This window comes from Aulonocara sp. 'chitande type north' Nkhata Bay, linkage group LG23 (assembly GCF_057382095.1).
Source record: "Aulonocara sp. 'chitande type north' Nkhata Bay isolate Kocher_YH1m ecotype deep benthic linkage group LG23, A_spYH_male_GT1.1, whole genome shotgun sequence".
NCBI lineage: Eukaryota > Metazoa > Chordata > Actinopteri > Cichliformes > Cichlidae > Aulonocara > Aulonocara sp. 'chitande type north' Nkhata Bay.
Genome location: NC_141365.1, coordinates 23,151,744 through 23,203,602, shown reverse-complemented (window position 1 = coordinate 23,203,602; position 51,859 = coordinate 23,151,744). Strand labels below are relative to the sequence as shown.

The window sequence follows — 51,859 nt, the reverse complement described above, 5'->3', positions numbered from 1 at the left end:
GTAATGCAGAAGTAATAGACCGAGATAGATGAAATTACCACGACAATACCCCAACCAAATTTTTGTTGGTAGGGAATAAACTAAAGAAAAGGAAGGAAATGCAGGAAGAAAGGCAGTGGGAGGCAGATCCGTTTAAAAGGTAGGAGGAAATGAACAGGAAGTAAAGAAACAAAGGTGGAAAAGAAGAGGAGAGAAAAGGACTGAGAAAAGAAACCAAAGGAATCAAGGAAGAAAGAAGAAGTATGTGAAAAAAGACAAGGGAGGAAAGGTAATAGGAGGGAAGGAGACATAATCATGTTGTGGATGTAAATCTCAGTGAAATTAGAGAAAGCTGAATCCTCCTGCAATGCATGTTATTCAATAAACATTTCCTTAATTTGCATTTAATTTGCATTTTTATCAGTGTGTGTCTCTCCATCTCGGTTTGGTTGTGTCTTTTAATGAGGCCTGTTTAAGTAAAGGTTAACTGAACTGTACTCGAGTAAGAGTACTCAGTTACTCCACAGCTCTGGTGTCAGGTGTCAAGGCCTCCACTGGCCAGGCGGTCCAGGGTGGGGGGAGGTGAGAGGGTCTAACTTTAGGAGTCTGTGTCAGAGCGCTCGGAGTCGGCTTCAGAGGAGCACCTTTCAGACAGAGGTAGGAAAACACACTCACTCTCAGACACACACACTGACACAGGTAGGAGATGTTTTCTATGCAGCTGAAGTCCTGTTTATTATTTCTGAATTTTCACACATCTGATCTGATCTGAGAGCAGCTCTTCCTCTGCTGCTGTTTAAGGCTCAGAGCTGTTAGGTCTCAGCACTGCTGTGAGGCCTGCAGGCTGAGGCAGCTGTCACCGCCTTAAAAATAGACTTGCTGGAAGGCCTCAGCTCACACACACACACACACACACACACACACACACACACACACACACACACACACACACACACACACACACACACACTTATAGCAACATGAGGCTCTGTCTGATTGCTTAGTATCTTAGTCATGGCTGCCTGTTGTTGACCCTTACTGACTGTCGATCAATATAACTGAAAGAATATTTGGTGTTTTGACTTATTTCAGCTGTAATCACAGCTGAGAGAAAAACAAGAAGAAAGAATCAGACTTCTTAAATCTTAATCTGACCTCCCCTCAGGCTGATTATTAATCACTGTCACTGACATAAACTCAAGCTACATATGTTGAGCTTAATGAGAGCAGGGCAATTAGAAATCTGAGTTTTCCTTTTCTGTTTAACACCATCAATTCCACTTAGAGCCAGTCAGTGTTTATGCAAGTATTAAAACCAAGTATCATGTAGACTAGTACTGTGCAATGCTGTATATTTTGATGTTGATCCAATATTGTCAATACTGCCAATAACTGCACAGATACCGATTTGTAGATATAACTTCATGTAGCTAATGTAGGGGAGAGGAGTGTGTCTGAACACATAATGACCACTGTGATTTTTTACTTTTCTCTATAATTAGTTAACACATCAAAACTGTCATGGTTAGCACTGGCAAACTGTGGGAACGGGGAAAAATGGGACCACAAATGCAGGACTCTTCAATGAAATCAATACATTTATTTACAGTGAAGTAAATAATCACACAAAAATAAATCCCTGTGCACCCCAGACTCCCGTGCCGTGTCTTCCTCCCAGTGTTTGTGCTCTGTGTCCTCACTTCCAAGTGTCCACGCACCCCGTGCTTGCTGCCCTCTCGTTTCCACGTTCCCCGTGAGAAATAACAGAGGCAGACTTTAGACACGTTCAAACTGTGGCTGGCTTACACTCACTAATATGTTGAAAACACTGATGGGTAGTCACACAACAATCCAGCGTCGGAGAGAGCTCCGCCACACTCCTAAGTAGCTCCTCCGACGAGCCTTGATCAGCTGCAGGTGTGTGTGTGGTCATTTCCTCAGGTGTGGCCAGCCACCTTGCAGGGCACACCTGCCAGGCCTGAAGACTCCTGTAAACTGGTGCTCCCAAATTCAACCGCATCCAGACACGCAAGCAGTGAGAATGAGGGACAGCAGCACCAAATATGCATATGTCCATCAACTATTCGAGAACTGGAACTAACACGGCTTTCTGCATTTCATGTTCTGGGTTTTTTTGTGTGTGTTTGTTTTTTGTAGACCTGGAATTAAAATGTGTCTGTTCCTAAAGGACTGTGGGTCTACTTCTGTAGTTTAAATCTGCGATACGGTTTAATTAAAATAGACATGACAGGTCATATTTTTTATAGTGCATGATTGAGGAAATATTTATTTTCAGTGTCCTTTTCTTTGTGCTGTTGTTTTGTCCATCAATAAACTTAAGTTAAAGATTATTAAACAGTGAAATACTGCTCACAAATTCATGCAACTTCATTAGTACAGTCACTTTAGTACAGTGCAAAAAATTTTTTTGTCCTTTTTGTGATATTTTACGTGCAATCAAATTATTGTGATAGAACAATATCTTTATAATAATTTAGCTTAATTTTGACCAAATATAGTCTAATTTAATGTTAATTAAAGTTGAAATTTATTAAGAAAATAAGTTACAAATTTTGATCTTTTAAAAAAATCATGTTTCTGTTTTGTTTGTTTTTTTTCCATTAAACTTTGGCATTAACTCAGATGACAATGCTGAACTGTTGACAAAAATATAGACTTAGCATCATATTAAATGTCTGGTGTCACACTTTTGTCAAGACGTTTTAGAGAGTACTCATGTACGTGTTATTCATTTATTTAAATTGATCTATAAAATAGTGAAAACATCGCACAAGTTACAGGAAAAAAGTTGAGAGTCAGTGAGGATGAAGTATGCTTTTATTTTGTTGATGTCTCTAAAGAGAAAAACAGCACAATTATTTATTTTCTTCTGTCAGTAGGGATCCAGGTTCATCAGAGGCAAGGGAAGGAGGCATATTGGTTGCCATGGCGTCGGCCAATGAACATGGAGAGCGAGGTGCTCAGATGGTGCCTGATGGAAAGGAAGAAGAGGAGGAGAACAGCGTCCGTGGAATCCAATCTCATTACCTTCGCTGTCCCTCCCCAAAGTAAGAGCCAAGTTTTAAACACAGAACACCAGACTCAGGTTTACTGACTGGGAAATTAACAGATTCTGTCAAACATGAAAACACTGCACAATTCCTGCTTCAGTGTTCAAAATTTAAATCAAATCTTCCATTTTCACAGGTTTTGTATCACTGCAAAACTATTACTGTGTAGTTTCCCAGTAAAATGTTCGCTTTACCCCATTTAAATGCATTTACACTTCTTTGACACGTTATTAGGTACACCTGTTTAATTCAATTCCATTCCATTATATTTATACAGCACCAAATCACAACAACAGTTGCTTCAAGTCGCTGTAAGGTGAACTACAATAATACATAGAGAGAAAACCCCAACAATCATATGAACCCCTAGCAATCATTGGACTGTGGGAAGGAAAAATTCCCTTTTCTCCTCAGAGAGGAGCGGCTGTCTAATGTGACCTGCAGATTTGCTTATTAACACAAATATCTGATCAGCCAACCCCACAAATGTAACTCCGTGCAGCCACGCTCAAGACGACATGCTGAACTTCAAACTGAGCATCAGAATGAGCATGAGGGAGGAGAGGAATTAAGTGATTTTGAAAATAGCACTGCTGATTTACTGGGATTTTTCTACATAACTATCTCAGGGGTTTTTCAGACAGAGCAAAAATGCCTTGTTGATGTCAGAAGTCCGAAGAGAATGATCAAACTGCTTTGAGCTGATAGGAAAGCAACCATAACTTAGATAACCACTTGTTACCACCAAGATATGTGGAGGAGAATTTCTGAATGCACAACATGTCGAACCTTGAAGCAGATCGACTACAGCAGCAGGAGACCACACTGTGAACCACAGAGGACTGGAAAAATGTTGCCTGGTCTGATGACACTGATTTCTGCCATGACATTCAGATCTCGATCCAACAGAGCACTTTTGAGATGTGGTGGAACGGGAGATTCTCACCATGGTCCAAAGATGTCTTAAGTAATTCATTACACATGAAAAAATAAGAGCTATAAATATGTATGCCATATTTAGCTTGTTTCCTGTTTTACAAATCTCTTTTTAATGCGTGTTTCCTTCTCGTACAAACAGCTTGGAGCCATGGTTAATGGCTTAAATTGAAGAAGTTACATATACAATAAAATATGTGTGCCTTAAATTATTTAATGTAATTTGTGCATGAAAATTAAGGACGTTAAGCCCACTTTGATGTGAAAAACCTTCTGTTTCACATTGAATCCCGCTAAAAAAAATACTATAAAACTGAGACCACAAAGTGAAATGAAGATTTGGCAGTACTGTATTTTAATTCCACCTTTTTGTGCTGTGATATGTGGAGCCCCGATTAAACTGAAAAGCAAATTAGAAATAAATCAGAATAGTAGAGTTTATTTTTGTTCATAAGTGATGAAACTTGTGTTTTTTCATCCTCTGTAAAGAAAAAACAAAGTATGAACGCAGCTGTGGTTTCAGTGAATAACTGTGGTTTGGATAGCTGTTATACCCCCAGTGTGAGGGTGTAAAATCAGTTGTAAACTACAGTTTTTACACGGAAGGTGGTGCTACATAGAACATCTCTCATGAATGCTGCAGTAGATTTAAAACTTGTGAAAGTCAAACCAAATTTTCATGTCTGATTTCAGTTTTTTCTTTTGATTGTATTTTAAAGTAAATGTACTTCTGACATTTGCAGCAGGAAGGTCCTCTGTATACGTCGCCTCCAACTCCTTGTTCATCACTTTAGCTCAATCCACCTGCAGTTAAAATAAAGCACCTCTTTGAAGTGTCTCACATTCCTCTAGAGGTCTGGTTTCCAAGCTCCTGCTTAGCTCTTATGGGACTGTAATGGAATTACACAACGCTTATATCCTTTTTTAGTTTTTCTACATTTTGGTGTAAATGAAATGTGCAAGAATTCAAAAACAAAAACTGGGTGGACTAGTTTCAGTTTATTTTGGATTTTCTCTTATCCACACAGGGTAAAAAGCCTCTGCCATAATTCTCACTGTATGTTCGACCAGTCTTCAGCCCTAACTACATTTATAAGCTTTGTCAAAATGGAAAGTTTTAAGCCCAATCTTAAAAATTTCATGCTGGCAAAGATAAACCCAGCAGCAGTGTCACGGTCTGGCTGGCAGACCGTGGGGATGTGGGGGAAGGAGGACCCAGGCGCGGTGCTCTATGTATAAACAGTGTGTTTATTTACAGAGTGGAACAAAAACAACAATAAATCCCCGTGTTCTCCCAGACTCCCGTGTCGTGTCTCTGCGTGAATAGTTCGTGTCTCTGTGCTCTCCGCTCCCGTGTCAGCACCCCCCGGTGCTCGCTGCTCTTCGTGCCTTCCACGCTCCTCCTGCGGGAAACAATAGACGCAGCCGTCAGGACACAAATAACCGCGGGCATACACTTACACACATTAACTCAATTCAATGGGACGACTAACGTGGAGTCTCAAGGAAATGATCCCGCGTCGGTGGGAGCTCCAAGACTCTCCTAAGTAGCTCCCCCGACGAGCCCTGATCAGCGGCAGGTGTGTGGCTTCGGGTGTGGCCAGTCCCTCCGCAGGGCCACACCCCTCAGGCCTGCAGGTGGCCGAGCTCCATCCTCCAGGCACACCCGCAGACATACACACCCATACCTCGCCTAAACATATGAGTGGGACACAGACTAACACAGCACAGAGAAACACACATATGTACACGCACAGAGAAGGAGAAACGACACCAAAAATACATAATAATAATACACAGGTCCATGACTGCCCAGGGATCCTGGGTCGCAAAAGTAAAAAGACAATGCAGAATCTTTAGCTCTACATTAAAAGATGTAAATGTCTGTTTATATTTCAGTCTGTTTATATACTTTTGACTATGTGGATTACAGAAATAAATAAATAATAAATAAATTCAAACTTCTGCACCCGAGTTTTAAAGTCATAAATATGTATGCTGTACAATTGTTAAAATAAACAATTAAAATATCAAAATCACCACCACATTCATAAGTCCATGTGAGCTTCTGATCATGGCTGTGAATAATAGATGTTGAAGATGGTGTCACTGTTCTGCAACCTTGATGGGTGAACTGGAGCTCTTTTCTTGTCTCAGCTAACATATTTCTATCACATTCTTTAGATTCCAGAAAATACATTTAGTTATTTAGTTCAGCATAACCTTAAAATACAAAAGTTGCATTCTTCAAGAAGTACTTCTACAATGTCTAAATCAACCTCACTGTAGTTGATGGAGGAGCTCTTGATCAGACTGAGAACACTTTATAAAGCCATTTAGATTAATTAAATCAAGTGAACCTTTTCTCATTCAGAAATGACATCAAAGAATTCAAAAGTCAGAAGGGTGCCTCAGCCTCATTTTATAAACTCATGCATTAACTACATTTAACACAATCAACATTTCAGTGCAAGCTGACGCATTAGGCTCTTGTTTTCAGTCACGCAGCGCTCATGAATAATAACCTCTCTGTCTGTGCCTCCCAGTTTCTCCATGACCTCAGAGTCCAGGTTTTCCATGATCTCTGGGTCTGACGCTGAGAGCATCTTCATGGAGCCCATCCACCTCTCATCAGCCATCGCTGCCAAGAAGATCATCAACGAGGGTGAGACGACACAGGAAAGAGGCTCAAGCTGCCCTTTACATATTTTATTGAGATTCTAAACAAGCTGCTGTTAATCACATTTTCTTAGAAAACTTCTGCTGCCTTGCTTCAGCATGATGTGTAAGTCTGATCTCCAGATCAGACTTACTTATAAAGTAAACAGGCCTAACAAAGCCCTCAAGTAGAGAAATATCAGAGCTTCTGGGTGGATTTTATATGCACTTGGATCGAGTAAAACACCTGGCCAATGAATCCAGATGTGCAGATATTTATTTTTAAAAAGAGAAGACCAACAGGATAATCAGACTTAATCCAAAATGTAATCCGCAGCAGAATAATGATCATCTGCAGAGGAATGGTTTATTTGAAGAGTTTCAGTCAGGTTTCAGAGCTCAGCACAGCACAGAAACAGCTTTAGTTACAAATGATCTTCTTATGGCCTCTGACAGTGGACTCATCTCTGTGCTTGTCCTGCTAGACCTTAGTGCAACATTCGATACTGTCGACCATAATATCCTATTAGAGCGATTAGAACATGCTGTAGGTATTACAGGTACTGCACTGCAGTGGTTTGTATCAGGGTTTTAATAGTTTTGCAATTTTCATTAGTTTTTATTTTTATTTCGTTTTGACTTCAGATTTTCAATTTTATATCAGTTTTAATTAGTTTTTACCAATTGTTTGCTAGTTTAGTTTAGTTTTTATTTTTTGAAAATCCTTAGTTTCAGTTTAGTTTTGATTAGTTTCAGTTATAGTTTTAGTTGTGTTTGCAATAATTAAGTGTAACAAAATCCCAGTTTCATCATATCAGTCATTCTCTTCTGCTTATCCTTGGGTATGTTGCTATTCCAGCTACCATACCCTGCACTCTGGACAGGTCGCCTGTCTGTCGCAGGGCTAACACGCAGAGACAGACAACTCACAGTCCCACCAATGGGTTCTTTAAATAAATAAATAAATAAATTAGGGCAGATGAACAACCATTGATACCAGGCAAATATAAAATTTATATCTTGGCCCCAATGAGACTATTAACTCTTGCAGCACCGGGTGTTCGTAATTTTGGTTCAAGTGAATTGATAAACCTTTTGAAGGCAATTGACTCACACAGTTATGTAGATATCCCCGTCCTGTTGTCTCGGGATGCATCACGCTGCCTTGCCTGGGGTTAGCTTCTGTTTTCTGGGGATGAGGGTTGAGTGTGCTCCCTTCTCAAGGTAAGCTAGGTTAGCCTTCTTGTGTGAGCTTTTCAAGTGCACTTTAAGGTTTGTGGGATTTTTTTCCCCTTTAGAAATGTCCCTCATAATTTGTCTCTTTCCACTACAAGACACTTGCTTTATCCAAAACACAGTCATATTCAAAGTAATCCCAAATTGGACTCTGGTGCTTTCTCCCGACTTTTCCTGACATGATTACGCGTGGACGGAGCAGCAACACAGACGACTCGACTAACGTACTGCCACCTGCTGGCATATTGAGACACAGCAAGAAAAAAATCTGGAAACTAAACTTCATTTTCACCCTTGACTATTGTATGACACACACACATCTACGAAAACTAAACACATTTTTGCTATAAATTCAGTTAATTTTAGTTAGTTTTGTGAACACTCATTACAGTTTTAGTTAGTTTTCTTTTTTTTTGTTTTTATTTTTATTTCCGTTAACGAAAATGTTTTTTCACTTCTAGTTTTCGTTATTTCGTTAGTTTTCGTTAACGATAATAACCTTGGTTTGTATCATATCTATCTAATAGACTCCAATTTGTTCATGTAAATGGAGAGTCCTCTTCACACACTGAGGTTAATTATGGCGTTCCACAGGGTTCAGTGCTAGGACCAATTCTGTTTACATTATACATGCTTCCCCTAGGCAGCATCATTAGAAGACATAGCATAAAATTTCACTGCAATGCAGTTGACACCCAGCTCTATCTGTCCATGAAGCCAGATGACACACACCAATTAGTTAAACTGCAGGAATGTCTTAAAGACATAAAGACCTGGATGGCCGCTAACTTTCTGCTTCTTAATTCAGATAAAACTGAGGTTATTGTACTCGGCCATGAAAAGCCTAGAAATATGGTATCTAACCAGATTCTTACTCTGGATGGCATTACCTTGGCCTCCAGTAACGCTGTGAGGAACCTTGGAGTCATTTTTGACCAGGACATGTCCTTCAATGCACATATTAAACAAATATGTAAGACTGCGTTCTTCCATTTGCGCAACATCTCTAAAATTAGAAATATCCTGTCTCAGAGTGACGCTGAAAAACTAGTTCATGCATTTATTACTTCCAGGCTGGACTACTGTAATTCATTATTATCAGGATGTCCAAAATACTCACTGAAAAGCCTTCAGCTAATCCAAAATGCTGCAGCAAGAGTCCTGACAGGGACTAGAAAGAGAGAGCATATTTCTCCTGTTTTGGCTTCCCTTCATTGGCTTCCTGTTAAATCCAGAATTGAATTCAAAATCCTGCTCCTCACATACAAGGTTTTAAATAATCAGGCCCCATCTTATCTTAATGACCTTGTAGTACCATATCACCCTATTAGAGCACTTCGCTCTCGCTCTGCAGGCCTACTTGTTGTTCCTAGAGTATTTAAAAGTAGAATGGGAGGCAGAGCCTTCAGTTTTCAGGCCCCTCTTCTGTGGAACCAGCTTCCAGTTTGGATTCAGGAGACAGACACTATCTCTACTTTTAAGATTAGGCTTGAAACTTTCCTTTTTGCTAAAGCATATAGTTAGGGCTGGACCAGGTGACCCTGAATCCTCCCTTAGTTATGCTGCAATAGACGTAGGCTTCCGGGGGATTCCCATGATGCATTGAGTTTTTCCTTTCCAGTCACCTTTCTCACTCACTATGTATTAACAGACCTCTCTGCATTGAATCATATCTGTTATTAACCTCTGTCTCTCTTCCACAGCATGTCTTTTATCCTGTCTTCCTTCTCTCACCCCAACCGCAACAGATGGCCGCCCCTCCCTGAGCCTGGTTCTGCCGGAAGTTTCTTCCTGTTAAAAGGGAGTTTTTCCTTCCCAAAGTGCCAAAGTGCTTGCTCATAGGGGGTCATATGATTGTTGGGTTTTTCTCTCTATCTAGCGCCTTGAGGCGACTTTTGTTGTGCTTTGGCGCTATATAAATAAAATTGAATTGAATTGAAGTGAATTCACACAGAAGCTTCCTTCACTTAATAACAAATAAACAAAAATGGAAAAAAATATAAATATATCATAAACTATTGATGAAAAGTACAGAGCAGACATCAGATGCCTGTTTACAGGCTAAATAAAGAAATAAAATAAAATCAGCTTTTATATCATGATTCCTCACCAGCCTTAATCTGAAATTTGATTTGTATTTGCAAAGCTCTGGGGGGATTCTAACTGATTAATAATAAACCACAATCAGATGAATTTCTCTGTTCTTTGTCCAGCCGTACTGAACTTTTAAAAGTCATCCAAGGGCAGATGAGCACTGCGCAGGGGTCAGACTCTGTCTCTCTTCACTCCTCATTCATATGCAGTGTGTCAAGCAATGAAGACTAATGTGGCTCAACAGTCTTCAATCACAGCCAATCCACGTTTTGCTCCTTCATCTTGTTACATGGAGATGCAATCCACTGGAATGAGGAAATTAGCTTAATGTGATGCATGACAGATTCGTGGCTTCATCAAATTTCTCCTCTTAAGTTGGACTGCATTAAAGGCAGCCTAATGATCAAAACGGGTTTCATCTGCAGGGAGGAAGATGACCGCTGATGAGGACAGCTGCAGTGACCTGTTTCTGCATTAATGGCATGCTTCTTTTGAAGCTGCGCACACATTAAACCCCTGTATGTCCTTTAGGAGTGGCATAGCTGTTATGATTTCACAGGGGAGTGGGGCTAAACGCAGGAGCTCTGAACAAAAGCTTCTTAATCCTAAGCTGATTCATCTTCACAATAAACCATAAAAGGATAAATTCCAGGAAGGTTCAAATACTCCAAACTAAACATGAATCTAAGAAATAAGAGCAGCCAACAGGGGCATGGGGGAAAAACGTAGTACAAGAAATCATCAGAGAAATCACATGCAGCAGAGCAGAAATATAAAAGAAAGTAAAGAGAACTAAACTGCAGGAAATAAAACAACCAAAGGCAAATTACCAAAATAAGGTCGGAAGTAGCAACAGAGACAATCAAGGAAGACGCAAAACAAATTACCAAACATAACAGTTGGAGTAATTTTACACTCAAAATCTTTGATCCTAAATACTTGGATTTGTTCTGTAGCATACCTGAAGATGTTCATCTCGCAACCTCCTCATCCTGTCTTCTGTGTCACACAGACTTCTTACATTAATTTCTTAATATAATACAACGAAATCAATCAAGAATCCATCATATTTATTACTATCTTACCTCCTCAGAGTTGCCACATCGAGGCGTGCGGTCTGAGTCCATCCCAGAGTCCATGTTGGAAACCGCTGAGCAGCTGATGGTGGAAGATCTCTACAACCGTGTCAGGGACATGATCGATGACCGCAGCCCCTACAACACACCCTGTGTGCTGGACATCCAGAGAGCCATGGTGCAGGACCGCCTAGAGGCTCCCATCAATCCCGTGGATGAGGTGTGGCCCAACATCTTCATTGCCGAAAAGTGAGTCGGTGCATTCTCGTTTTGTTTAAATTATTTTTCCACAAGTCATCATAGAGGATTATTCTTAGTTCCAGACCATAGGCACAGATATTTTAGAAGACAAATCTGTGCTAGAAGATGAACTTCAGTTCAACTTCAGATTTCAGTAAGGGTTCACAGAAAGTTCTGTTACATTTTTATGGATTTTGAATGGTTTTGCAAATTTTCTTGCTTTCATGGCAAGTACCCATCAGACGAAATGGCACAAGATTCAAAAATGTATAAAAATTCTCATAATTTCCTTTCTTTAATCTTATAGTGGATAGCTGGAAATGAATAGCTAGAGAAATCCTTCCAAATATGAGACAAATTCCACCTCATCATTCACTTGAAACAGACTTTCCTCTTCTAATTGATTTTATAAATCCCATTTTCTGATCTGTCTGCGATAAACAAGTAATCTGCACAAACAATCCTAACTCGTCTACTTGACAGCTTGTTCCAGAGGTTTTGTGTAAATCAAGCTGTCTTTATTGGTGAATTTATCCAACCATTTTTTTGGTCTATTAAAAATCCAGAAAGTGCTCAGATAAATGTTCCGTGTTAACTGAAACAACCTTGGTAGCTGATGAATATTGTGTGATGTGGTTGAAAGCTCCAGAACAGGGTGATAGATGGCTGATTCCAAAGTTTATTTCCCTGCTCTTCTCCAGAGTGTGATGTTCCTCAGGTTTCATTTTCTGCAGAGGCTTTTTAGTAAAGCTGTTTGCTTGAACGTTTGGATGGGTCATTTTACACACAGTAAGACAGATTCCCCCCCCCCCAGGTCTGTTGCAGTGAATAAGGCCCGTCTGAAGCGAATAGGCATCACACACATCCTGAACACAGCTCACGGTACAGGAGTCTACACCAACGAGTCGTTTTACGCCGGCATGAACATTAAGTACATGGGCATTGAAGTAGACGACTTCCCTGATGCTGACATCTCGGTGCACTTTAGACCCACCGCCGAATTCTTGGACGATGCTCTGCTGACGCACAAAGGTAGGATTTGGTTCATCTCCTCTGAAATCTGTGTTTGCTGTTGTGGTGAAGAGTTCAGAGTACATCACTGAACACTAATCAACTCCGCTGGTAAGATTTATTGACAAATTAGAAGTAAATAATACACAGAGGAGAATTTGGTATGCATCTCTCCCTTCTATTATTTTTGTTTATTCACGCCTCTTGCCAAAAAACCACACTGAGTAAATCATGTTAAAAGGCTGACTGGTGATGTTAGCACAACTGGAAACCCACAGGGGTGATGCCTTTTCATAGTTGGAAAGTCTGTTTCTATTTTTTCATGAATGAGAAGAATAACAACAAAGAAAACAAGCAATCCATAGCAACATCCATACATAAAATTGTCTCCAGAGGAAAATAAGAGACCAAGCAGAACAAACAGAACTGAGAATAAAACAAAAACTGCATGGTTCACAAAACTGACCAGATTTGAATCATGACAAAATTCATTGACTAGAGAAATTAGAAATTAGATAAGAAATTAAATCCCCTTTATTTCTGGTGGTATTTGGTTGTGTGTGGATTCAAGTCAAAGGACATATTGTATTTCTGGGATTTACAAAGCCCTTGGAGAGGGGCAGTAACACACTGAAGTGACAGATGTCTGTTCCCAAATGTGGTAGTGGTTGTGAGGACCTTGGTAGCTACAACTCCTTCTGAAACAATGTGTGGTTGGGAGCAGAATTATGGTTGCTCAGCCTTAGAATCTGGCATGGCAACTTGGGGGAAAACCTTTTATGAGATATTTGTTTCTTGTTCAATAGGGAACAATCTGTCTTATAAACAGCCCAATCTAACCCCCTTTCTGAGATGCATAGGTTAAAGATAAATCCAAACAGTGTTGGGGTACATAGCATAGGGTTTGAGGTCTTATGAATGAATAGTGGAAAAAATACAAAGTTTTGGAGTCCATCTATTATTTGTTAAACAAAAAGAACCAGAGTATGTTTAAAGAGTCTCATTTTTTTTCCACCAAGTTTAAGATGATCACTTATTGGTGATTTAAGACCACAAATAAGTGTTCATAAGATTTTTTTATCTCATAAATAAATCATTATCATTATAATGATTATATATTCATACTTATGAAAGTATTTTAGCAAGAATGTCATGTAGTACAATTACATTTATGATATAAACACCAATAAATCATCATAAGAGGTTTTATTTCTTTGCAAACAGACCTTTGCAGTTGGGTTAGCTTCAGCTCGAAAATTTACTTTAAAGGAACAAATCAACCATTTGGCAGAGTATATTTTTGGAAAATTATTTGACCCTTAAAAAAGTTGTTTGTTTTTTTTAAGTTATCATGTTTCTTAAATCTGTTCACTAAAGCATCTGACACTTATATAAAAGCCATATCAAAACAAATATATCTGACGTTGATATTTTCCTCACAGAGAGTCTACATTTCTTGCATTCTTTAGTCATTGCTAACTTCCTGTGAGGAAGCTACCTGAAAAACTCAGCGAATAACCTAGATTGACATCCACAGATCAGAACCAAGCTGTAGAGGTGGCTTAAATAGGTTAACTTCCTGTAAATGTTTCAGAAATACATAGGGGCTCAAAATATCCTCTACCAAGTGGTTTAGCAGAAATTTAAAAGGTTTACCAGAATGGCTCTCTTTACTGCTTGTCTTTGTCCTTCCTTCTCCTAACTGGTGCCCCTCCCTGAGTCTGGTTCTGCTGGAGGTTTCTTCCTTTTAAAAGGGAGTTTTTCCTCCTGACTGTCGCCAAAATGTTTTCTCATTGGGGAGCATATGATTCTTGTGGTTTTCTCTGAATTATTGTAGTTTTTTACAATATAAAGCACCTAGAGGTCGCTGTCGCTGTTATATAAATAAAATAGAATTTAATTGAAAAGAATATATATATAATCTATCAATCTTCTACCAATCTATTGAGTGTCTACTTAAAATTGAGCCTCTTTCCCAATAGGCTTTTCTGTTTTTGTCCACATGATATATATCTGTTGAACTGAAGGCATCACCCTCAACATTATTTTTCTCTCCGAACTTCAGTTTATGACGTAGGAAACAGAAACTTTGGCAGTGGCTTTGTGTCTGTCTTCATCAATAGAGTGTTTATTTTGTGATCTCTCGTTCCCACGGACCTTTAATCATTCATTTATTTTATCATTTAGCTCACAGACATGATACACAATGCACTTATTTTACCAAGGTTTGCTAAAAGCACTTTTTCAATACTTGTCCTGGAGTGGAGGTCAACAGTGACGCATTAACAGATCCCAAACATCTGATCAGTGATCTTTTCAACATCCCAGTTTCTGAGAAGAATTTCTTGTGCCGACAGAGAACACAGAGTATTCCTGGAAGGAAATGGCATAGTCACAGTGTTGTTGACTGTGCTTCTTACTTAACACAGCCTAAAATGTTGCTGGAAGACTATGGCAAGAGCATCTTAATAATATCTTGTCTTCACCCTGGAGACTGTGGAGCAAATTTGGACATTTTTATTAACTGATTAATGATTTTGTCTTTCTTATTGTCCTACCTACAGAGCAAAGAAATTAAATAATATTAGATATTAGATATATCAGATATTTTACCCCTTATTAACTTCTGCCAGGTTTCATGTTATGAAGACCATTGTAGTGATGAAGAAAGACCCCGAACAAATAATCTTCCATGTCAAGATATTTAAGAGTCATTTAATGTCAAAACAAGCAAAACATTTAAGAAAACATGATGCTGTTAATTAACAAACTGTTTTTTGTATTTATTTATAGCAGTTTACAAGCATAATGCTCAGATCAATTAAAACTAATAATAATTTTTAAAAAGCTTAAATATTTACATTTCTTTCTTAATTTTGTTAAACTGATTAAATTAATTATTTTTAATAGTTTTTCAATGGATTGACTGAGCACCACATAAGAGTACATCAGTATTTAGTCATGATATGAATGCTGTGCTATAGTTGCAGTTGTCAATATTGTAAACTGTTGGGGAGCACAAATGGTGTAGAGAGGGATGTTTTGCTTATTGTGAAAAAAGAAAATTAGCAGAATTGCAAACTTGCATAGCTGCCATATATTTAAAAAAAAAAAATTCCCATCACAGCCCTGTGGGCTGTCTATCCTTCAGGCTTGGGTCCTCTACCAGAGGCATGGGGAGCTTGGGGGCCTTTCGCAGTATCTTAGCTATTCCTAGGACTGCGCTCTTCTGGACAGAGATCTCCAATGTTGTTCCTGGGATCTCCTGGAGCCACTCGCCTAGCTTGGGAGTCACTGCACCTAGTGCTCCGATTACCACTGGGACCACTGTTACCTTCACCCACCACATCTTCTTGAGCTCTTGAGCATCTTCCGAGTAAGATGGCCCTCCTCAGAGGGCAACATCGCAGAGTAAAGTTACTTTTTACTTTCTTATTCCTTATTAGTCTCTTGCGAAAACTGTGAGAGCACAGTAATTTTGGACTTGTTGACCCAAACCTGCTGGAATCCTACCCAGAGCTAACACGCCATGCTGACCTGATGCTAGGCTGGCCTGAGGCAGGGGACTCTCCTGAGAACAACAAGCCGAAGTGGAGGCATGGCAGATGGGGAATGGCTGACTGAAGGTTCTGGCGCATGATTAGCAAAGGAAGGCTAATACTGCTTGCAAACTTTCAGTCTCTGGAAAATAAAAAGGACGAACTCCAAGCTTGGATTTCCATTCAAAAAGAAATTCAGGAGTGCTCCATACTGTGTTTCTTTGAAACCTGGCTGGCGGAGAGGACACCCGATAAAGCAAACCAGAGGGCTACACGATTTTCAGAGCAGGCACTACGGACAGCGGCAAGATACATGGTGGAGGAACGGCCGCCCTCGTCGAGCAATCATTGTGTACTGACTGTAAGATCACTTCAAAATCCTACTCTGAAAATGTGGAATTTCTCACTCTAACGTTAAGGCCATTTTACTTGCCCAGAAAACGGCAGTGCATTATTGTGAGTGTCGTGTACATCCCCCCGTCTGCTAAGGAGGAGGCTGCACTGAAGGAGCTGCACGACATGATCAACAAGCATGAAAATAAACACCCAAACGCTGCTGTAATTGTTCTGGGAGACTTTAATCACTGTAATCTCCGGGAAAACATGCCTAAACTGCATCAGTTTGTAACCAAACTGGGGAAATAAAATACTGAATCACTGTTACAGCAACATTAGAAATACCTTCTCAGCTGAACCAAAACCTAATTTTGGAAAGTCTGATCACCTAGCAATCTGGCTAAAACCCATCTACAACAAAACCCAGTCACAGTTAGTACTATTAACACCTGGACTGATGGTACAAAAGCCAGCCTGCAGGGCTGCTTAGAGGCTACAGACTTGAGCATCTTCAAAGGAACAGCTAACGACATCCATGAATACACAGAGACTGTTAGCGACTACATAAACTAGTGTTTAACAGGACTGTGCGTAGATTCCCCAACCAAAAACCCCGGTTTAATGGAGACATTAAACAGAAAATCAGGCAGAGGAGGGAGACCTTCAAGGCAGGAGATCAGGTGGAGTATAAGAGAGCCGCCCGCTATGAACTGCAGAAGTCCATCAGCGCAGCAAAGAGGGGTCACTCAGAAAAACTTGAAGGCTACTACCTGAACAACAACACACGCAGTATGTGGCAGGGAATTCAAGACGTCAGAAACTACAGGGGAACTACAACAACCACAGACCCCCGAGACACCACCCTACCAGACAGCCTCAACACCTTCTATGCCAGGTTTGACAGGCTGAACACACAGACTCCCTCAAAGGCCCCCAGTGACCCCACGAAGACCATCCTCCAGGTGACACACACACAGGTCCTGAAAGCTCTGAAAAAAGTGAACCCCCACAAGGCTGTGGGACCCGATGAATTTCCTCCCAGAGTACTGAAGGCCTGTGGGGAACGGAGAGCAATCCGATTACTTTTTTCAAGTAACGAAGTTTTACTATTGCAAAAATGGTAATTAGATTACCGTTACTTTCCCATAGGAACGCTGCGTTACTGCGTTACTAAAACCGTGATTTCTTTGTGAGAATGTCTCATGACAATGACGTAAGCGAGTGTGACGTTCGTGACAACAGCTGTGTGCAGATCAACAATGGATAATATATCGAGTCCGGGAGAGAATATGAGCGTGCAGCGTTTAAAGCGTGGAAGTACTGACCTTACTTTGAGTTTGATTCCATAAAACGTGACAAAAACATTAGTGTCTGTTGTGCGTGGGAAGAAAACTTCTTTTTACAGCGGAAAAAAACCCCTAAACTTCCAAGCAAGCACCGAGTGCGCTACGACGTAATGGGAAACTCACAGAGAACTGAGCGCTGCAGCACACCTGCACCAGGGCAAACTTCCGCCTACCCCAGTCCTGCTTTACAGGTGAAAATAGAGCAACAGGACCGCTGAGTCTTTGATTTTATTTATTTTCTGCTGTGTTTCACTTGCATTTATTTAGAAGACTGAGTGTAAAACACCAAAAAACAATTTCGTTTATGTGCTGGAAAATAGGTTTAAATGTTAAACAAATTTATTCCAGTCAGAGAATGTTGCATGTAATTAAATTTTTGCTTCATGCATAAAGTTAAAAGATTAAAACTAATAAAACAAGTTTTAAAAGGAGACTTTTTCATTTGATTACATTTTGTATGATGGATTATGCAGAAAAAGTTGAATTGGGCTGAAAGATCTATTGCTTTATCACCTATTCAGGTTGTAAATCATGTTTTTAAAAAGTAACTAAGTAATTAATTACTTTTGAAAATAAGTAATCAGTAAAGTAACGGGATTACTTTTTGGGGGAAGTAATCAGTAATTAGTTACTGATTACTTTTTTCAAGTAACTTGACCAACACTGGTGGGGAACAACTAGCTTGTGTGCACATGGATATCTTCAACCTGTCACTATCTCAGGCAGTAGTCACACATATTTTTAAATCCTCCATCATTATACCAGTTCCCAAAAGACTGGACACATTCGCCCTCAATGAAATCAGGCCAGTGGCACTCACACCAGTCATTATGAAGTGTCTAGAAAAATTGGTTCTCACACACATCAACCACATGTTCCCTAACACTATAGACCCCCTCCAGTTTGCATCACCAATCAACAGTGTTGGGTAAGTTACTTTAAAATAGTAACTTAGTTACATTACTAGTTACTTCTCTCAAAAGTAACTCAGTTACTTCAAGTTACTCGTTACTTTCAAAGTAACTAGTTACTAGGGAAAGTAACTTTGGATTTACTCAGAATTCTCTTGTTAATGTGTTTCTTCCATAACTTTGCCAGTCTTCTAGCTTGCTTACTTGCCACAAGTGCACTGTGCCACCTACCAATAGAAAGGAAAAGATAATGTGCATATTTCCACGAGAGAAATCCCACGCCTGGACCGTCATTGACTGCTGCCATGATTCTAGCCTACGTCACAGAGTCATGTGCGCCTTTTACATCCAACACAAAAACTGCAGTCGTGGTGCTTTCGATTGTACTCAGAACTCGGAAATTCTGCCTTCTGAATAGGAAGATGTAGGCAACACCAGACTGCAGATGAGCTGCATACAGAGCTGGACTGGGACAGAAAATTGGCCCGGGCATTTTGACTAGAGACCGGCCCACCATTATAGGAAAAATCATAAAGCCTTTGAATGAAAACAAACACTGTTGTGACAGTGATGTACACTGTTCTGATGGTATATATGCATCAATCTATCAATTGTTTGTTGTAAGATTCAGATAATTATTTTTTAAAAGCTAGACATTTTAAATGAGAATAAGAAAGAAAAGTATTTCTTTGTGCCCCCCTTTCCTCGTTAATGCCCTACATGGACCCCTGGCAACACTTTGCTAGATCCACACCTGCACAGTTACCAGCTGTCAGCTACCTAAAAAAGGATCCTGGTGTTATTTGTCTCTCAGAAACAGTTCATAACTTCCCTTCAACTCATTCATGTCACCTAAAAGGTAAACCTGTTTCTCCATCACAGCTCTGATGATCCAGTAAGGACATCTCCTGGTTTCATCTTCATGTTTCCCTCTCACCAGATAACCAAACCATATCATGACCAGCAGCTTTTTTTTTACAGCTGTGGCTCCAGCAAACATCAGCTGATACTAGAAATTAATATTAAATAAATTCTAACAGCAGCTGATCAAGCTTAAACCTGCTGCTGTTGTTTAGCGCGACATCCGCTGGTTTCCTCTTTCGGCGCAAAGTGAGCGATAAACAAACAAGAGAGCCGATCAGCTGATCATTGATCAGTTTTCATGACTGAAGTAGAAACGGGAGAGGAAGGGGGGAGAATGAGAGAAGAAGAGGCAGCTGTGCAGCGTAAACACAGAATAACTCCAGCTTTGTGCCTTTTTCATTGTAGCTGAATTACGGGACAAACTGTTCCTTTTCACCTCAATAAGAAATAGGGCTGAACGATATATCGCATTTGCGATAATATCGCGACATGATCAAGTGCAATTTTCTAACCGCAAAGGCTGCGATTATACTCTGGACATGTCCAAATTCATGGGCTGCATCCTCCTGAGGCCGCATTTGTAGACCGATTACGTCACAGCGACGCGCCGAAGGCTGTTCAAATTCGTAGACTCCTCCGAATGTAGCCGACAAATGTGTCCTCTTTTTCCCCGAATTTGAAGGATGGGTCGGGTGTGTCCTTCGTGGCCTACCATATCCCAGAATTCATAGACTGAGATTAAAGTTATTAAATTAGATAAAATAAAACTTTAGTAATCCCCCGGGTGGGTTCCTCCTTGGTTTTCACACAGCTGACTAAACGTCAAACAGAAAACTTATTAAACAGAAGTATGAAACAGTCGAGAATTTACACCAGTGTCTGGTTATATTTTAGATAGCAAGAAGTAGACGGCCGAGTTTATTAAACTCCACCGAGACAGCGGTGACGCTAATCAGAACTAGACCGTCCAATTTCACGCCTTTAAACTTTAAAGGCGTGTTTGTGTGTGTGTTTATACAATTGCTATTATGTTTGCACTTTATGTGTAATGTTACTGACTGCAGAGGTCAGTAAGATGTGTGTATTTTTTATTTATTAGTTTTATTTATTTAATATTATTTTTTAATTTAATGACTGTCTAGTAGTTCACAGATGTCGAAAAACTGAGTGTGGTAAAGCCACTGATTTTTTTTATGTATATTTCTGCAATCTGCACATTGTACTGACTTTCATTTTAATGTTTAGACCAGGGTTCCTTGTCAGCACTTTATGCTCAGATGTTTGTAAGCTAAAAATAAACTATTGTGTATGTTCAAATATACTGTTGTGATTGAAGAAGTTAAATAAAAATGTCAGTCATCAATTCATGCATCACCTCATGTCATCATAACAGAGGTCTGTCTTCCAGGAAAGAACAGTTTAAAATTAATGTAATATAGTATTGGCCATACTATATGATGTATTGCTTGTCTTTGTTTAATAATACAGAAGACAAAGACCTTAAAAAATAATCGCATATCGCATCGCAATATTGGGGGAAAAAAATCGCAATTAGATTATTTTCCATAATCGTTCAGCCCTAATAAGAAACGCGTAATATTTTCTCTGAATACCAGACGGGACGGTTGGCAACTCTAATAACTTATGAACAAAATAAAGTTCAACATCATTAACTTCATAGCACCACCCAGCTGTATAGAAACTCCGTCATGCTAGCTAGCACGCAGTATGGAAAAAGTCAGAATAACGAAAATAAACTGCACCTAAACTTGGTTTATATCTGACCCAGAGAGACTGCAGGTCATAACTTCTTACCTGAAGTTCAGTTCACACTTGGACCGGCGGCCGCCTCGGGTCTCTTTTCCTTCTGCGTCCCCTTTCCTTCATCCACCTGCTGGCCTCCACCACTTGCTAATGTTACTGAATCTGTGGAAGCTCCGCGATAGCCACCACACGAAGTAACGAGTAACGACCCTATCTAGATCCCAGTAACGACTAACGCGTTCCTGATTTTGGCATAATAACTAGTTACCGTGCTCGTTACCACAATAATAACGTAGTTACTGTAACGCGTTACTTAATAACGCGTTAGTCCCAACACTGCCAATCAATCAGTGGATGATGCAACAGCAATAGCCCTGCAACACACACTGCAACACCTGGAAAGCAACAGAACGCATGTCAGGATGCTCTTCCTGGACTACAGCTCTGCATTCAACACCATCCGCCCAGGCAAGTTGACAGAAGCAGACAGACCTTGGCATCCCGACTCCGACCCGTAACCGGATTCTGGACGTTTTGACAGACAGACCACAAGTGGTGAGCATAGGAGGAGGATTATATATAATATACTATTAATATACTTCTTCTGTTTATCTACCACCACTATGTCCAGTTGGTTAGCCACCACCATTTTGTCCATCTGTATCTCAAAGTCCCACAGGATCTTAGCTTGGTCATTCTCCACCGTCCTTGGGGGCATCTCCCATTTTGAACAGGACTTCCAGGCCGTATTTGGCCTGGAAGTCCTGTTCCGTATTTGATGTTTCTGTATACTATGCCAGACACTTGCTTATGGAGTTCCATATGTGCCCTGCTTGCTAGCATCTTGCACCCTGCTGTTATGTGCTGGGTTGTGCTGGATTTATATCTTGATGTCAGTGGCTTCTATCTCCTCCTTTGGCCAAATTATTATCCCATCCAGGTACCTGATCAGGTACCTGGATGGGATGGCATAGATATTGATCTTGTTCTTACAGTTCACCTGACTCCTCAGGACTTGCCAACACTCTGCAGGTACTTGGTGGTTCCAGCTTTCCCAGTGGCCTCTTCATGATTCCCATTTGCCTGTAGGATCCCCAGGTACTTGTAGCTCTCCTCTATGCCTGCAATGTTGCCTTCTGGTAGTTGGATCCCCACAGTTCTGACTACCTTCCCTCTCTTTGTTATCATCAGACTACATTTCTGCAGTCCAAACAACATTCTGATGTCATTGCTGTATATCCTGGTGGTGTGGATCAGTGAATCGATGTCTCATTCACTCTTGGCATAAAGCTTGATGTCATCCATGTACAGGAGGTGGCTGCTCCATTCAGAAGTCGGTATCCATAGCCAGTCTTGTTGATGATCTTACTGTGGGGGTTCAGGCCTATGCAGAAGAGCAATGGGGACAGAGCACCTCCTTGGTAGATCTCACACTTGATGGTGACCTGTGCTATGGGCTTGAAGATTGCCTCTAGTGTTATCCGCCACATCCTCATTGAATTCCTGATGAAGGCTCTTAGGGTCCTGTTGATCTTGTATAGGTCAGGCCTTGGCCAGTTCTAGACAGGCATATATGAGGGGCCAGACAGAAATATAAAGGGGGCACATGGTGGCAATGGAGGCGGGAAAGGTGTGGGGGTTGGGTGGGGTGCTCTGGATTAGGGCTGCCACAAACTATTATTTTCATAGTCGACTAGTCACCGATTATTTTTGCAATTAGTCGACTAATCAGATCATGCATCCATTTGACGTAAAACGTACATCTTATTGCACCTGCATGCATCGACTCTTATATACTGTACCTATCATTAGCTTACAGCTTGAAGTGTTTAAGGTATGTGGTAACTAAAAATAAAGACAAAATGATAGTTTATTAAACTTTTAATGAAATTTGCAGATTGAATTTCCTTGCTATCGAAAATATAACAGGACACTGGAGTAAACAATAACATTTTTAAGTTATCTAAGTGATTTATATATCATGTTTAACCTGAGTAGTGAAAGACCGCAGGGGGTTAGAAAACGATGTGCCCGGAGTTCGCTGTTCTCGCCAGCTCTAATGAGCCTTGAACCTCCAGCTAGCTATTGAGCTGGTGGGTAACAGACGTCTCCGAAAACGTCAGAGCACTTTTGCAAATATGTGATGTCTTGATAAATCGAGGAGATATTTGAAGTTTACACAGCTACATTCTCGCCTGAAAATATCTTAAAAGTTTATTTTGTGACCCAGAAAGAGTAATATTAAAACCAAGTAGCTACCACCATTGCTGAAAACTGGAAGCCAAACAGGCAAAAGTACATTCTTCGCAGCTACGCTTCATCTCAGAGGCAGGTTAATAAGTTGGACTGAACTTAACCACAATACTTTGACATGGGTTCTTTATAAACTTGAGTCCAACTTGAAGGCGGTGGCAAGATGCATCAAATTGATGTATAGCTGGGTGTAGGGTGGGGTGTGAGTTCTCTGCCGAGTCCTGTGTGAGCCTGCACAAACAGCGCACGGAGGTAAAGAGCAAACGAGATGTGAAACCTATCATCTCATTTGTGCCTTTTCCAGCGGATTTTTCAGCTACTGTAGTAAATCTTGTCCATATTCAGTTTGTGGGTAATCTATTATTTTCTTTCTCAACTTCTAAAAATTTGACTTAAGGGGGCAGGACGTTTGTTTAAGGGGGCATTGCCCCCTCTTGCCCCAGCATATAGCCGGCCCCGGGTCAGGCATTCCAGGATCCAGGTGTGGGGCATTGAGTCATAGGCCTTCTTGTAATCAATCCAGGCAGTGCACAGGTTGGTCAGCTTAGTCTTGCAGTCTCAGCTGACTGCTCGGCCTACCAGTAGCTGTTGTTTTGCACCTTTGGTATTCTTGCCAATCCCTTTCTGTGCCCCGCTCATGTATTGACCCATGTGCTTGTTCATCTTAGCTGCTATGATGCCTAACAGGAGCTTCCATGTGGTACTGAGGCAGGTTATAGGCCAGTCGTGGGATGGGGCCGGTCCCATCTGGGGGTCCTTGAGGATCAGGACCATCTGGCCTTCAGTTAGCCATCCAGGTGTCTCTTGTCAATGATCAGCTGGTTCATTTGTGCTGCCAGAAGCTCATGGAGTGCAGTCAGCTTCTTTAGCCAGTAGGTGTGAACCATGTCGGGGCCTGGTGCTGTCCAACTCTTCATACTGGAGACCCTTTCTTGTATGTCTGCCACTGTGATGGTTACTGGTCCCTTTTCAGGGAGGTTGCTGTGGTCTGCTCTCAGATCCACTAACCACTGAGCATTGCTGTTATGGGTTGCATCCATCTCCCATATGCTCTTCCAGTAGTGTTTCATTTCCGATGTGAAAGACTGTTAAAGACATATAGAAAATGATTGCTTTTTAAGTTGTTACTGCTAAAAAACAAAACTGTGAACATTGAAATAGTTTAATATGTAAAGTGTTGTTGTTTAAATTAGGTTGTATTTACCTCATTTTAAGATTTTGTAAGGACAAGACATTTTTTAATTATGTCTCAATCAGTAAAACCTTACTTTACAGAGAGGGTACTCCAGAACGTGATATCACCATGGGTAAAACCACTCAAAATCAAATAAAAGTTCATATTTAAAGTATTTATAATCAATAAATTTATAATAGGAAGGGTTGAAGAAAATTAGCTTTTTACATTCTTATATCCATCTACTTACTGGTGAGCCTATAGCCCTGATTGTCATTGCTCTGTATGTCCACTTTATAATGAATGTCTTATTCATTTCTTGACCTGAAGGCATCCTCTTCATCTGACATTAGAAATGGAAGTTGGGAAACCTTGAGACTTTTTTTTTGTCTGTTTTCATCCATGCTGCATTTTCTGGTCTCTGGTTCCCACAGACTTTTAACTATTCATTTATTCTCTTATTTAGCTCACAGTCATGATCCACAATGCACTTATTTTTCCAGATTTATAATACATATCTCCAGGTGAAAGTCAACAGTGATACAATGAAATATTCCAAACAACTGATCTGTAATTTCTCATCGTCACAGCTTCTGAGAACATGCGTGTTCCTGGAAGAGGCTGACACAGTCACTGTGCTGTTGATTGTGTTTCTTAATTAACATGCCCTAAAATATTGCCTGAAAACTTCATAAACAACAGCTTAATAATACAGTTACACCAAAAATTTGATGGACAAAGAAACAGTTTTTGTAGTTTGGCCTCCGTATGCAACATTTTAAACCACTCGGTAAGATATGATTAAAGTGCCTCTACCAATTTTACTTCAAGATGTATTGTGTTAACTGTTATGGATATATATTTTTCAGAGGGTTAACAGTTCTTGTAAAAACTAAAAGTCAGTGATTTCCTGAAGTCTCAAATCCATTGAAATCACCAAATGTTGCATTTCCTTCATTGAGATGCTCTACCAGGCCTTTACTGCAGCAACCTTCAGCTTCTGCTTGTTTGTGGGTCTCTCTGCATCACGTTTTAGCTATAATAACTGAAAAGCTGCCCTACTGGGTTGCAATCAGGTGACTGATGTGGTCATCTGAGAAACTCTTGGGTTTTATTTTTATTATGCCTCGGGGGTGGACAGCAGTCACATCGTCAGTAGACACTAGACGCCTGTTTCCACTGGCAGCCATACGTGCCCATTCCATAACACTGCCTCTACCAAATCATGTGGTATCCCTTAGATCATGAGTTGTCTTCTTCTCTATCCCACTCTCTTCCCATCATTCTGGTACATTATCCTTGGTTTCAACTGTTTCTCCTCTTCTCTGGTCTAATCTGTCTCTCCTTTTCTTGAGTGTAACCAGTAGTTGTACATTGTTGTTAAGTCTCTGTATTTACATTCATGAAGCTGTCACCTGATCATAGACTTTAAAAGTGATATATCCACCTCCCCAAGAGTGTTCTTAAAATGATTAAATTGTGTGAACTTGTTTTTCTTAACCATGGAAATAATACTATCGGTATGATTTTTACTCATCTTCCTTCAGGCCTTTTGATGTTGCTGAACTAGTCATTATAGTCACTGCTTTTAAAAATGTATCTGACTGTTAATTTGGCTGCTCCTAACATTTTTTGTTATTTCTCTAAGATTTCATCAGGTTTATTCAACCTGATGATGACCTGTTTGATATGCAATGACCTTCATCTGGGCCTTATATTTAAAATTATGGAGAAAAGCAATAAAATAAAAAATTCAACTCTGAATTAACTTCAGATATCATGTCTACTCTATTTGTCATTAAGTAAAGGGACAGTCCTAACCTGGCCATGAAAGTGGATGTCAGCCTGTTATGAGCCTGAAAATGGGTGTATAAACATGTGTGTAATTCCTAATGGATCTGTGGAACATTTTACCACTGGAACATAACATCCTGTATATTTTCTATGCATTAAATCATAAACACTTACATGAACATTAAGAATAGAATATTCACTTAAATGTTTTAAATGTTAAATGTTTTTCACGCTGATAAATATGAATCTATATATATTGCAACACCTTAAACTATTTACCAGACTAAGTAAGCCGCTCATAAATGTATAATATCAATGTATTTGTTTTATTTATAGTATCTGCTATATTTGCACTTGTCAGTTAATATTGTAGAAATCGTCACTGTGGTAGCACAGATACCACAGAGTGGGGTTTGCATATTGCTTATTGTGTTTAAAAAGGCCTTTAAAGCAAGTTTTAACATGTCTTAGGATATAGAATAAGATATGAAGCAATTAATACAGCCAGAAGCTGCATTATCAACAATAGAATCCCTCCCACTCAAACTTCTGTTTACAGCATTTATAATCAATGGTTTTAAAATAATAGGTGTTGAAGAAAGGAAACTCTTTACAGTGATTTTCAGTTAAGCTGCGTGGCTGTGACACACTTATAACCTTGAATTTGTCCACAGCATGCTGCTGGTTCTAAAAGAAAAAGCTCTTAAAAGCCTTTCCTTCCTGACCTGTTTATCTAAAACCAGCAGGCAGTCACACACAAATATATACTGGTGAATACAGTGGAGCATTTAGGTAAATAAATAGATAGACATTTCCTCTAAAGAGTGTGAAGACAAAGACTAAAGATTGGTCATAAATAAAAGAAAATATTGGTCATATATATTGGTCATAAAAAAATCTTTTTTCTTCATAAACATTATAGAAAGGGATTCAGCACACTTAAGCTGAAACATATAAAACCTAAAATGTAATAAGTTATTGCTTTGTCAATGGTTTTGCTGCCCTCATCTGATCATAGGCCATTATTGCAAGTTTAACTAGATTAACTACATTAATCTATTGCAGACATCAAAACTGATGTATACTGTGGACTATTTCATGTAGAATTTGTACATACATAACATACTTCATTTACTTTGGGTGTAGCTGAGTAATGGTATTTGCCTCAACTCTTCATTATTGGTAATCATTGTTCCCTTTACTTGCAGGAAAGGTTCTTGTTGTTTCTATGATGGGCATCAGTCGTTCTGCTATCCTGGTGGCTTGCTACCTGATGATCTTCCAGAACATGACCATCATGGAGGCTCTGACCTCAATCAGGAAAAAACGTGCCATCAACCCCAACGAAGGCTTCCTGAAGCAGCTGAGAGAGTTCAATGAGACCCTCATGGAGGAGCGAGATGATGACGACGAAACACTAAGCCAGTGCTCTGTGATTGATGCTCGAGCGCGTGCTCGCATCTTTGGGGAAGAGGATGATGAGGATACGGACACAGAGGAAGAGCAGAGTATGATTGAGGTGAAAGCGAACTCCATTATGATGGAGGAGGAGGAGGATGGAGAAAGTGTGATGAGCAGCGTTGCCTCCTCTGCAGCTGCTGCAGCACTTAAAAGTGGTTTGACTGGAGCACAGAATGGGTTCAACAACCAGGTATCCAATGGTGTCCCAAATAAGTTTGTTCTATCTGAACAAGGGGGCAAGGAAGATGGGGATGATGATGATGATGGTCTGGACAGCATGATTCAGGAGTGGCAGAGGAGGAATGAAAAATACCAGAATGATGAGTGGTGGGAGGCACAGCTGAACACTGATGGGGAAGATGAGCAGTCTCTTCCGGGGGTTTTTACAAAGAAGACAAAAGAAGTTGGAGACACTGATGTGGAGAGCGTAACCAGTGAGGACATACGAGCTGTGAAAGAGCGGCTGAAGCGTCGCAACAGACGCCCACCCTCTGACACAATGTCCACCTCCAGCTGCATGAGTTACTCTGATCTTTGGAAGCAGCGGCTTAAGGAGATCGAAGAGCAAGCAGCTGCTCGGTACCGCAAGAAAGAAGATGATGAAGGCAGTGAGAGCACTGCCACTGAAGACGAAGGAGTAAAGAAGACGATTGATGATGAAGTAGATAGCATCCTCTCTGACACCAGCTCCATGTTTAACTTCTGTCAGAAGAATAAGGAGAAGATGTCACCATTGGAACGTTGGCGAATCAAGAGAATCCAGTTTGGGTGGAACAAGAAAGATCGTGAGGATGGAGAGAAAAGTTCTGTTGGTGATGGTGAGGAAGAAGCCAGGACACCATCTCTGCAAGACGTCAATCTGACAGCGTATCAGGCATGGAAGCTGAGGCAGCAGAAGCGTCTCGGGGAAGAGAACACAGATGAGATTCTGGAGCTGAGCAGAGGCGAGGACTTAGCAACAATCAGAAGAAGACAACGACGTGAAGAGCTTCTGGAGCGTTCAAAGAAAACTTTAGAAGAAAGCCAGTCCGTATGTGGCTGGGAAACAGAAAGTTGCGTTAGTGGTGGTACGATACCTCTATCTGCCTTCTGGGCTGGAGCTGGTGTTACAGGGCCGCCAAGTGTTGCCAATGATGACAATATGTCTATGCTCAGTGGTAGATCTTCCATAATTTCTTCAGTTTCCCAGGCTCGCAGCACAAGATCCTCACAGTTTGGAATCCCAGCAAATCCTGTGCCACCAGTACCGCCGATCCTCCCAGTTCCAACTGTGCAGGGCCCTGGAGGTGAACCAATGGTCAATCTGGCTAGCATCCAAAACTGGATTGCTAATGTTGTTTCAGAAACAATCAAACAGAAGCAGAGTGAAATGAGCCTTCCTCCTCCATCACGTGCCGGGTCTGAATTGAGCTTTGGTGCTCCATCAAACGTGATTTCAAGGCGCAGTGTCGATGATGACAAAGCATCCTTGCTGAGTGGTGCTTCCTACTCCAGCTCTCTGTCACAAGATCGAGGCAGGGCAGCATCAGTCCTCTCCAGTGGCGGTTCAAGCAGCATCTCCGGTCTCAGTGGTAGAGGCTCAGCATTAGGCTCTAACCTTGGCTCCACCCTAGGCTCAAAGAAAAACAAGATCACCACTACCAGTGTTCCTCTCTTCAGCCTCTTCCAGGACCAAGTTAACCTGGATAAACTGGATGCCATGGACAAGGAGATCAAGTCAGAGATGAGGGACAAGATGTCTACCTATGAAAAGAAGAAGATCCTGGAAGACAACAAACGCAGTACTCTGTTTAAGAAAAAGAAGCCAAAGGAGGATGAAGATGAGGAGGAGGAAAGGAAGAAGAAAGAGGAGGAGTTTCTTGAGGAGACAAAGAAAAAGGAGAAACCAAAGAGGACTTACGGTCTATCGGGGTGCCTGAATCTTAACCCAGCGCTGGAGAAAGATAAAAACACCAACATTGATGACTGGCTGAAAAGTGTCAGGCCTCCCCCGAGAAAACCAGCTTCAGGAACTGAAGCTGGTCCATCAGAGGACCCCTATGATGATCTTGATGCCTCAGCTTCTGAATTTGACTTCTCAAGCAGAAGAGCCTCTTATGCTGCTGACGAAGATGATGATGAGGAAACGTATGGCATTACTTCCAGATACCGAGCCAGGTTACACGAAGATCTATCAAGTGAAGACACAGAATATTCCTGCAATGGCTTCACACAATCCCACAGCTACAGCCAACCGGGAAGACCGTACGGCGCTGTTCATCATTCACGATACGAAAGCAATGAGACAGAAGGGAGAAGGACTAGGAGACAGGAAGCCACAGAAGAGGAGGAGGATGACATCTCCACCTTCATTGCCCAAACCAGGCAGAGGATTAGGGCTCGAGCTGCCGCGGAGGCTGAAGACGACGAGGTTCTCGCTGCTTGGAGAGCTCAGCAGGAGGCAAAGCGAGAGAAGCAAAACTTAGAAAATACTACTGATGCAGACAGGTTTTAGAAAATGTAAAAGAGCCAATTCTGTGCTGCTGCTGCTGCTGCTGCTAGCTCACACAAAGCTCTTTTTGTTTGGTCGAGGAGTGAAAACAAAGGATGTACAAATTGCAATAATTCTAATGCACAAAAAACACTAGCATTCACATCCATAGAAAAATATGCACCTTGACCTTTTCATATTACATCAGCACTGCAAAGAAATTAAGGATTTGAGCCTGTTTTACTATTAAAATGGAAGAAATACACAATACAGTTCTCAGTTAAGGTTCTGCTTGTACCACAATTGAATGTAAAACACAATGAATGCAAATTTTCATAGAAAAGATGATGTGAAACTTCTAAAAAAAAAAAAAAATAGGAAAAGTCCCTCGAATTTGTACTCTTGCACAATTTTACTATTGTAATAAATTTTCTGATGAATGATGATTTGGGCTTTTTATTTGGTTTAATGGCTCCTAATAAAGCTGCATCATAAAGGTTGTTTTCATCTTTTGTGATGAAAAAAAATTGAAAACCTCCATAACTTACAACAAAAAAACAAAAAATTAAATGGTAAAAATAAACAGAAACACAAACAAGTTGTATTTATAAAATATTTGTGCAGGTGACAAAGCAATCACTATTACTAGAATGTTTTTTGGAATGAATATAATTGTCACTTGCAGGAAGTGGGACTGATGGCTTTTTATGCAGACAAAAATATGTTTTTTTTACTTACTAATTTGATGTTTTGATGTTAATAACTTGTTTTGTTGCTTAACAAAAGCCACAATATGCTTCACAAAAACAGCAGCTCATTTCAAAAACTTAAGCAAGGTTTAAAGTGTGAAAAAGGACATAGTGAGGGGGGAATGAAGAGCTAAAACTAGTCATTCACCCACTAAGGTTTAGACAGTTAGGCATGTAACACACACACACCATGCAAACAGTTAAAATACAGGAAGGGGATTGGAGATGGGTGTAACACTGTTTCATTTTTGTAAACACACAGCATGTGGTCATGAGCATGGCATTTCTCGTGTTATACTGCCACATCTTGGACACTAAATGCAATTGCTTTTGAGATTTATACAATTTCTAAATTATGCAAAATGTGAAGATAACATCATTTACAAAATACCATAATATTTCTTTAACTGTAGTGGTATAGATGTGGTTTCAGTGAGATAACAACTATGTGCTGTGTAGTGGATGGGAAATATGGAAATAATTCCACTACATGTGAAACTGTAACATACTTTAAAGCTTATAATGCTTTACATAGCACAGTGGGATAAACCGCAGCAGGAGTGCTGATCTTCAAGCTCTTATATGTACATTTAAAGTCAGATAAAAGGCTCAGCCAAGGAGTCTGTACTGCTGTATAATTACAGGATTTTGGTTTTATGCTCTGGTTTTAGAACCTTTGCTTTTACTGCACATTTCAAAATTATTTATTATCATAATGTTATAGAACACACCTGGGATCATTTTTATACCCTGGCATGTTTAATAATTTGTGGAGTTTTTCTACTTTATTTTTATATAAATTTTAAACATGAAAACATGGTGAGCAGTTTGCATGAAGATAGCATAAGTTCGAAAACTAAAAATGTATTATTTAGAGGGGAAACTATTAAAAGGAAATCAATGCAAGCTGTTACACTTTCAGAACATTTTGTTCTTTTTAACTCATGTACTTGACTGTTTACTCTCTCACTGGAGCATTTTTCAAAACGCTCCTGTTATCTGCTGGTTACACATGCTCTTAGAGAGGACCAATTGTGCTTTTCATCATTTTCTGTCTCATATATCCTGTTCAAGTAGTGCATTTTCAATATAAGCATGACCTAGTTGTCAAACATAAGTACAGGTAATCCTGTAGCCAAAAGCTTCAGACTACTGTCAACACTCAGTTTCTAATAGTTTTTCTTACTCTTGGCTCTGTTTTATCTCAATTAGAGGTCATGTCTTTTCATGGTGATGCCAGGTACAGGCAATCAGCCAATGAGAATGAAGTTGTTTTAAAGACAGAGAAACAAAAGAGCATGAGGGGATGGACTGAGAGGGAGTCTAATATCCACAGACAATTAAGACCACCTCCTTTCAGAACTGTCTTAATTCTTTGTGGCATACGTTTTAGTCCATGTTGAGATGACAGCATCACACACTTGCTGCAGATTTGTCTGCAGTTTCATCACATCACAAAAGAGCTCTACTGGGTTGTAATCTGGTGATTTGGGGTCTATCTCTGTACAGTAAACTCACTGTCATGTTCAAGAAACCAGTTTTAGATGATTTGAACTTTGGTGAGTTATCCTGCTGGAAGCAGCCATCAGAAGATAGATACACTGTGATCATAATGGCATGGACAGGGTCATCAACAACACTCAGGTTGGCTGCGCTTAAGAAGTGATGCTGAACCACTGACATAAAGCAAGATAGATCCACGCTTCCAAGTTCTGACCCTACCATCCAGACTTATCAGACCAGGCAACTTTCTTCCACTCTTCTACTGTCCAATTTTGGTGAGCTATGTGAAATGTAGGTTCAGTTTCCAGTCCTTAGCTGACAAGAGCGACATGCAGTGTGGTTCAATGTTCAGGAGACAGACCGTGCGGTGGTGTGTGTGGTGGACCCAGGTGCGAACACAAGAGAGTAGATCGGAGTAAACTTAAACTGAAAGCGAGCCTTTATTATGGCTGATGACAGGTCTCACACGAAGCAGAAACACCGTGACTAAACCAAACTTAACTAAACTGGGAAACAGATACTGATAAACTAGACTCAGAGGACCATGATGATGACTGTAAAGCCTGGCCATGAGGACATGGAGTGTGGGAACACAGACGACACGACCCAGACTGCATGAAACACAGAGACTAAATACACATGAGGGATGATCAGGGGAAGTGGCCACACATGGGAGCACAGCTGACACACATGAACCTAAAGACAGGAGAGGTGAAACTAAATACACTGACATAGAATACAGACTTTCAAAATAAAACAGGAAACATGGAGATTAGACATGACATGAACTAAACATAACCACGCAGACATGACGCGTGACAGGTAGACGCATGATCCAGGGAGACTGAGTACAGGGAGATGACATAAACAACTAAGAAACAAAGGGCTAAACAGCACCCTAGAAATTAACTAGACGAACTAAGCTAAAGCATAAATGAATACAAAAGATACATAAAACTCAACACTGGGTCACACGACCCAGGACCATGACACCATTCAGATGCTCTTGACACACTTTTGTTGTAACAAGCGGTTAGTTGAGTTACTGTTGTCAGCTCAAAGCAGTCATTTTCCTTTGACTTCAACGAGGCATTTTCTTCCCGAGAACTACCGCTCACTGGTTATTTTCTGTTTTTCAGATCATTCTCTGTAAACTTTAGAGATGGTTGTGTGGGAAAATCCTAGCAGATCAGCTGTATCTGAAATATTTAGACTAACAACCATGCCAAGCCACTTAAATCAACGCTCTTCTCTGTTCTGATGCTCTGTCTAAACTTCAGCCGGTCATTGTGACCATGTATACGTGAGTGGCAGCCTTGTGATTGGCTGATTTGACATTGGTTTTAGTGAGTAGTTAAATAGGTGAAGTAAAACTAAATAAGTATCATTTAGACCTATGAGTCATGCAAGGCTACTTTAGTAGAATTCAAGAAAGAAAATATGAAATTAGAAATAAGCATCAAAGATTCATTGTGGCAAAGAGAACACACAGAGCAGTATTTTACTGATCGAACTTTATGCTTGAATAGAAATTTGCATTCAGGACTTTACTCTTTAGTTTCTTTACTTCAGTCTGGATTCTTTGGTAGGAGTCTGTGCCACAGTTAAAGAGAAGTGAAACCTTGTGGAGGACTCAGTGAACTGGAGCGCAAGCTCATACCTGAGCGATTAAAGTATTACAAACCCACGTCCACTCACACACACATGAAGCATGAGGCTGAAAATGTGGCCGCCAGGTCACCAGACTGTGAATTGAGAAACGACACGTGCTGCTAGAAAGCATTAACAAAATCCAAAAGGATGAAGGATGTGTAGAGAAAGAAAGGAAAACAGAAAAAGAGATGGAAGGAGAGGCTGGGTGTGAAGGTGCGGAAGAGGAGAAGGGAGGCCACATGGAGAAAGAAGATAAGAGGGAGGACAATATAGAAATGGACCAAGAGGAGATGGAGGGAAGAGCAGCGGAAGGAGAAGCAGAGATGGAGGAAGAAATGACTGAGAGAGAAGAGGAATTAAAGACACAGGGAGAGAACGAGAGAGAAGAAAGGAGGTTTAAGTGTGAGAGGATGAAATGAAACATTCTACAGCAGAGGTAGAGAAAGAAATACACGATGAAAATGAGGAAGGAGAAATAGAAGAAGACAGAAAGAAAGAAAACCATGAAGTCGAACAGTGTGATGGAGAAAAAGAGGGAAATAAAGGGAGGAAGAAGGATGGAAGCAACAAAAGAGGGGTGGAGATAAATAATGATGAGTAAGAAGAGTGGTTTAAGTATCAGAAGGAGGGAGATGAGAAAGAAGTAGGAAAAGTATGTGAGGATGAAAGTCAGGGTGAGATGAAACAAGCTGTAACAGAGGAAAGTGGAGATGAAAGAGCAGGAAGAGGAATGGAAGAAGAAGATGTAGATGAAAAGAGAATAGAGCAAGACAGACAGATAACAGGAGGAAATGCAGAAGGAGTCAAAGTGGAGAAGCTGAGAGAGCATCACGCTGAAAATGAAAAGGAGGTAAACAAAGAAAAGGAAGAACAAGTTTATGTAAAAGAAGAAGAAACAGAAGAATGGGTTGAGGAGCCAGGAAAGAGGCCTGATCAGTCTGATCCCCCAAAACTGTCCCTCTGTCACCTCTGCAGGACCCACAATCTGCTGAAACTCTGCATCACGGCACAGAAAACAAAGCTCCCAGAGTCCTCACAGACGGAGAGAAAGGGGCTGTCGCTGCCAAAACCCACAGCAGGGACATTTATCCCACATCGCCGAGCAGTGACAAGGAGGCTTTTCTGAGCAGCACAGACGCTTCACACCAAACTGCTGCTGCACACAGTGTGACAGACACAAACGTTCCCTGTGCTGACGCTCATCTGAATCTAAGTGAACAAACAGAGACGTCGCAGCGTAGTTTACAGGAGCAAGAGCGGCATCCAGGTGAAAGAGCTGGAGTAGAAGAAGCAGACAACTCCGGAAATACTCCACCTGTATTGCACACAGGTAACCACAGAATTCCCTAGAAAGATTTCAGTCCTGGCTGGTTTGGTGACACCTGTGGTCACAGGTAGGAACTGCACACATTAAATCAGACACTTATCAGGTAGAATAAGCTTGGCTTTAGATGCACTTCTGTTTTGGGTTTTTTTTAAATGGGGTACCACACAGCAAGAAAAAGGCAGATCCACGGTATATCAAATTTACGAGGAAACATGTTAAAATTTGACTGAAGAATAGCTGAAGTGAAAGAAGTGAACTTTTTATTTATGTAAAACTACAAACATTTTAGCATCGAAATATGCTCAAAATGACTGTAGAAAAGACCATTATTGAGTAAAATCATTTACATGGTATTATTATACATAGACATAGTATTTTTGGTCATATTATTATTTATTTTATTCCTTCTAATTACAGTATGTTGCTGGGTACCTTTTTCTAAGAAATCTACAGAATAACAATAAACTCATTCTTAAGAATATTTTGGCTTTTATTGGCTAAAAAGTTAAGTACGTGCTTGCAAAATATGGTGGAGTAGAAGGAAAAATTTATTGTTATAGTCTTTAGATCAGCATTAAGACTTCCTAACAAAGACAAGGTCTGCAAATAGGCTAATACAGCAGTGCTTATACATACTGTTTCTGTGAGATAAGGTAAATTTTCATTTAAAATAAGAAACAAGAAGATATGGGTGAGGTTTATTTTTGTGTTGTCATACGTCGTTAATAAAACGGTTTTATAGACCCAAAATTCAGATTGCTGTGTAAAAACATTGATATATTTGTTCTGTAAACGTTCCAAAGTGAAGTTACTGTTTTCAAATGTTCAGATCTACATTGGATATTATATAACTGCAGCTATGATTGGCTGGAACACAGTTACTGAAAGTGAAGATTTGAGCCAGAAAGTTCATTCATTAAAATTCCACAAAGATGACACTGACTCAACTAAGATAAATATTAGTGGACAAAAACCTCCATGGAGCAAAAGAAAGTAATTTTAAGTCATTTCCTAGAAGTATTTAAATTATTCAAAAACATGTGCATTTTCAGACCTACAGACATCGCTTTGCAGACCAGAGGACAAAGTGACACTGATGGAAGCTCCTGCTCAGTCCTCGATGGAAGATGAACAAGAGAGCAAAATCTCCTCTGGCACAGTAAAACATCCAATGAAAACCGTAAGGTCTCCTGTGATGAATGGTGAGGCTGATGCTGCAGATGACAAGAAGAAAGATGGCCAACAATCATCGAAGTACAAAACAGTGTCCTACAGAAAGATCCCCAGAGGAAACACCAGGCAGAGGATTGATGAGTTTGAGTCCATGTTTAACTCGTGAATGAGCGTTAAACATAATATATAGTAACATACTGATATATAATATATGTAGAGGATTTGCTGAAATTAACCAAGTCGTTTTTTTCTGATTCAGCTCTTGCAAATTATGACCCCTACTGGTAATGTTTTGAGAAAACCAGAAGACCCAGAGCAGAGCTTTTCTAAAATATGTACATGATTTTATATGACTGTATTTGTACCTGTGGCTTGTTTGGGATGCTGAGGTGGCAGTTTTTGTTTTGTTTTTTCCATCTTCATAGGCAGTCCATCCCCTCCCCAATTCCCTAACCTGACTTCGTTAACCCTATCCCAGAAACCCAGCTCAATAAAACTCAGATCTTTAGTTAGCATCTGAGCAAATAAAACCTTAAGGGAAGTTCTGTCTAATTGCTGCCATTGCTCCACTTGACAGTTAAGGATCCCAAAAATGAAAGACTGCTTTTGATCCTTTGTTGGTCCCATACTTAAAACAAATGAAATTTCCCACTGAATTGAATTCACCCAGTTTTGTTTTGTTTTTTAGAAATACAGTGTGTCATGCAAACTCCTGAAGTTTCATTCATTTAATATTTTAACATTGTAGAGGATTCTAGATTCTTCTCAAGGAACAATTATCAAGTTAAAGGAATATGTTTTTCTCTTTTTCTTTTTCAATTGTGTAGTGTTATCCTGAATAGGTGGCAGAATTTTGAGTATTAAAAAAGAAAGGCTGAAGATATAAAGATAAAGCTATATAGATGATTTCTTTCTTAGCCAGTCTTTGACTGACATGTAACCCCTCAATGATGTTTACTCAGGCCATGATCTCTCCTGAGAAATGTTGCCTGAGTGACTGACTAGAGAACAGCAACCTATAAAATACATCTTATTCACCTCATTATTTTTTCTAGTTTAACAACACAAACATTTTTACTGTTGAAATGTCAAAGCATTCAGAGCTTGTACATACAGAAAAATAATAGCTGAGAGAATAAAAGGATATGATTTTTTTTTACGTTAGTTAAACCTACCTGACACTTAGAACTGTATATGCATAGGGTCTTTAAAAAAAACCTCTCTTATTGACAAACTGTTTTAATGTAAATTTCATGGTATGTTTATCACAATTGTATGATATCTATTCGTTAATTTAATGTATTCAAGAAAAAGCATCATGCAAAATATATGTTCTTGCATTTTGTAATTTGTGTTGGCATCAACTACCTTTACTTAAAACAACATATATGTCTGCAGTGGTACAAACAACAGAGGATTATCTGTTTTTGAGGTTTTTGTTGAATATTTTGACAATAAAGTGAACCTATTGCTGAATCTTTGTGGTATTTCTGTGCCTTTTGTGTTCCTTTTCACAACTTCACATTTTTTAAACTTTATTTCTTTTTACAAATCCACAATATTAAACACTTGTTAGTCATCTCTAGGAAATCAAATGATTTTATTGTCTTCTAAACATTATAGGAAGACAGATTTATATACAATACAGCATTCTTTGCATAATAATAATAATTATTATTGTTGTTATTATTGCTCTTGTTATTATATAAACATACATGAGTTGTCCAATATTTTGTTTTTGTGAGGAAAAAATTGCAAGATTACCTAAAATTTGAGGGAGCTTGTTTCTCACATTGAAAAACAAAAACAAAAAACACTAACAAACAAAAGAAAACATTATTGTTATTATTTAGCTATAGATATATACATATGTAAAGAATTATTTTTTCCACCACACCTAAGTTAAATTCAGGGTTTGTATGTTGAAATACAGAGATTTTACTTTTTTATGGTGGCAGAGACAAACTTCCATTGATAATATGTAGAGGTCATTTGAGGTTGGTAAACACAGTAAGGACTACTATTCCCACAATCCCCTGCGTCTTTCGGTGACGTCACATAGAGCCCGGACCCGGCATAGTGGCGCTGTGTGTGTTTGGCAACAACAAAAAGAGTGTTTTGAGAATAGTTTTAACTGCATTTTCACCCGCGGTATTTTAAGGGACATTATCACAGGTAAGTTATTCGGTGGAGTGTCTTCGACTTCATTAAGTTTTATTTTTAGTGTGAGCTAAAAGCGAGAGTTAGATTACAGTGTTGATTTTAGCCGGTTGGCTCGCTGGCTAGCAAGATGGCTCCGGCTACTTACTGCGAAACAATAACAAAGAATTAGCCATGGTGATGAATTTAAATGGATTGGTGTGTTTTTAAAGTTTATTGTGAACTGAATATAGCTGCAAAGTGTAATGTAATAATTTAGGGAAGGTGTGGGTCTTTTTAATTGGTGCTGTTGCCGGTGTACGCCTTCCGCTTCAGGCGTTAGATGGTGGCGATGACTCCGCCGCTACTGCTGTCCGTTGGAGGAAGAGGAAGAGGAAGGAGGTGATGATGATGACATGCAGTTAGCTAGCTGGCTGCCTCTCTTGCTGGACAGACGGACTTGAGCCCGCAGAGTGTCGGAGGTGTCACCGCGAAAACAGCACAGGATCCGTGCTGAAGAGAGGCGAAGATGCCGCGGAGAAAACAGTCCAACCCGCAGCCGGTGAAACGTAAGTCCAGCTGTTTACTTCCAGCTCTTTGCTGCCTTTCTCTCCGCATGAATCTTAAATCACTGCCATAGAATAAGGCAATGAGTCTTTGCTAGGTATTGGTCCACTTTAAATGCATTTTTATAAAATTAGACATATTTCTGAGGGATACAGTAATGTTAAAAGTTGCCTGACTGGTCATCAAGTCCTTTCCTCTTTATCTCCCTGAGAGGAAGACTGCTGAAGACATGTTGTCCTTTAAGCAGATGTGTTTATCTGTTATCTCATCCTGACTGTTCTGGCTCACTTGGATTCTCCACCTCCTCTCTGCTTCCTATCTCCACTTCCTCTTCGCAGGCTCCCTACCTAACCTCCCCCTGCTCCCTCCCTTCGTTCTTCCTCTCTTTCTTTCACAGCTTCCTGTATGATTTCTGTCATTCCCCTTGGTTTCCTGTGTACCCTCACCTTTATTATTAACAGGGGCCAGAAGACGTTTTTAGGTTCTAGTTGTGTCTCCAGTTTCTTTTGTTTTACTCTCCTCCCACACGTCACCTGTAGAACGCTCACCTCCCTTCGTTTACATTTTCTTGACTGCGTGGGCATCAGTCAGCTTACAAAAAGAGAATACTGGATTTAGGAGACCTGAAGTCACCTGTTGACCTTCTCAGATTTCTAATGATGTACATATTTAAACAGGCACTAGATGGGAGTGTACTTTTGAGCATGTGAGCAGGGGCTCAGAGGGGAAAAAAGGCCAGTACATCCTTGTATTCAAATTACTCGTATTCAAAGTCTAACTGCAGCTCAAGTAGCTTCTGGACGTCTGACACAATCACAGCAGTGTTATCTGAAAGAATGATCGCACAGTTGAACCAAAGCTTCTGTAAAACTGAACGATAAAAGGAGGATTGGTGTGTTTTAGTTCAGGTCGGTCTACGTTTGAACACGTTAGCAGTTCATTTGAACAAAGATTGACCGAACAGCTTTGGTTCTACAGTGGAGGAATGACATTTTTTGCTGTTATAACCGAAACCAACATTTTAATAAAGGAAAACCTAAAATATCTGGGATTTGTAAGACGCTGGGTCTTAACTCACATTACCTGCCTGCAGACTTGTTGAAAAACTAAAAGACTTTAAACAGGACTCTTAGCAGTAGCTTGCAGAACCAGCTTTATCAACTACAACTTCAAATAATCATTTTCTGTATGATTTTATCCGTCTGTAACACTCTTCTTTACAGCGTTGCTCCAGTTCATTGAGGTATACAGGTATTCATTTAAGATTTGTTGCAGGGCTTGGGATCATTGTTCAGTTGAATGTCCCTGTTTGTACCAATAACGTAAAATAATCTTTAGCTGTCACACAGACAGCCTCATGTTTGACTGTAGAATACTTTGGTATACAGAAGAGTTCATGGTTGAGTCAATGACTGCAAGATGTCCAGGTCCTGTCTGTATAATAAGTCCAAATCATGACCCTTCCACCACCACGCTGACAGCTGTTATGAGATTTTTGTGCTGATATGCTGAGTTTGATTTTGATCTTGCTGTGCAAAGGACTTCCAGAAGTCTTGTGATTTGCAGCTTTGGAAATCTAAGTTGTGCTGTCATGTCATGAGAGAAGAGGCTTTCAGTGCCTGCCAGTTCTTGCAAACAAGCCACAGTTAATTAGTCTTTTTCTAATTGTGCTGTCATAGACATTTAACTAAGGTAACCGAGGCCTGTAGAATCTGAAATGAAGCTCTTAGGGTTTTTTGTATTTTCTCTGGGCCTTGCACAGTCTGACACTGGGGTGAATTTGCTGCGATTTCCACTCCTGGGAAGACTGGCAGCTGTCTTGAATGTCTTCCATTTGTGGATAATCTCTGTCTCTGTAGAATGTATAACTTGGAAATGTCCTTATAACCCTTTTGAAACCCTTTTACCTTCTTAATTCCTACTCACCTGCGCAGCCTTAAACTTGTCATACAGCATCTTTGTTTTCTTTAGTCGATGCAGGGAGCAAGCACAGTGCAGCTTGAATTAGTTTGAAAATTTTTAATGAGTTGTGGTGTTTGTTACTTTCTGTCCTCTGGCTGCTGGTCTGCAGCTAACAATTGCTTCTGTTGTTATATTTTTGGTTCCTACTAAAAAGGTTTCAACCAAACAGAAATCAACAAGCGTCTCATATAAATGTTTTTCACTTATTCTTTTTTTTAAGCAGGGCTTAGTTTACTTAGGCCTAATCCTCACATTTAAAATAGCCTGAAATGACAGGAAAACTCAGACTTTTGCCTTAATTGGATGTGTGTATTGGTCTCCAGAGGCCCATTTTGAGAAGGAAAAACATCTTAATTCTCTAAATTAATCTAAATAAATCTGCAAAAGCACCCCATATTTTTCCTGAATTAGTTTATCTTGTCTTAGTAAATGTCTCAGAACCTTAAATTCTAATTACTTTTTAGTTATGATTAAAAAGTTAATTATTAAAGATTGCATTAGCCAGTGTTTGTCATTGACCTCTAAAAGACAAATAGGTCAGAAAAACCGCAGCAGAATAATTTTCTACTCTAACTACTGTTAATAGTTATGCAAACTGTTTGAAAAAGTAGGTTTTGTAGGTTTCAAATTAAAGCTCAGGAAAATGGGAATAAAGAAAATAATTTTAAGTTTCCTTAATGTTTAGTGTAAATATTTTTAATTATCAGTAAGTTTTTATTTTCTTTGTGACATTAAAAGTTAGAATTGCTCTAAGCTGGGTCAACAAATGTCCGCTCAGAGGTTTAAGAGTATAAAAATGTCCTGTATCATCAGTTCTGTGTTCGACTCGTCTTCCTCTTCCTGACCCTCTCAGCCTCGTTCCTCACCCCACAGCTCTTCCTCCTCAGCACTTATCTCATGCTCACCGATTTCCTTCTCGTTTCCTCTCCACCTCCTTTGCTGTTATCCTTCTTCTTCTTCTTCTTCTTTTTGTGTGTTTTCGAGCACAAACTCTGTTATCAGCTGTCTTCTGTCCCGTTTATCAAATGTGTTCTCTGCAGCCAAATTTTAAAACAAAAAAAACATGTGTATGTGAAACATGAGCCTGATTTTTGTCTTTAAACATCTTCTTTTTTATCACTGTTAAAAAAACAACCAACAACCCTGCAATCTGTAAATGTGTCTGGGTTTTTTTTTTGGGGGGGGGGGGGTTGTTGTTTGTTTGTTTTTTTTTAAAGGAAATGAAAATTTGTTACATAAAGAGAAGAGATGTTGATGTTTGTGTCAGATGTTCACAGTTTTACAGCTCGTATCACAAAGGGAAACCTTTGAGTGAAACCCAGACTTTTTAACACCCTCAGGTAGAAGCTGACTTTGTGTTTCAGGATGGGCTTGGCGTTTGTCTTCATTTGGTCAGGTGTGTTTATACAGGAAATTATGAGAAATGTTTGTGTGTCTGTTTGCACTCAGTGGACTCTGAGGATGGGGCAGTGGTGTGTGAGCCGGGCTGTCTCGTTTTGGACAGCGACTTCCTGCTGAGCGGCGAGCTGGAGTTTGGAGACTCGGAGATCATGGGACTGGATAGAGAGTCTGGTCAGTAACACACACACAGGTTTTTACATACACGGGGTTTGAAAGCAAGCCACATATTTAAACATTCCACATGTTTTTATTAGGCTTTTCTCTCTGTTTTGACTGAAGCATTGACCCTGTGCTCACACAATATTTAAACATTGTTCTCCCAATTCCTGGTAATCAGGCGAGGTATGGTCCCTTTGATGATCGGGCTCGAAAAGACTTACAAGTTCAAACTGATGTGCTTTCCGTATTTAAGATTTTGAGTTTATGGTACTTTGTACCATAAGTTTGTCTCTGAGTTTGTTGAAAGTGAAATAATATGCAAACCCATTTCTGTAGCGCAAGTTAAAAGTCAAATGTTTGCTAATTAAAAATTCAGAAAGTTAAACAGAATGTAAGCTGAATGTATTATTGGGTAATTAGTCTGCATTATTAGTTTATCACTGGGTAAGTGAAATGTGTTGAGTGCAAAAATCTGCCAAATGAAATGTGTGGCGCTAACCACTGTGGTGACCCCTTGTGGTAAAGGAGAAGCTGAAAATAGCTTATAGATTTTAAAATTCACATTTGAAGCCAAGTTAAAGAGTCACAAATGTTGAGCTAAAATGAAAAGTATGCTGTATTTTCACTTTTTAACTTGTCTGGGCTTCCATAGATGATGCTGGAGTGAAAGAGCAATGAACGACTGAGCATGCAGGTGGCGTTCGTGCACCAACTGTGAAGTCCTCACAGGTCCATACTAGCAACTGAGTTGTAAAGGACTCCCTCTTTGCCTGAACCACCGGTGTCACCACTCAGAAATAATCTCAGCATCAGTGCTGGTGTAGGAGTAGTAGAAGTCGAAAGCTGATGCAGCTTTTGTGATGTCACTTATGGTACAGGCTGATGTATAGAGGGCAAAGACATTTCATCGCTATGTTAGGAGCTCGGAGAAGTAGATTCTCCAACTGACTAACTTAAGTTGTCATGTTGTTTCTTGTTTTGACTTCTATTTCTGCTCCAGCGCTGATGCTGCTGATTTCCTTCTGAGTTGCAACACCTCACTCAGGGGAAGTGAGTTCAGCGTGCCTCAGCTGCCAGCATAAATATATAAATCATTCCTGTAATAAATTAAGTTTTTAAATGCAGCGGTTATTTCCTCAAACCCCATGAGAGTTGAATTTTTCTCCTCAAAGGTTGAAGCGACTGTCTGTTTAACCCTGTGTTCTTCTTCAGGTATGACTGTCTTCTCTCTAAGTGTGGAGGACGACTCGTCAGCACCGACAGACTCCACCTTCCCAGCGTTCCTCTCCTGTAAGGGATGTGGTCAGCTTCTGGGAGACACACCTTTGGGGGCAGGCTTAGATCTTGGTAACTACTGACTGACTATAACATGCCAGGCTGTTTACATGTGGAGTTAAAAATAAAAAAGACCTGGGCACAGAGTGATATTGGAATATTTTCACTTCTTTGATTTGAGTTCAGTGTCCAGTAAATCTCACAACTCTATGATGGATAGAATCCAGCATATGTAAGCACATGAACACACATGCATATGAGTCACATCTACATAGTCCACCACTGACATTAACGTGGAAACAGCAAGTCTATTTCTTGCCTCAGAGAGCAGACACAACTCAATGTAAAATAAAAGACCAGTTTCAGTTTTCTCACTGGTTACTGATTGGTAGGTGTAAACAAGAAAGAGTAATCAAGTGTAATTCTGCATGAATGTATTAATATGCTAACTCAAACTCAGAACTGTAGGAATACATGAAAAGTTTATCATCAGGTTGTGCTGTACTGTATTAAAAGGTTATTGTAGAGAGCCTGGTTATTGGATTATGTGCAGATGAGTAGATTATGATCAAAATTAAAGTTTCACTATAATACGACCAACATAATGATTGTAGCGTATGTATGTACCCAATTTGAACCGCCCTGCTCTGACAAGTCTTTGCTTTAAGATTTATCATCCACTGTGTCAAATGCCTAGGTTAGATCAGTACAAATGGCTGCAGAGGTTTGTTTTTACTTTGTTTGTACTGAATCAATATAATATTGTTTAATATTAATATTGTTTTAATTATTTTAACATTAGAAAATGTGATATATTTTATTCCAGGTGTAGGACTCGACCTAGGGGCAGAGCTTTATTGTCTCTCCTGTGAGGAGGGCCTCCAGCATGGCACCTCCATCGACTCCTCTCAGTTGGACGGTTCCAACCTGTCCGATAGATCCCTCGGCGGCAGCTCCAAAAATAAGAGGAGAAACGTAGACAAAGCCAGCGGTGTTGCGGACCCCGCCCCTAAACTGTACTCCTGTTCGCTGTGCACCTTTACCTCGCGCTACTCCAACCATCTCAAACGCCACATGCGGACCCATGACGGCCAGAAGCCGTACCGCTGCCCCGTCTGCCCCTACGCCTCAGCCCAGCTCGTCAACCTGCAGCGCCACGCCCGCACACACACCGGGGAGAAACCGTACAGGTGCCACCAGTGCAGCTACGCCTGCAGCTCCCTCGGCAACCTGCGCAGACACCAGCGCATGCACACGCAGGAGAGACCGCAGAGGAGGGAGAAGGAGAAAAGACGGGGAAGACGGAAAAAGGCAAACAGTGATGCTGAAGAAGGTGAGTAAACACAAACCTTTACATCAATTACGGTCTCAGAGTTAAAAAGCTGATAAATTTGTGTTAAAACAAGTTTGTTAATCAATAATTTCACAGGCTGCCTGCAGCTTCTCTCTCTTTTTTAATCACTTTGAAGGAAACTCTTTCTGATTGCTAATCTGACAACTAACTTTTATATATGTCACCTTTGGACTGAAAACTCAGTTCATCATCATCAGTATAAATAACATTTTCAGATCGTCTACGTAGCAGGGTGTGCCACTAATGTGAAAAAGCAGCCATTTAGGAGAAGTCACAGCGATGTCTTTTTGTTCAGTGTTTCCCTCTTTGGTGGGTTTGGAGGCTTCCTGGAAAAGTTCTCCTCTGGGATTTTAGACCGATTAACACCTGTTTACGGGATTTTTCTTGTAATGCATTTACAGTAATGACTTGTTTTCAGTTTGGGTAAAGTTGGTGTCACCAGTGCTCCAGTGTGCTCTGTGGACCATGACAGGTTAGGTGAATAACACAGAGTCATGTGATAAAGGAAGCACACCCTCTTTCTTGCCATGATGTAATGCAAAATTATCTGGTCTGTGGCAAAGGTGTACACCACGAGCAAAGTTCATAACACATACATGCTTTATATGCTTTGTTTCTTAACAACTTAAAACATGCTGCAAATGAATGAACTGGTGCAAAAGTGGCTCTTCCAGCCAATTTGAAAACTTTGAAAATATTACCTGGCACCCAACCGTGTTATGTTTTTTTAGCATCAGTTACCATGGTGATTTAGCCACGAGATAAAGCTGTGATGATATCCATTTTTAATGAATGATAAGAATTCTTGTTAGAATACATTAAAACATATAAAATTGTAAACCTTAAAGTTAGGGCTGCACGATTAATCGTTAAAAAATCGCGATCTCGATTCATACTTATGTGAAATCTCATTTCCAAATGACAATGATTTAAAAAAAAAAAAAAAAAAAAAAAGACGACGATGATTGTACCGCATTTTGATCCGGGACGTAATCTGCATGAAAACAAGCGCTCACTCTTCCTGCTCAACAAATGACAAGGGCGGAGCCTTATACCACGTGATACAGAAGCTGGCTGCTAAAATTAGCAGGGAAAAAACAACGGAGAGCACGTCAGGGATGACAAGAAAGTGACAGGAGAAAATCCGTCCCGGTCAACCACCCAAACATCAATAACGGGAACCTTATACAGCGCTTCCCTATACACGTCGAACTCCCGCAGGAGTTAGACGGGTATAGGGAAATTACGGAGGCTATTACTTATCACCTGACCAAAGATATGGCTCCCATCAACACTGTGCAAAACGAGGGATTTAGGAAAATGATCAACACCCTAGACAAACCCTACACAGTGCCGTCCCGCAACTATTTTTCTATTGTTGCACTACCTGCTCTATACACGCAGTGTCGAGCAACGGTGGAGACGGAATTTCAAGCAGTACAACATTTTGCGGCAACAACAAAACGTGAGACATTTGTTGTTTTTAGAGCAGGGCGATATGGCCAAAAATATTTATCACGATATATATTTGAAAATTTGCGATAACGATATAACCGACGATATAATTGATGCGAGACAAAATACAACTCCACAACATTACTAGCGCAAAAAGACAACCTTCCATTTATTTTCACTTAAACAAGAAGCTGGTTTTTATGTACATTAAAGCTTTATAAAAATGTAACAGTGCAAATGCAAATTCCTTGCTGAAAGTTTAACCAAAAGGCATTTCCAGTAGAAATGGGCTGACACATCCTGAGCATAACCATGTATAATATCCACTGAAGTTAAAAAGAGGTGCTTTGCAACATTAAACTGCAGTGTGCAGTACGCATTTTTCGGACCATAAGGTGCACGGGATTATAAGGCACATTAAGCGAAACAAAGCAGTCAGATAAATCAAACTTTATTAAACTCGTTCTTCTTGCTTCCTCCACTTCTGTACCATTGATTCATTAATGTTGAATTCTCTGGCAGCTGCTCTATTCCCATGTTGTTGCAGTATATTAATGACTAACCTCGTATTGTGGATGGATTATCTCAGTTGTTCTCCTGACTGAAGTTTGGTCCGTTTACAGCATCCTGCCATGCGATTGCATTTGTCTCTAACCATGAAGAACCTTCACGTTAACTTTTATAAGTGGAAAAGTGTTAGTGTTCTTCCTCCAGCTTCACTGTTTATGTTATGCTAACATAGCTGTGTCGCTAGCGATCACGTAGCACATCATTATATATCAGCTAGCCCAACTTCAGTAACCCTACAAACGTCACTGCTGTTTAGTTTCCTGTCTTCATTTATGTTGGAAGTGATAGCAGAGCTGTACGTTTGATTTTTTTCAGAAATCTCTCAGTCAGAACATGCTATATCATGCTTAGGTAACTAGCGAAACTAGCGAGCTAACTTCCGCTAGCTTCCTGCTAACTTCTAACTCCGTTAAATGTAATAACTTTTGTTTTCATGGATGCCTGGAAGTTAAACTTTATAGTGACACCTGGTAAAGCAGCAATGCTGATCGTTTTATTAAAGATGAAAGAATTTAGACAGTTTTTAACTCTAAGTGATGCTGCAGTGTTGTTTGACCTGAAGTTTACGGAGTTTAGGACCCAGATTACTCCCAGATTTAAGAGCATCTTAGTCCGACAAATATGACAATAACAACGGCCGCTTGCATGTTCTGCAAAAAAATGTGCTTTGTTGTGTATCTGACGGACAAACACCAAACCAGTTCCACATCACTGAAGTTGCACCATTTTTACAAACCAATTCTGGTTCATCTGTTTCACTCAACAATCGGCCATGTGCGTATGAAAACAAAGGCACTGCGCATGTGCGTTTTACTCCCATTCTATCGCAATATTTCATTTTCCTATCGTTGCCTAACATTATACCGGTATTACCGTGAACGGTATAATATGGCCCAGCCCTAGTTGTTTTTATGTTTATTTATTGTTTTTATGTTCAGTCTCAACTGTTACGAAGTTGATGTGCAGTTAATAAGTGCAATAAATATTTATACTGGAAAAGAAAATCGTGAGAGAATCATGATCTCAATTCTAAGCAAAAAAATCGTGATTCTCATTTTATGCAAAATCGTGCAGCCCTACTTAAAGTTAGTGTTTAACTTTAGATGTAATTTCAAATATGTCTACATAACACTTATATATGTGTATGAGATGTGTGTATTTTGTTTTGCTCTCTCTCTCTCTCTCTCTCTCTCTCTCTCGCTCTCTCACTCTCTCTCTCTCTCTCGGGTTGGGGACTGCCCTCCGAGGGAAAGGCAGGGGAAACACTGCAGATCTAAGAGCGAAGCATGTGTTATTGTGTCGTTGTGAAATCATCATTATAACAGCAGCGATAGATTTCAGCTTCAGTGTGACCACATGTTGGGTATTCAGTTTTTCATTATCAGTTGATTAAATGTTCGTGTGTTTGTCTGTTGGTTATAGTCACATGCATCTCTTTTTGATAAAGGAAACCACTCTGACGTCGAGTCTCTTTGTAATTCTGTTTTTAAAGTCTCTTACTACAATTTAGTGTCTTTGTGACGGAGCCGTGAGATACGCTCACTTTTGTTGCTTGTTTGGGTCAAGCCTCACAAACACACACATGACGCCTGCATTTCCCATTTAGCAAAATGCTCACATATATCCTGTGGTATTCCTGTAGTTTTGTGATTTAAAAACTAACCAGGCTTTTTAAGCTGTTCTTTATGTAGAAATTTCTAGATTGAAAGCACACTTAAAACCTGGGAATATCACAAACCCAGAGCAGAGGTTTGATGACATGTGGAAGGTTTGCATTTTGGAGATTTGACAACTCCGAATTTTAAAAAAAAACTTTTTCTGAGGGGGAGATTTCTCATCTTGGAAGCAGTGAGCAGAGCAGAAAAGAGGAAGCAAGTCAGCAAAATGAGGAAGAGAAATTCTCTCTGGCTTAGTGCTCAGTGACCTAAAACTGAACTGCATGATGGGGAACATCTAGAAGAACGTGTTTACACTGCAGCTAATAATGATCCAAACAACTTTGCCTTTTGAATGCTTCCCTATGTGTCTGCAGTCATGTCAGACCTGACCCTACGAGTGTCCCAGGACTCTGCTTACCTCCAGACGTTGGGAGGACTCGGCTCCCCCTCCGGCCCCCTTCCAGTCCTCCTCTTCCCGCTCTGCTGCCGGGTGTGCGGCCTCACCCTGGAGGAGTCTGACCTAGAGGGCGACAGGGCAGAGGGAGAGGTGGAGGGCGATGGAGGACAGGTTTGTTTACCAAAACAAAGCTGGTTTTCTTTGAAAGATCCTCTGTAAACTTTAGGATGAAATGAGGGGTTGTACAATGTGTAGTTTGTTTCCACGACAAACAGAAAAACAGAAGCTCCGCCCACCACAAACTTCCACATTTTCCCACTTTACATTAACGATAGCAGAGTGACTTCCTCCCTCATACTGCTGTCACAAGCTAAAAAGTCAGTGGCAATCTTAAGGTGGTGCACATGTTCAGGCCGCCATAGATTCAGATGGCGGTATTCTCTCATCGGTTTTGATAAATTTTGTCATAATTTTTTTTGTCAGATTTCCAATACATGCCATTTTCACCCCGTATTGTGTCTTCAGCTCTATCTACAAGTTCTCTATGGTCCCAGCAGGATCAACCAACCTCCTGACAGGAAAAATCTTAATGATTTAGTTGTTAATGGACTGGTACTGATATAGTGCTGTTCTACACAAATTGAATAATTAAAGTGCTTCCTTACTACAAACCTCATTCAGCCACACCTTCAAACAAGTACTTTTTCCCCCCCCAATGCCCGAACACTTTTTAGTCCCTGTCATTTAAAAACTTTGTAAAACTTTCTGCTGCTGCTGCTGCTAATTAGGATTTGTGAGCAATTTTGTCACGTCAGGGCTGCTCTCTTTTCTGGAGTTAAAAGCTCATAAGTATTAATAGATGAACAAATGTGTAAGATGCCTCATTATCTTATTCTTGTCAGTTCAATTATATTTATATAGCATCAATATACAAAAACACTTGGCTAAAGAGACTTTATATTGTAATGTAAAGCGCCTAAAATAATCCAGAGAATCTTCAACAATCAGATGACCATCTATAAGCAAGCACTTGGTGAATGTGGGAAGAAAAAACTGATGTTGAAGGTGGCTATCCCACTGTGGGAACGTTTTAAACCTGCAGGCTTTCTAATGACCACCACGGAGCGGCAATTCTGGTTAATGACCGTTTGATTGTATGATCTGTCCACAGGAAATGTTTCCTCTCACTGTGTGCTCTGTTATTTTTCCAGGTTTGCCGCCGTTGCTCCAAAGACAACTCAAGGGCTCCCTGCAGCAGGGACGTGTCTCGGGGATCCCGGCGCGGTCAGCGCAGCAACAAGCTGTACCGCTGCCCTCACTGCCCCTTCCTGTCCCACTACCCCAACCATCTGGCCCGCCACTCCCACGTCCACTCAGAGGAGAAGCCTCACTGCTGCCCGCACTGCCCCTACACCTCCTCACATCTCGACAACCTCAAGCGGCACCTGCGTGTGCACACAGGCGAGAAGCCTTACCAGTGCCCGTCGTGCAGCTACGCCTGCGGGAACTTGGCTAACCTGCGACGTCACGAGCGCATCCACTCGGGCGCCAAGCCGTTCCACTGTTCCATCTGCGGCTACTCCTGCAACCAGAGCATGAACCTGAAGAGGCACATGCTGCGGCACACGGGCGAGAAGCCGTATGCATGCGGCGAGTGCGGCTACACCACGGGCCACTGGGACAACTACAAACGCCACCAGAGGAAGCATGGGCACAACACGGACAGCTGGGACAAACACGCGCCCATCAACGGCCTCGGCTGGGGGCAAGACACTCAGGAGAGCCAGAGTCAGGGACAGGAGCACTCTTAGATACTGTGTGTGTGTGTGTGCATGTGTGTGAGGGAGACAAAAAATGACTGCAGCGGTTAGTCGATCGACAAAAAACCCAGTATCATTATTATGATAAGTTCAGGGTTTTAGAGTCCACCTTCTCCAGTGTGAGCTTCTGATTGTTTATAAAATCAAATTTTAAAAATATTTAGCCTCTTATAAAGACACATGCTTTATGTAAAAGTTAGGCGTGGCCATGGTGATGTCACTTTTGTGATGCTTAAAGCTGAGCAGTTTGACTTACCAGTTAAGTTGCCTGCTGCAAGCTACTAGAAATATTGCAGTTTAAGGCACTTCCACTTTGGCTTTGCTCGGCTGATCCAGAGGTTATGTCTATCTTTTATATGCATTCTGTGTCTGGATGAAACAAGGTGAAAGTAAATAATCGTCTTGATGGAGCGCGGTCCTGGTGTTTCTGTGGATCACAGGATTACTCTGTGTGCCCTGCAGGCCCTCGGAGTAATTAAAGTGA

General features: G+C 40.4%; 2 protein-coding genes across 5 annotated transcripts in view; both read left to right on the top strand.

Moving 5' to 3' along the window:
• Positions 1–579: 579 nt before the first annotated feature.
• On the top strand, positions 580–30,914 carry styxl2 (serine/threonine/tyrosine interacting like 2). 4 transcript variants are annotated; one of them, XM_086283348.1, is made up of 7 exons: positions 618–636; positions 1,921–2,014; positions 2,877–3,047; positions 6,533–6,651; positions 11,068–11,299; positions 12,105–12,322; positions 27,491–30,914. In XM_086283348.1, the coding sequence occupies exons 3-7, from the start codon at positions 2,926–2,928 to the stop codon at positions 30,235–30,237; spliced, it is 3,438 nt and encodes a 1,145-aa protein (XP_086139474.1). In that variant the 5' UTR covers positions 618–636; positions 1,921–2,014; positions 2,877–2,925; the 3' UTR covers positions 30,238–30,914. The 4 variants fall into 4 exon arrangements, with proteins under 4 accessions (XP_086139473.1, XP_086139476.1, XP_086139474.1 ...); XM_086283347.1 differs by lacking the exon at positions 1,921–2,014 and having other exon boundaries at positions 580–636; XM_086283350.1 differs by lacking the exon at positions 1,921–2,014 and having other exon boundaries at positions 615–636; positions 2,880–3,047.
• Positions 30,915–38,664: 7,750 nt separating this feature from the next.
• The window catches only part of znf513b (zinc finger protein 513b), a 14,938-nt gene continuing 1,743 nt past the window's right edge, over positions 38,665–51,859 (top strand). The window contains exons 1-7 of the mRNA XM_086282969.1: positions 38,665–38,793; positions 39,094–39,326; positions 42,736–42,858; positions 44,059–44,193; positions 44,948–45,454; positions 49,533–49,726; positions 50,767–51,859. The exon at positions 50,767–51,859 is cut by the window's right edge and continues 1,743 nt beyond it. Coding sequence (XP_086139095.1) covers positions 39,287–39,326; positions 42,736–42,858; positions 44,059–44,193; positions 44,948–45,454; positions 49,533–49,726; positions 50,767–51,366 — 1,599 coding nt within the window. The 5' untranslated portion in view covers positions 38,665–38,793; positions 39,094–39,286 and the 3' untranslated portion in view covers positions 51,367–51,859. The remainder of the gene's footprint in view (positions 38,794–39,093; positions 39,327–42,735; positions 42,859–44,058; positions 44,194–44,947; positions 45,455–49,532; positions 49,727–50,766) is intronic.

What these genes read in the sequence shown, in the direction of transcription:
- styxl2 (XM_086283347.1), top strand. Translation starts at nt 2,926, where the DNA reads ATGGCGTCGGCCAATGAACATGGAGAGCGAGGTGCTCAGATGGTGCCT. An exon ending in CTTCGCTGTCCCTCCCCAAA is followed by an intron (nt 3,048 to 6,532) that starts GTAAGAGCCAAG and finishes TGTGCCTCCCAG; the next exon opens with TTTCTCCATGACCTCAGAGT. An exon ending in TGCTCTGCTGACGCACAAAG is followed by an intron (nt 12,323 to 27,490) that starts GTAGGATTTGGT and finishes CTTTACTTGCAG; the next exon opens with GAAAGGTTCTTGTTGTTTCT.